Below are 72,089 nucleotides of genomic sequence, written 5' to 3'. Positions count from 1 at the left end.
AGGCCTATGCCACCTGGTTAGGCTTGAAAAATTTTTTTCCTACATGCAAAAAGAAGCAATTGGCAAGCTTTAAGAAACAGGATGTTCTGTATATTTCAGAAAGTCTCCTAGGGTTTCTGTCTGGGGAATGGGTTTGGGGGTTCCATGTGGGAAATAGGAAGTTTTGAGGCTTTTGTAAAAGAAGCCAGTGGCAAGGACAGTGCTGGATAGCAACCCAGCCGAGAAGTGGGGCACTCACAGGTCTATTTCTATGCCAGAGTTTATTGACTTCATGCTTCATTAGTATTATGAAGATGGTGTAGGAGGCACAGAAGATAGTGAGTACATAAGGCAGACCTTGGGGAAGTCTCTTTGAGCATTTAAGTCAAAAGAGGGGTGTTCTATCAGTGAGGGAGGACAAGAAGAAATCCAAGTTGTCTTGGATGGAGAGGTCAAGACAAGAGATTCAGATAGAGAACCAGGGTCACACAGTAAAGGCATGGACTTGGAGACACGCCAGCTGACAGGCTAGCTAGATAAAGAAATGAAGGACAGCCTGGCTGAGGCAGAAGAAGAGGAGAAGAAAGTTCACTCTGGTGGAATATATATATCAATATAAAAGTATTGATAAGGTTTTCCCTGAGGAGTTAGGGAATGAGGAAATAATTGGAGGATAGTATAAATGTTAGCTAAGCTGTTATGGATAGCTTGTATGTTTATGCCTACAAGAATGATCCAGTAGTCAGCATCTAATGAGACAAGGATAATTGCTGGCTTAAATTTCTTGAACACGGGGAGAAGAGATAAGATCTAGAAAGTCAGGAGATGGCTTGGTATTTTTTTTTTTTTTTTAGGCATAGGAAGCTTTTTCACTGCAAGAAGAAGGCAGAGAAGGAGAGTGAGATGAGACACTTAGCCAGCTTGGTGCTGGGAAGTAGAGGCAATTTCCCAACTGAGTGCTATGCCTTTCTCAGAGGAGAATGGGGCGGTTCCCGAACTCTGGAAAGGAGGGGCTTTTGGAGGTTTGAGGAGAGAAAGGAAACTCACTCTTCTCTGAAGATGAGAAATGCAGTGAGTTTCCTGGAGACTGATGAATGTAGAAAATTACAGAAAGAGGAGAGGAGGATGGGGGAGTTAAAGGAAAGTCGATTATAACGACGATCTATTCACAGAATCCAGAGTGGGAGAGATGGAATGAGTATGCCCACGGTAAGAATGGAAAGCCTTTTACTCTCTACTCCACTGAGTAAATGCTGACATTTCAAGTGGAGAAGGGAAGAACTAGGGAGGAAATGAAGCACAAAGGGGTACCCTTGCAGTGGTGGTTTTCTCTACTGTGGTGTGCTCATTAGTTACCCATGGTATTGGGTATGGCTGAGTGAGACAGATAGAAGCAAAGATTGGAAAACTGATCTAGCAACTGAGAAGATAAGGGATTGAGAAAAGCAATGGCCACCCCCACACACCGTGAGACTGTCTCTGAGCAAACAGTGTTCTGGCCACTTCTGACTCCCACAGGAGCCATTGCTCTGGACACAGAACATCCTCCTCCTCCCCATTATCATCATGGCAGTCAGTGCTCAGGGACTTCGCTGAACTTGCAGGCAGTGTACAACAGGGATCAGAGTATATTGTTTCCTCAAGCCTACCCCTCAAGGTCCAATGTTCCAGGCAAAAACTTAGGAGCAATAATCCTGCAGGTGTAATTATGAAAAATGATAATTTTAAACCTTCAAATGGTAAGGGTTATAAGATCCGAAGATGTGTTCTATTAAACACAGCTGATCTTTGACTTTTCTCCAGGAAAGCTGTTGAGCTTCATATGTCCTTATTTTAAGTACATCTTGGGAATTTGAAAGAAGAAATATTTATTGGAGCAGACCTAAATTATCTTTTAGAAAAAGAAGTTTTCTCTAAATTATAATACCTTTTGTGGGTGATCAGTAGCATTATTTAACATTGTTTGGAAAGCTCTGAAGATTCATTTTTTTTCTGTCTTCTAATATAGAGAAATAAAAAAAAACATTAAATGTGGAAAATGGAATAGGTTTTTTTTTTTTTTTTGTGTGTGTGTGTGTGTGTGTCTTTGGTTACACTGTCACAAAAGCCCCATGAATACGAGTTCCAATCTATACTATCCTGCAACCAGAGGGAATGGGAATTCTTCTCATTTCACCCTTCCACTGTCCTGTTTCAAACTTCTATGTCTAGAGAAAGCTTCCTTTGCTCTTACTTATTTACCATATTTATGTACCTTTCTCCTAGGCCACTAGGATCCTGGAAGGGAGGAACTGCAGCCTGTTAATGTTTGTAACTTTTATCATTTATCACAGACTCTAAATATTATAGGTTTTAAGAATCTTTCAAATTAAAAAAAAGAAACTTATGGTAATAAAGATAGAGTGGTTAAGCCATCTATAGATAAGGGAGAATCTTAAAGGCATTTTGGCAATGGAGGAAGCCAACCTGAAAAGGATCACATAAACTGCAATTTCAATTATAAGCTATTTTGAAAGCAACAAAACTATAGAGATATTGAAGAGATCTGTGGTTGTAGGAGGTTAAATGATTGATGTGAAGGAGTGTAACAGGAGAAGCACAATCTTTAAGCTGATGATGCTGTAATTGAGGATATTGGTGCATTTGACACTAGCAATAAATGTGCAATTTGAAGAGTGGGCCCTTACTTACACTACAGAGTACAGGTAAGAATAAACTACCATTATTAGTTCATCAACTGTAAGAATGTGCAACTTGAATGCAAGGTGCTAATAGCTGTAGACACTGTGCAGTAGCAGAGGGGTCCGCTATCGGGAATGCTCTGTGCTATTTGATCAATTATTCTGTCATCTAACCCTGTAACAAAAAGGAAGGTCTACACTTTTTAAGAAGAATGAAATTTGTCTTTAAAAGTAAGGCTCAATATGAGAATCAGGCAATACACTACGTTGTCTGAAAATAAATGCTTGTAACACATGCTACTAATACAGATAGAAAGTAGCAATGGAATCTATGAGCTGCAAGGTGGTGTCAATAGATTCTTTCCTAAGGTCCATGACCCCACTAGCACTGGGAAGCTGGCTAGGTTTCCAGTGCCAGGCATGATTTACCTTCCATTGAATGGTCCTTAATTACAATTAAACAGTTGTTGGTTTCTAACAACACGTGAGTGCCACTTATCTCTTTATGCATTTCTTGCCATGCTCATAATTGCCATGGTTCATAGGTGGTGAAGGACTGTTAATTTCCCTCCCTTGGCAGCTTGCATAGTATTTTCTGGAACCATGGAAACTAGACTGCAGGAAAGAGGCTTTCTGGTAGGCTCTAGCTTGAGTCATCCAAGTCGAGTGTCCTAAGTGCATGATGTTTTCAGCAATAGAGACCACCCTCAAGCCCTGAGAGGCAACTAAGGGCTAAGTCTATAATCTATATTGTTTTAGGAGTCACTTGGACTATGTGACTAACCCTTCAAAGGGAAATTTCTTATCCTTGGTACTGGAGATTTTGTTATGGAACTAAGCAGAGCATTATCAATAAGAGAAATGGAAACAGTGAAGAAATACTACAAAAAGTGTTCATCATTACTAACTATCAGGGAAATGCAAACCAGGATAACTTTGAGATTTCATCTCACCATTCTCAGAATGGGCAAGATCAACAAAACAACTGACAACAAAGGTTGGTGAGTGTGTAGAGAAAGGAACCCTCATTCACTGTTGGTGGGAACAGAAACTGGTGCAGCCACCATGGAAATCAGTCTGGAAAACCCTCAGAAAACTAAAAATAAATCTACCATATGACCCAGCTCTATCACTCTTTGGCAATGCCCAAAGGACTCAGCAAGCTATCTTACAGAACCTGTTCAGCAATGTTTATAGCTACCCTATTCACAATAGCCAGGAAATGGAAAATGACCTAAACATCTTGTGGTGTAAATAGCCCGCATAGGCTCATAGGAAGTAGGACTATTAGGTATACCCTTGTTGGAGTAGGTGTGGCTTTATTGGAGGAATTGAGTCACTCGGGGGTGGGCTTTGTGCTCTCAAATGCTCAAGCCAGGTCTAGTAGGACATTCACTTCCTGCTGCCTGTGCATCAAAACGTTCTTTCAGCTCCTTCTCCAGAACCATGTCCGCCTTCATACCACCACGCTTCCTGCCATGGTGTTAATAGACTAAACCTCTGAAGTGTAAGCCAGCCCCAAGTAAATGCTTTCTTTCATAAGAGTTGCTGTGCTCATGGTGTCTCTTCACAGAAATAGAAATTCTAAGACACAACCTTCTACAGATGAACGGATAATGAAAATATGGTACAGATACACAATGGAATACTATTCAGCAGTAAAGAAAAATGAAATCATGAAAGTTTCAGACAAATGGATGGACCTAAAAAAAAAAGATCATATTAAGTGAGGTAACCTAGACCCAGAAAGACAAATGCCACATTTTCTCTTTAATCTTCAGTTTCTAGCTCCAAATCCTCAGATGTGAGTACACAACATAGAACAACTGAAGAGACCAGGAAAGTGTGAAGGGATCATAAATAAGGGGAGGGGTTGTGAAGGGGATACCACGATGCAGGTGATGTGAAGTGAGAAACAGTAACAGGGAAAGGGCTCTAACTGAGGGTTTGGGAGGGAGGTAGATCAGGATAGAGGGAGGAGGGACAAACAACACCTAGGCTGTTTGATAAAGCCTCAGAAAATCATATTGTTTTATATTTAAAAATTATACAAAGTACATATATGTATACACACACATACACACACACACACACACACACATACACACACACACACATACACACACACCAGAGATTAAAGGAAGTCAAGTCAGTTAGTCATTTAGATTGACACTGTTCCCAACAAGAACAATAGACTAACAAAAAAATAATTCTTAAAAAATGTTTTCATAAAGGAACACCCTGGAAGCTCCTCAGTGGGAAGCATGGCACGGCTTTGATAACAATACATCCACACATTTTCATTGTTTGGTTACCCATCTTAATCGCCATACCATCTGTGCCATCCTTTGCCCTGTTTTTTCCCCTTGTAGTCTAAACTTGAGCCCCGGGTACTAAAAAAGTATTTTTTGAACTGAGAATTACACAGCTCTTGATGAAAAAGCCATGGTTTATATAAAACCAAACCAAGGAAACGTGCCCGATAGATTCTCGGCTATCTAGACAAGACCTACAGAGGTAGGAGCCACACAGCACAGTTAGCAGTATGTGTCCCCACAGACACACAGGTAAAACTAAAATGTTAATCTGGGAACGTATTTTTCAACTGCCTTTGTCAGTTTGCTTTGGACAGCACAGCTAAGCATCTGCAGGTTTAAAGTCAGTTCATAGTGGGCACAGAAAGAAGTGAGCTTTTACGCCTCTCAGCCCCGTGCCCATCCTTCGCTCCTGAGCCTCAGAGAGGAATGTGGACTCCAGGATGCCGAGTTGTACAGGAGCACGGGAATGTTACAGTGAAACGTGATACTGAAGCAGGTCATTCCCCTTTGTTGAGCGTCTCCTTCTTGTCAAGCCACCGGGCTGCACGTTGTAGCTCTTGCTTGTCACTGGGAGCCTATCACAAAGCCCCTTCTGTTACGACACCACACCTGAAACTCCCACCAGTCAGCCGAGCATAAACAGTAAGGTGGAGCCAGTGTCCCAAAGCTCCCCTGCACAATGGCCTCCGCTGTCACCGAGCCACAATTCCTGGCTCTTAGGGTGGTATATTTTTCCCCATCATATGCATGACAGAAAGTCTAATGGAGCCTGGAGTAGCTTTTAAGATCCTATAAAATGGGCTGTTATCAGTTTCATCGGTGTCCCAAGATGTCTCCCTGGATGTCAGAGAGCCCACAGTGGCTGTATTTTCAGTCCTGGGGTCAGCAGGGAGCAAAAAAAATAATTAGTTGGAAGAATCAGGGAGAGTGGTGGGGGCAGTGGGGAGGGGCTGTTTGCAAACCAGAATACAAGCTCACTACACACTGCGTTCAGAGGTGGATGAGCGCTTCTTCAATTCCCTTTGGATTATGCTTTATTTCAGTCTTCACAGCTGAAACATAAAATGTACTGTTATGCACGTGTCTTTTCTTTTTTCTTGTTTTGGTTTCTTGAAACAGGGTTTCACTGTGTAGCTCTGGCTGTCCTGAACCGGCTCTATAGACCAGGCTGGCCTCAAACTCGCAGAGATCCGCCTGGCTCTGCCTCCCGAGTGCTGGGATTAAAGGCATGCGCCAAAGCCGCCCAGCATGGATGTGTCTTAACGAGCAGTTTGATCTCTGTTTTTAATGACAAAAATCTTAGAAACCTGAAAATATTTTATGTCCAAGTTTGGAATACGTAATTTTTAAATTACACCGTGGTATTGGGGAAAATATAACATGTGAAAGGACATCAAAACACCAGATAGTCATGTCTGCCATTTTCTAAGATTTAAATGTTGTAGTAAAATTGAAAAGACATTTTTCGATGTTTTAAATTTTTATTTAATTTATTGTGTAGATAAGATTTCACTCTGTATAGCCCAGGCTTGATGAGAACTCACTGTCCAGCACATGTGGTCTCAAACTCATGGCATTCATTTTAGGAGGCCTCAACCTCCCAAGTACTGACCTCAGAATGAGCCACCATGTTGAGCTGGAAAAGCCTGTAAAAATCTCTTTAAAATCTTATTTCTTTTTATTTTATGTGTATGAGAGTTCTGCTGGCATGTATATCTGTGCACCACACGCATGCTGTGCCCACAGAGTCCAGAAGAGAGTGTTGAATCCCCTGGAGCTGGACTTACAGGAAGTTGTGAGCTACCAGGTATGCATCTAGGAACCAGACATGGGTCCTCTTCAAGAGCAGCAAGCTCCCTGAACCATTGGGCCACCTTTCCAGTCCTCTGGAAAGGACTTTGACAAGTAGAAAGTAGCACCCTACCTGACCTAGATATTATAGTCTAGTACAAAGTTAAACTACTATGTTCACATGCTGGTTCCTAATAACATTCCCAACGTTCCCGGGTGATAAATAACATTTAGGACTCACTGAGTGCATGAGCTTGGGGCTGTTTCTTATTTTAGGTTATTATTGAACATAGTTCTCTGCCCACAAGGTCAGCTGTACAAACGATTTTGTGGACCATTTCCACATAATCTGATGATCCTATTATCTTGCAGGGAAGGCATTAAAGTCGGACAGGATCACATCATCTAAGGCATTTGAGTAAGATACATCTGACCAAGGTGTTATTTGTGGGTGATAGCATTCTCCACATCACCCTTAGAAGCTACTAGCCACTTGCTTCTCATGCACAGTCCCTGTCATACAAATGGCCTTTCCCTTGGCTTCTAGTTTGTCTCACTGTATGCAGATCTTTATGAGCATCCTAAGGGGCATAAATGTGGAGGCTTCTGAGGTGCCAATGGCCCAGCTTCTCAGGTTCAGGGTACAGTATTTCCTTTCTGGCTGTTCAGAGATCTCTCTAGGAACATAGGGCTCAGCACCTCTTTCCATGAACACAGATCTCTGGTTCCACAGCCTTCTTCTGAGGTTTCAGCCTCCCACACTGAGGGACTCCTTTGTGAGCCTTGGGAAAAAGGCCTTCCTCATTCCATGACTTTCCCTTTGCTTTTTCCCAAGGGGATAGACTTCAAGACACCATAGTGGTATAATTAGCCACTTTCTTTTTATCATGCCTTTCCCTTTCTTCTGGTCAGTGAATTGAGCACAGACCCGACTATCTGATTGGATAGGGGAAAGAAAGGTGAGATTCAAAGTGGAGGAGGGTAATTTATACTTCAAATCTATTATTCTGCCTTTCATGACCAATTACTTTTTACTCAGAATAATGCCCAACAATTTAGCATTAACTTATATAATGCTCAAATGTTTGTCTGTTCTCTTAAATAAAACCCAGAAATCCAAGCACATAAGCTCGGATTTCTCTATTAAAGCAGATTCTCTGTGTTAGCTTGGAGAATTTCTCTTCTTAGTATCTGGCTCTTTCTGTAAATGTTGGTGGACACTTTGCAGTCACCTTTGCTATATAGCTAGACAGCCTGCTTGCATTAATGTTACATTTATTTATTTGTGTGTGAGGGCCATACGTGGAAGCCACGACAGCTTGTGAGACTTGGCTCACTCCCTCATATAGGTTCTGGGGATAGAACTCAGGTCTTTAGGCTTTTGCAGAAAATCTTTTAACCCCACTAAGTTATCTTACTGGCTTTTAAACAATATTTCTTAAATTTATGAGTTGACATTATGATCAGGGGTCTGTGATGCCCAGTTGTTGGGGCACAGAGCAATGAAATAGTGCATGATCTTAGGCTGTGATGAGGAATTGAAAGTGCACAGCATAGGACTGTAGGCTGAGCTTCGGATTGAGGCTCTGCTTTCTAATGTTGTATCTAGACTATTAAGAGAACCACTGGGAATTTACTAGCTATGCGTGAACCCCAGAAATGCTAAGATATGACATAAACATGGTTATACTCTCATAAACTTTCAGTATAACTGATGTGTATTAAAGTCTGGGAACTGCTGAACTTAAGCAAGTGGCTCTGGACAGTGGGATTTGCCCCTAAGACTCAGTTTTCTCATTTAGGATTAAGGAACAATCTCAATCTGGATGGAAGTTGTGTGCCCAGGGAGATTTGCATAGTTTTATGATTATGACATAGCTCCTTGATCCTTTCTCTGTAGAACACAGACACACCCAAGTGTTTGGAGACATCATATGTCACCTGAGAGGTAAGAGAACAAGATGAATAAGGCTCTGCCTCTCTGAAAGTCAGCCTGCAGTCGAAAGCTGAGCTCCATTTCTTACTAAGTTTTGCTCCATTTCTTACTCCATTTCTGACTTATGCTAAGCTCTCAGTTTCTCAGTGCCTTAGTTTTGTCACCTGTGACATTAAGATCATGCAGTAAGAACTGCTGTGCCACAGAGACAGAATGAGATAACATTCATGTGAGAATGAGGCTGAACAGGGTGGATGCTCAAGATGGGCACACTGTATTGGTGTGCAAGAATTGGCCATAAATTCTTGGTTAAGCACATTTCTAAGAGTCAGGGCCAAAAGACACTATTTCTGCCTTGAAGGGTCTTCTAATAAGTACTAGACTTGTAAATTTATAATCTCAGAGGCATTTGAGACTTCATAGTACTATTCTAAAAAAAATACATAATAACAGATAATTCACAGCTAAGGATATAGCTCAGTGGTATAGGGATTACCTAACAAGTGAGAGATTCTGGGTTCAGTCTCTAGCACTGACAAAAAAGAGGCAAACAATTAATTGGTATGGGAAACATGCTTTAAAAATGAAAGAAAAGGCAAAGAAATGATCAGATAGCAAAGAAAGGTTGTTTTATTTAACGTAATGTCACAAACTGAAAAATGTCCTATTAATTAGGCATGGCAGCTAATAATGAGTAATGGTGCTCTAGTCCCAGCACTTGGCCAGCATGGGAGGTGTGTGTGTATGTGTGTGTGTGTGTGTGTGTGTGTGTGTGTGTGTGTGTGTTGGGGGGGGGGAGGAGGTCACTGAAGCAGAAGGATTGCTAAGAGTCTGAGGCCTGCCTAGGCCACAGTGGGTTCTAGGCCAGTACGGGCTATGCAGAACTATAACTCAAACTAAAAAAAAAATCAAAGCAACAACAAGAAGAAAATAAAAACCAAACAAACAAAAAGCTAAGCCCCCAAAAGTTTTATTTAACATAATTTTTAGAGAAATAAATCCTTGAGCAGCCTTTCATAAAAGCCCATTTTTGAGAGCATGCACAAATGGTGTGGTTTGTAGCTTATAACGAAGGCCTGAAGCCTGTCAGAAGGTGGACACCACCTTGGAAACGCAGACTCTTGCACTCGGGATGAGAAATATGTGGACACTCTGTATTCCCCTTTGATTTCAAGAGTGTCACGATACATAGGTCACCCAAGTGAACAATATCTAAAGTGTTCTAAGACTCCCCAAGTCTCCTGGGAATGGTAAAACAGGATACAGCCTTTTATTCTCATTTCCCTCTGTGAAATGCTCTCTCCTCTTCTTGGAACGCAGGTTGGTTGCTGTGCATACAGATAGGTGCTCACAATGGGGAGTGACATTTAAGCATCTCACCTTCTATGGTGTGCAGCCTCTCTGTCCTTTTAAACCTTGCTGCTGGGCCAAATGCAAAGGAGCCTCTGTGTGACTTTCCGTTTATCTTCTGTACCCAAGCTACAAAGTTAGTGCTCGAGTGTGTCAGGTATCACCTGGGGACTTGAGAGCAAGGCTTTTTACAGTGAACCCAATCCCATGACCTGTACCACATTGCCTTTGATTTGAAGGCGGGTTAGTTGACTACCAAGACAGCCTACTACATTAATCAGAATCAAGTTCACCTGAAATGTGGGCACACAGTAATTGCTAGTTTGCCACATGATAGCTTTCGGCATACTCTGTTACACGCTGGGTACATGTGCCAGTGGGAAACGGGGATGCCTTCCTCCTGTGTGTGCTGCTTGGGCAAGGCTTTCAATTTACAACATTAGGAAACCAGAAACTGAAAGAGTAAGAATGATTCATATAACACCTTCATTTTTTTTTAATCCATGTTCCCGCTTCTCATTTTTCTCATTTTCTGTTTCTGTATGTGCAATGAAGTCTCAAAAACAGATTTTGAACTATTTTAAGGTAAGTCATCCATATGTTGCCTTGTCTCTTAATACTTTAATGGCTATTACCTTTTCACTTCCTGCTTTTGTATTGTTTATTGAGACAAGTTCTCATTATGTAGCCCAGGCTGCCCTGCTACTCCTGATCCTCCTGCCTTAGCCTTTCAAGTACTAGGGTTACAGGCACGTGCCACCATGCCTGGCTTTCAGAGATGTTTCTTAAGAATAAGATACTCTCTTACATACTACAGTTCATATAATAATTCCTGTACTGTGTTTTTTTATTTATTTTTAATATTTATTGTTATTTTTATGATTTAAAACTATTTTTAAATTTAAATATATTTTCAAATATTCTTACCCTCCCCCAATTCCTTCTAGATCCTCTGCCTATCCCTACCCAGCCAACTTTAAGTTCTTCCTTAAAAAACAAACAAAACTCCAATACAAGAACAAAACCCCCAAAACCAAGAAAACAAAACAGCACCCAAAAAGAAAGAAAGAAGAAAGAAAGCAAAAAACGAAACAAAACAAAACAAAAAACCAAACTGTAACCACATAAAAGTACACACACAAAAACCTATGGAGTCCATTTTAAGTTGTTCAACTACTCCTGAATATGAGGTCTGCCCTGGAGTGGTTGATATTCCCTGTGTAACTCCACCAGAGAAAAATGATGTTCCCTCTCCCAGCAGGTATGACAGTTCAGTTGCTAACCTTTACCCTAGTGGCTAGGTTTTTGTCTGTCCATCCGTCCATCCATATATATATATATATATATATATATATATATATATATATATATATATATATAAAATAACAAAATAAAATATAATAAGATAATAAAATAGAAACTGTTACATTGAAGATGGACAAGACAAACCAACAGACAGAAAAAAAAAAAAAAAACGCCCAAGAGAAGGCATAAGAATCAGAGACCTACTCTTATGAACACTCGGGAATCTCATAGAAACACTAACCTGGGAGCTATAATATATATGCAGGGGACCTTGTGAAGACACATGCAGTGCCTGTGCATGTGCATGCTGCTTCAGTCTCTGGGAGTTCATATGAGCTCTGCTCATGTTGGTTTAGGGGGCCTTGTTTTCTTGGTGTCCTCCATCCCCTGTGGCTCTTACGCTCTTTCTGCCTCCTCTTCCATGGGGTTCCCTCAGTCCTGAGGGAAGGGATTTGATGGAGTCATCCCATTTAGGGCTGAGTGTTCTAAGGTCTTTCACTGTGTAGTATCTGGCTGTGGGTCTCTATATTTGTTCCCATCTGCTGTGGGAGAAAGCTTCTCTGATGATAGCTGAACAAGGCACTGATTTATGAGTATAGCAGAATATTCTTAGGAGTTATTTTATCACTTTTTTTCCTTTTTTTGGAGCAGTATTACTGGTTTTACCATAGGTCCCTGGTCTATCTAGTCTCAGGTTCATGGTCACCTATGCAGTGTTGGGTATGGGTTCCTTCTCATTGAGTGAGCCAAATGAGTTAATGGTTGGTTACTCCCACAAGCTTTGTGCCACCATTGCCCTAGCATATCTAGCAGGCAGTACACCATTGTAGATAAAGGGGTTCTGGCTGGCTTGGTGTTTATGTTTGTCTTTTGGTAGCACACAGAGTCTCTCCTTGTACCAAAGATGCTGGAATGTAGGGGTGAAAACTCTATGTAGGCACCAGCTCAACTTCTCCATGTTCAATGGGTTCTGTAGGTGTCTTCAGCAATGGGGCCTTGTGTCAGTTGGTGGAGAGCAACCTATAGTCTTGACAACACCCTGGGTTGTTTGGGGGTTCCTGTAGGGCCCCTTTGGCCAACAATTCTATTAGATGTAATCCAATCCTAGTACTGGAAGCTTCATTTGGTGACAAGAGATGGCCACTTGGGCCTCAGTCTCCCCCATTATTTGGCATTTTTTTAAGATTGCTTGCTCTCCTATATGTATATATTTTAGGATGCTTCTACTGTGTTAGATTTCCATACTACCCCTCAAATGACCCTTACTTTTAACTACCTCTCCCTATCTTCCCTCCCTTGTCTTCCTTTTCCCTCCTTCTCCCTACTTGTTCTTCATGTTCAATACCACCCATGGTTCATCCCTAACTCCCTATTCTATTTTTCTTTTTTAGGGAGATCAGTCTGCCTCTTCCTAGTTCCTTACTTCTATGGTTCTATAGTTTGCAGCTTGCTTATCATTGACTTGAAAGCTAATATCCACATAAAAGCAAATACATACCATATTTGCCTTTCTGGGTTTGGGTTGTCACATTAAGGATATTTTTTCAAGTTCTAACCATTTACCTGCAAATTTTATGATTTTATTTTTCTTATAGCTGAGCAATACTCCAATGTGTAAATGTACCACATTTTCTTCATCTATTCTTCTGTTGGGGGATACCTAGGTTGTTGCCAATTTCTGTCTGTTATAAACAGAGCAGCAGTGAACATGGCTGAGCAAGTGTCTCTGTGGCAGTATGAAACATCCTTTGGAAATATGCCTAAGAGCAGTATAGCTGGATCTTTTCCCACATTCCTGAGATACTGTCATACTGATTTCTATAGTAGCTGTATGAGTTGGCACTCTCACCAGCAATGCATAAGTGTTCCTTTTATTCCATATCCTCACCAGCATGAATTGTCACGTGTTTTGTTGATCTTAGGCCTTCTGACATATGTAAAATGAAATCTCAGAGTAGTTTTGAATTGCATTTCCCTGAGGCTAAGGATGTTGAACATTTCCTCAAGTGTTTCTCAGCCATTTGAGTTTCCTCTATTGAGAACTCTGTTTAGATCTGTATCCCATTTTTAATTGGGTTATTTGTTTTCTTGATATCTGGTTCCTTGAGTTCTTTATATATTTGGGATATTAGCCCTCTATTGGATGTATTGTTGGTAAAAATCTTTTCCCATTCTGTTGGCTGCTGCTTTGTCCAAATGATAGTTTCCTTTGTCTTACAGAAGTTCCTCAGTTTCATGAGGTCTCAGTTTATTAATTGTTGTTCTTATTGTCTGTGCTAATTGTGTTCTGTTCAGTAAGTTTTCTCCTGTGCCAATGAGTTCAAGGATATTATCCACATTCTTTTCTATAAGGTTCAGTGTATCAGGTTTTATGTTAAGGTCTTTGATCCACTTAGAGTTGAGTTTTGTACAGGGTGATAACTATGGATTCATTTGAATTCTTTTACATGCAGACATCCAGTTTGACCAGCAAATTTTCTCCCAATTTGTAGGCTACCTTTTGCAGCATTAATTCACTTTATTTTCAGCTGTATTTCTTTTTATTGAATCCCCTTTCATATCCTGAATTGACTTCCTTATTTCATCCAGCTCTTTGTGTGTGTGTTCTTTTGTAATTCATTTATTATGTTTCCACATCCTCTCCTTTTCTTTGAATATGTTTATCTCCTTCCTTCCTTTCCCCCTTCCTCTCTTTCCACAAAATCTCACTATGTAGCTCCAGCTGGCCTGGAACTTATTGTACGTACCAGACTGACTTCCAACTCACAGAGATCCATTTGCCTCTGCTTCCCAAGTGCTATTAAAGGTGTGAGCCTTCCGTTAGAGAGTTTTCACAAGTTGGTGTCATATATTTATTGGCTTTTCTCAGTAGAGACATTTTAGTAGCTTCCTAAGAAAATGAGACTTATTTTTAGTTTGAATGTTTGGTGGAGAATTACAAATAAAAACATTTTCAACTTTAGGTAAACTAGAATTTCTGTATTTGTAATTGGACAATCCATTTCTTTGTATTAATACCAATAGTCATTTAAATAATAGCTCTGCCTTCATTGCTAGACAAGTAAATAGGCTTCCAGTGCATGAGCTCATAAACTCATTTCAATTTAGATTACAACAGAATTGTGAATACCACCTTGGATTACTAAAGACACATAGATAATGAATTTGGGGGAAAGTAGTATTCTATGAACTACAGTGTGTTCACAGTATAAAGAGCAGTAAGCCAGTTCCTACATGACTTAGCTTACTTTTTGTGTATGTGACAAACAACACCATGTCAGAAGCAACCTGGGGACAGAGGAGTTTATATCCTCTTGTACTTCCTGGTACCAGGTCATCACTGAGGGAAATCTGGGAGGGGAACCTTTAGGCAGAAACCTGGAGGCAGGAACTATAGCAGGGACCATGGAGGAGTGCTGCTTACTGGTTCATTCTGCATGACTTGCTCAGCTCCTTTTCTTATTCGTCCCAGGCCACCTTGTCCAGGGATGGTACTGTCCACCATGGGCTGATCCCTCCTATATCATTCAGCAATCATGAAAATGCCCCCCCACAGGCCAATCTCAGAGAGGCAATCTGATCCTCTCTCTTCTTCCCAGATACATCCAAATTTGTGTCAAATTGACAAGAACTAACCAGCACTGTTCAGTCATGAGCTACATTAAGGCATCAAAAATATGAATAAATTCACAAAATCATAATCGAGTATTAGTAATTCTCATTTCCCTGGAAACAGAACTATTTAGCCTTATAATACATAGACAGTTCTTGATAAATAGTTGAATTCCCCAGGGTATTATAAATCACCAGGAGAAATGAATACATACAATATGCCATGCCATGAGAGGAGTTATGAAATGAGGGACTTGCCTATGAACTGCTTAGGAATTGATTCATAGATTTTTCTCAACATAGTTCAACAGTCAAGCAGACACTAACAATTGTATAGTTATATTGCAGGAAACTGTAACTGAGAACCATGTAGCTATATTAGATATGAATAAAATTTTAGCAGAAAGACAATTTTAATTGATAACATTTTGAATTTTAAAGATTTCTTAAGCCTCTTTTATTTTTATATATTGAAAAATACTATTAGTGTTTTTGAATTCTTGTTCACTCAGTGTTTTTGATCATCATTTACTTAGTACTTAACTTTATTTTACTGTGTTGTATTGGGTGGGTGTGAGCATGCCACATCATGTATGTGGACATCAGAGGACAACTTGAAGTTGTCAGTTCCCTCTTTCCATCATGTGGGTCAAAGGGGTCGAACTTAGGTCATCAGACTTGACAATAGGCACCATAACCCATTTATTTAGTATTTTAAGTCAAATAATTGAGCTATTAGGAGGGAGTTTTAATTATCAATTTAAATTAAACTTTAATGATGATATTTTTCCAAAACACATGACTGACTCAATATATTTCGTAGTCTGCTTAAATTATGACAGAAAGTGTTTTCCAAATATTATGGTGTAGGCTGAATGCTAATAGGAACTGGATATGATTTAACTAGGTTTCATGTGTTATGAAGTTGATCCCCAGTTTGGAGAGATTATAAAGTGATGGGACTATTTTTTTTAAGAGCAAAAACATTTTTATGTCTGAATCTTTTGTCTGCATGTATGTGTGTATACCACATGCATGCCCTGTGCCCATGGAGGCCAGAAGGGGGCATTAGATCCCATGGAACTGGAGTTACATATGGTTGTGAGCTACCCTCTGGGTGCTGAGAACAGAACCTGGGTCCTCTGCAAGAGCACCAAGTGCTCTTAACTGCTAAGCCGTGTCTCCAGAGTCAAGAGGATGGGACCTGTAAAATGGGGCATCTATTGGAAGGTTTCTGGGTAGTTGGGGACACTGCTGTTAGAGGGAACTGCTGTAGCTCTTTTGTAACCCTGGTTAGTTCTCAGTAAAGGGTTGTCAGAACATCATGGCCACCACCATTCCTTTTGCTCTGACTTCTTGTCTCACTGGGCTTTCTCTCCTTTTTACAGTGCTGTGATCCCATTGGCTTTTCTCTATGACCAAAAGGTCTTCAGTGGAGCTAAGCCAGTACCAGCTCTGTGCCTTGAATGCCAGAATTGTGGCCAAAAATAATCCCCTTTTAAACAAAACATCTAGCCTCAGGCATTTTATTTTAATAACAGCAAATAGAACACCATTTATGTCGCTCTCCCCAATGGATGTTGCATACTATGGTGTTAGTATTAGGAAACGGGGCCTTTGGAGGCAATTAGGTCATGAAGACTCTGCTCTCACAAATGGACGTAATGCCCTTATAAGGTGGATGGAGGGAAGCAACTTGGCTCTTTCGTTCTTGAATCTCTTCTGTCATGTGAGGTCATGGCATTTGCTTCCTTCGGAGGTCCAGTGATGGTGCACCAGGACACCATCTTACAAGACACTGTGAGCCAGTGGCTTGACCTTGGACTTTCCAATTTCTAGAACTGTGTGAATAAACTGTTATTAACTATGTCTCAGGTATTTTCTTTTAGAAGCCCAAGCAGAAGAGATAGTGATGAGTGTACAACTTTGTGTCCACTCCCTTGCCCAGCTACACTACCTGCTTGTCTCCCGCTATGGTGTGATGCATGTTCTCTATCTTCTTGACGATTTACAGTTTCCATGATTGCTTTAACCATCACAGCATATCTGAGTGGTGCCATGAAGCTCCTCTTGAAGCCTTTAAGTGGCCTTGTAGTCTCTGCATCTTCTGTCTACTGTAACGGAGGTATGAATCCCTGAGATTATCAGGCTATGGAAACCCAAATCATTTGAGAGACTCTGGAAGATGAAAACTTAAGTAAAAGGGCAGGGATGGAAAGAAAGAAGGGAGGGAGGGAGGGAGAGAGAATAAGAGAGAGTTGCATGAAGTGTGACTATAGATGCTGTCTCAGAAGAGGCAACAGTACCCTCTGCCACTCTGGCTAAAACAAGTCCTGCAGTTCAGAGATAAACTGCTGTGCTAAGCCCCCTTGAGATTTCTGAGTCACAAAATCATGAACAAAGTAAGCATTGCTTCAAGCAATTACATTTTGAGTGACTTTCTTAGGCAGTAATCCATAACCAAAATGTAAATATTGAACATGTTCAAGTTTTATTACCTCCAAACTGTAACGTATGTTTGTCTCTTCCTCTGGGGCACAGTGCCAGGCTGTGTCACAAGTGCTGGCCATAAACGTTTTTAAAGGCAAATTTTCCCTGGTCCTTAGTATTCAAAAACTAGACACAGAAACAACTCCCTAGTGTCCACGTGACAAGTGAAATTATAAGATAATGTAAGAATATAAAAGGAACAATTAATTATTACATTAGAAATTAGACACTGCGAGAAAAAGAATTTTTTATGTCACATACCAAGTACCATGAAACATTAGATGCATCTGGAATCGGATTCTCTGTTTCTCCCATCTGTCGGTCTGTCTTTTTATCGTGTGTGTGTGTGTGTGTGTGTGTGTGTGTGTGTGTGTGTGTGTGTGTACAGTGCTGGAGATCAAACATGGCCTTAGACATATTAAGAAAGCGATCTACACTCTCCAACAAACCCTTGTTAAATAAATAAGGTACTGAATGAATGAGGGAAACGATGAACTGTGAACTATGGACTTGGAAAGGACCCCTGAAAGAATCAAGAAAGGACATGATGCAAACCAAATATCAATGAATGTTTAGAATTTAGTGAGTAAGGATAGTAGGAGAAAAAAGAGAGTGGCTCCAACATGATAGGAACTGAGGTTGTCTATCACATGCTATCAAAGAACACTTCACGGTCAGCAGTGGAGACAGAGAGCAGTGAGGTTGGATGGGATCTCTAAATGGAAAAATCTCGGCATCCTACCCAAGTGGTTTGAATGGAGTTAATTCCTAAACAGAGACATCCTCCTTCACATCCAGGATCCCAGACATCTCTCAGACCCAGCACTACTGTTATTCAGAATTGATTCTTAAAGATAATTACCACATTTCACCCACTTTTAAAAGCCCCTGGGCTTGTTTTATGGACAATCTTATCTTTATCAATAAAATAAGGTAAAGCTTACATCTCATTTTACCTTTAAGAAGTCCAAAATAACTTTCTTTGTTTCATTTTTCTGATCCCAGGTCTATGTATCCCAGGTCTGTGTACCCCAGGCCTCTGTATCCCAGGTCTGTGTATCCCAGGTCTATGTATCCCAGGTCTGTGTATTTCAGGTCTATATACCCAGGCCTCTGTATTCCAGACTGGCATTGGATTCTGTGTATAGCAGAGCATGATCTTGATTTTCTGGTACTTCTGCCCCTACTTCCCAAATGCTTGGATCACAGGCATTGACCACACCACACCCAGTTTATTGGATAAGTCCTGAGACTCCAACCTAGGGAATCCTACAGCTAGACAAGGACTCTCTCAACTGAGTTGTCTCAGTCCAAGACCATTATTCTTGATGACTGGAACTCCTAGCTTTCCTCAGTTGCCTGTAATTCATGGGAGCACCCTGGGATGCCCTATATATCCTCATACATTAATTCACTGATATATTTGCTCACATTTGCCATGGGTAGTATATGAAAATATACCCAAGTAAGTCACTAACCCCTCAAAGATTTTGATCCCTATTGAAATCCCAACAAATAAGAATAGGTAGACTCCAGCCAGGAAGCAGATCATTGCATTGCTCAGCTATCATTTAGAGCAGCTTCCTACTACAGCAGATGGGAACAAATACAGAGACCCACAGCCAGATATTACCCAGAGATATCTTGGAACACTCAGCCTTAAAGGGGATGTATCCATCAGATCTCTCCCCTTAGGTATCAGGGAACCCTGAAGAAGAGGAGGCAGAAAGAGTGTAAGAGCCAGAGAGGATGGAGGACACCAAGAAAACAAGGCCCTGTAACTCATCATTATCAGAACACAGATGAACTCACAGAGACCGAGGCAGCATGCACAGGGCCTGCACAGGTCTGCACCCGGTGGGGCCCTAGAGCTGAAAGGAGAAGTGGACACAAGTCCCCATCCCTAACCCAGAAGCTATCTCCAAGTGATAACCACTTGAAAACAAAAATTTAGTTTCCTCCAAAGAAGTCTCACTGGGAAAGCAAACTCCTCTTGAGGGTAGGCTGCATGTCCAGTTGTGGATGGTCAACAGAAAACGAACTCCATCTTTACAGGTTCCTTGTCTTACAATGCCATACCAGTGCTTTTCTTATTCTTTTTAAATTTTATCTCATTATTTTTATTATATATATTTTTTTTTTAAAGATTTATTTATTTATTATGTATACAGTGTTCTGATGCACATATCCCTGCAGGCCAGAAGAGGGCGCCAGATCTCATTACAGATGGTTGTGAGCCACCATGTGGTTGCTGGGAATTGAACTCAGGACCTTTGGAAGAGCAAGCAGCGCTCTTAACCTCTGAGCCATCTCTCCAGCCCTATTTTTATTATATTTTTTCTTCTTTCTTTTTACTCTACATGTCTTTGCATGTATATTATGGCTTCCAGTTTTTTTGTCTTTATGGAATTTCTGAGTGTGTGAATGAATGGGTCTCTGTTTCTTGTGCTTTGTCTTGGGCTTTTTTTTCTCTGTTTGTTTTGTTCAATTTTGATGAGTTAGTTTTTGTTTTACCTTATTGTATATTATTATTATTTATTAGAAGTCTATTTGTTTTCTAATGAGAGACAGAAAGGGGTGGGTCTGGGTGGGAGGGGAGGTCAGGAGCTCTGGGGAGCGTAGAGGAAGGGGAATATATTATGTGAGGAAAAATGTTTTTAATAAAAGGGAAAAAATAAAAAATAGAATAGGTAGAGAAAAAAATGAGACTATTGATCTTGAAATGGAATTTTGCACAAATCTCTTAAAGAAATGGGGTAAAAAGTGGACTACATGGATTCTATTTATGTTATTTAAAGTAAAGTATGCAGAATAAGCCCAAATAAATACATATAAATGCAAATCAAATGAGGAAATAGATATTAAATATAACATGAATGTACTGATAGTATTAACTTTGGACTATTTCCAGACTATGCATACAATTAGAATTATTCTTATTATTTTTTTTCTTTCAGACATGGTCTCCCTAGAACCTACTGTCCTGGGACTTGCTGTGTGCCTAGAAGAACTCGAACTTGTATTCTCCTGCCTCTGCCTTCTAAGTGCTGGCATTCCAGGCACTTGCTATCAGGCCTGGCTATGATTGTTCTGCTTAGATGGTTGTGGCGACCCATCTGAAATGGTGAAAAGATGGCATGCTTCTGTGAGATGCAGGAAAGTGGGAAAGCTAAAGGCCTTTGCTAGGGCTTTATCCATCAATTACTACCCAGCCACATTCCTAAAGAAAGCTTAAGAATTAAACTGGCAAGTTTCAATATTCAGTGAAAATCTAGGAAATTGTGATTTTTGTTTCAAATTTCATAGCATGATCTATTTATTTTCTAAAATGTCTTCATAAGGTACTTTTTTCTATGAATTATCTCTCCCAATAACCATAATTTTATGAACTTTAATAAAAATATGGATGAGCTAGAAATCATTATAGTTTTTTTATCCTTATTGAGAATTTTATGGGTGTCTTACCTGCATGTATGTCTCTATACCAAGTGTGTACAGTGTTCACAGAGGCCAGAAGAGGGTGTTGGATCACCTAGGACAGGAGTTAGTGATAGTTTTAAGTCATCTTCTGTGTCCTGAAAATTAAACTTGGGTCCTCTAGAAGAAAAACTTGTGCTCTTCACAGCTGAACAATCTCTTCAGTCTCCATTATGATTTTTTGATAATCCAAGACTGAAGTTATCAAAGGAAATGGTACCAGACTCCTGTAAGAGTTAATTTTGTATGGAAACTTGAGTGGGGTACAAGATACCCACTGTTCTGGATGTGTTTGTAAGTATTTCTGGTAGAGATTAGCATTTGAATTGGTGAACTTTGTAAAACAGTTGGGCACCTCCAGCATGGGTGGGCATCCTCAGCTTGTTGAAAGCCTGAAGAGACTAAAAGGGTAGAAGGAGGCTGAGATTTCCCTGTTGGCACTTTGGCCTTCTCTTGCTCTGTTATGCTGTCTCAGCCTGTGAACTCTATCCCCCGTCTTGCCTGGGCCTTCAGCTTGCACATGGAAGATTAGGAAATGTTTCATCCTCCATAGTTGTGTCAGCCCATTCCATATAATAAATATATCTCTTTGTCTCTCTATCTTCCTTATTAGTTCTTGAGAATTCTAACTAATAACATACTATATGCTAAAACACTCCCTGGGTTAATATGCTCTTCAAACCAGATCTTGGAAGTACTACACATATGGCTTCATATGATAACAGTTAGTCATTAACATTAAATTTTATATCAGTCCTTGGAAAAACTCTTAAAATCAGCAGGTGACTTGATTCAATCCTCAGACTCATCCAGCCTAGAATGAACTGCCTTGTGACTGTTAGCTGTTTAGAATGATTACTCACTCAATGGCATTTGGTATCAGTCCCACTACTGTTAGGAGACAGGTGTTGGACTATAATCTGTGCGCAACAGCCAACCTTTTTATTTTGTTTTATCATAGCCAATGGACCTATGGTTGAGTAGAAGACTTTATGACACTGACTGGAAGGCTGCAGATTACTAGAGCTCTTAATGGCAGTACATTTTCCTAATAAGAGTAGGCGACGTTGTTTGATTAAATGCTATATGCCATAGTACTGGGAATTTCATAAGAAATATGTAATTTCATGTTTAAAATAATCATATATGATATATACCCCACTCCCCTCACACACACACACACACATTTGCTACCTCCTTTTTATGGAACTGAAACTGAGGACTAGTCTCACCACTACTAACTAGTTGCTCAAAACTTTAAACCCAGGTTTGTGCTCCAGAATATCTACCTATTGTTTTAACCACTATGCTGACATTAGATAGTGGACACATATCAATTTTCGAGGTTCCTTTTATATGAGATTAGAATCAAACATTATTTAAAGATTACCCTTAGATGTTGGATACTAGCAGTAAATTTAACTTAGGGTAAGTGACTGAGATCAAATTGACGGCTGTGTTTTGAATGAGTTGCACATGATAATTATAGGCAAGCAAACCTGAAAAAAAAACTGCTAACACATTTCAGAGACATAAATTCTAATCACACCAATATTAAACATAAAAATTTCACAGCAATTGTTCCAAAGGGTGGCATGACAGATGAATTCACCGAGCATGAGAAAGAACTAATAAAACCATTTCCCACTGTCTAGGTAAGAAAATAGCAGTGCAAATGGGAGGACTAATGTCTCTAAATCCACAGCGGATGATATTTTCTTAAAAGGCAGCATGACTCAAAAAATCAAAGAAAGCAATGCAGTTCAAAACTCTGAAAAAAAAATTCTCCTGGTAGGTCATTTCAAATAAAGCAGTCTTGACATAAAGGTCAATTGTAAAGAAGTTTAGGAAGTTGCTTGTAAATTAAAAGCAGTATAAACATAAATTAAAGATTTTCTAGCATCACACATACAAGTATAAATCCATACGCAATTTGATTTCTTATAAAATCTTTCAGCATGACATCAATAAAACCATTCAACATCAAAAGGGACAAAGCTCAGAACTCCCCCCATGTGCCATGTGCTACACGGGCCGTTTCACACACCTGCTGTGGGTGTGTTTCTATTGCCAACACAGAAGTCATGGGCAGAAATCCATTCTAGGAACAGTTTATCCAGAATTAAAAACCTTTCTTCATGCTTATTTCTGGTATTGATCAGGATAGCTGATCCTACTGCATAGACTATAGAAAAGGTTTATGATTTATTTCATTTTTCTTTTGTTTTTGAGATTATAATATAATTCCATCATTTCTTCCCTTCTTTCCTCCCTTCAAAGCCTCCCACATACTCCTCCTTGATCTCTTTCAAATTCATGGTCTGTCTTTCTTTTCTTTGTTACATGCATATATTTAAGTGTATATACACACATATTTCCAAACAATCTTGCTCTGTCTGTAAAATGTTACTTGTATATATGCTTTCAGAGCCTACCATTTGGTACTGGTCAACCAATTGGTGTGCTCTTCCCCTCTTCCCTGGGGAAGACTATTTCTCCCCATCTCTGAGCATTCGTCAGTAGCCTGTAGCTCTTTGTGTAAGGTTAAGGGAGCTAGAGGAATAGTATTAGAAGTATTGTATAGAAATTATGACTTCATTTTTATGTGCAAATTTTAGTAGCTAGTAGATTTAAAAAAGAAATCATGATCAATAGTTTGATTTGTTCCATGAAAAACACAAGTAAAAGAATTCAGATGAAAAATTGTAACAAGAGAACTCTTGTTATGTGTAGATGTAGATAAGTCATTTTTTCATATTCATAAAACTAATATCTCTATACATTGTTGACTAAGTACACTGTTATAAACATTAAAACTGGGACAGCATGTGGAAATAACAAAATGCTAGTCCTTCAGAAACAAAACATTCTTTTTATTTATTTATTTATTTATTTATTTTTAAAAAAATTCTTGTTATTTTACTGTTGTTCATGGTGGTTGTCATGATGATGATGTTGATGATGGTGGTGGTGGTGGTGGTGGTGGTGGTGTGTGTGTGTGTGTGTGTGTGTGTGTGTGATTCCCTTCTTTTGCTTTTTTTAATTAAGAATTTTTTCATTTGTTTTGCACACCAATCAAAGATCCCCTTCTTCCCTCCTCTCACCTCCCCAGCCTCCTCCTCCCAACCTACCCCCCACAAGAAGGCAAGGCCTCCCATGTGGAGGCACATCCAGTAGAGGCAAGTCCAAGCCCTTCCCCCTACCTCAAGGCTGCATGAGGTGTCCCAACATAGGCAGTGGGCTCCAAAAAGTCTGCTCATGCACCAGGGATGAATTCTACCACCAGGGGACAGATCTCACTCCATAGCTTAGGCTAGCCTCAAACTTAACAAGTCCTTCTGCCTCAGCCTCCTAAATGCTAGATTACAGGGTGAGCCACTATGCCTGCCTGCCTCTTCCACGCTAAGAACCCCCTTCTATTAGCATTTCTGGAAGAGTCTGGATAAGAAAATATTGTGAGTCAGAACAGGCAGAAAGAAGTTGCCTGCTCTTCTGTTAGAGGTGTTGGGACAATTTCTTAACACCTTTCTAAAATGCTATGTGTTGATGCTTCAGCAGGATTTAAATGTTGGCTAATTTGTAAACTTCTATTATTCCTATAGTTCCTGCTGGAAGAGTCTCAGGGAAATTGGGAATAGTGAGCCCTTTCAGTCCTGGGAGAATTACCTGGAGTGCTAGCCTCTAAAGAACACAACTATTGTCATTTTCCCCTTGTGGTCTCCTGCTCTTTGGGGGTGTTTTCTCTTTCACTGTATTTCTCTGCTCTTGAAAAAATGAAGAGTGATTACAAAGTGTGCTTTAAAGTGTATTAAATATAACTTATGGTAAATTAGTAATATCTCTTGAAAAACCCTGCTCTCAGCTCCCCCACGTGCTTCCTCTGGGGGAAGATAATGCAATTGCGTTGATTTAAAGGTTCTGTCTAGTTCTTTTAAGCATTCCTCTGATGCTGTGTTGCTCTGCTTGTAATAGACTGTTATTGCCCTATATTGAGTTTACAGAGTGAGGGTAAATCTTTGGTGATGTGATTGAGCCTCTGCAAACTCAATATTGCTCACCCGGCCTTTATAACTCTCAGTTACACTGCAGCAGAGCAGCACACATTTTCATTTTTACCTTTTTAGATTTTCATTCTTTGCTTCGAAGCCGAGAGTGTATATGCTTATATATGGTCTTCAGTGTCTATTTGGGGAGGCAGTAACTCATAAACAAAAAGAACACTGTCAAGTGGGTTATTTTTCTTTTTCTGAAGTTATTGATTTTGTGGTTGATCTTTTTTATTGTGTTCCATTGGGTTCTCAGCTCTAATATTAAAAAGATAGCAGCTGGGGCAAACTTAACCCAGACATCTAGCCAAGGTCTAGTGGAAATGTCATCTTAGAGGACCCAAGGACATGCCTCTGGAGCCCGTTCCTACCAGGGAAGCTGTCCTCTCCTTGTTGAAGATGACAAAGAGGAGGACTAGGTGACTGGAAGTATCAGCATAAATTATGGGGAGTGGAGGAAGCCCTGGGTTAATGAAGTCCTGGGTTGATGGTTGCTGTTGACACAGCACAACCATGTCAAGGATCCTAGCTCTATACCTACAGGAAAATGTGAAAGCCTCCCCACCCTGATCCCATGAGGCTCAGAGAGACGGCAAAGGCTTCCTCTGGTCAGAATGTGGTTGTTGATGGTGTGTGCTGAATATGTCTATCATAACTTGCTCCTCACAGCATGATTATGGCCTGAAGACTGCTCCCCTACATAGACTAGGCAGCTACACCTGCCTCCTTGTTCAGCTGTATACCATAGACCTCACCTCCTTCTTATCTGTTTGTAATTAACCCTGCCCCCTCGTTTATCTGTATAAAACAACTCTGGCTACTTGTTCAGCTGTATGCAATAACTCCATCTCTCTGTTCAACTGTTTATGACAAATGACAAATAAGTTGGGGTTAGGCTTTCAAAGAGCCCAATCTACTTGAATCAGCTTTTTTTGTCTGTACATGTTTGCCATTTCTTCATTCCCTCCCCTCCCCTAGTCAGGTCAAGTCCCCAGGATGTGAGCATGGACATGGAAGTTAATAACCCCTTCCCTGGGATGTAAGCATGGACATGCTGGTAAATAATGTTAACACTGACATTCTTTTCAGGTGTCTTAAATGATTACCAGCTTCTTTGGTTAAACTTCTTGCAAAAATTAGTAGTTTTTACTGACGTATAATTCAAATCATAGTTTAAAACTGTTTATCAAGAGTAGGGTATACAGTGCTTGTGTAGCATACACAAGGCCCTGGGATTGATCCCTAGCATCACAATAAACCAAGTCATGCCTCACCCCGCCCAAAAAAACCCCTGCTTGCCTACAAACCGAGGTTGCATTACTATGACTACTGCTTCTATTACTAATACCATTACTTCTACTAAATTACCTAAGACAAGGTTTCATGTATTCCAGGCTATCCTTTGAACTCACTATGTATCCCAAATAACTTTGAACTCCTGATGCTCCTCGCTTCATCTCTTAAGTGCTGGGATTACAAACATGTACCACGATGCCCAGCTTACAGTAAGGTGTCCTGTGCTCTATTAACATTGCTCTTTCTCCTGTTGTTTTCAGAGATATGATCACATAGTTTGCCAGCAGATATTAGTGGATAAGTCCTTGGCAATTACTCCTCCTACCATTCCTTCCCCACCATGATGGACTGCATCGCATTTATAATTACCTATCTGTTGTGATTTGAATATGAAATATCCCCCAGAGGCTCATGTGTTCGAACACTTGGTTCAAAGCTGATGGTGCTGTTTGGGAATATCATGGAACCTGAAGGAGGTGGAACTTTCCTGGAGTGAGTACATCACTAGGGGCAGACCTTGAAGTTTTATAGCCTGGCTCCACTTTCTGGTCTCTCGACCTGCTTCTGAACTGCAAATACAATATGATGGGCTGGCCTCATGGTCCTATTGTTAAGTTGCTTTCATTAGGATATTTTTGTCATAGTAACAAAAAGGTTATTAAGGCAGAAATTGGTGTCAGCAGTGGGGCAATCATTATGATAAACCTGATTATGTGGCTTTTAGGGTGTTTGAAATGTTTTATGGGAGGAAAGTGGAAGAGTTTGGAACTTTGGGTTAGAAAAACATCAGAATAATGCAAGTAGAGCTTTAAAAGCTATTCTAGTGGGAGCTTGGAAGACAAATGTGTTGCATTGTGGGGGGGGGGGCTGACTCATGATGTTTCACAGAAGAGCAAGGACCTTGGGATAGGGGCCATTTGTGTTGTATTCTAGCAAAGAATGTGGCATTCTGGTCATGTCCTGAGAACTTGCAATAGGATGACTTTAAAAGTAATGGACTGATTTCTTTGGTGGAGGGGATTTCAGGATAGTAGAACATTGACACAGTGGCACACAGTGAAAAAAAAAAAAAAAACAAGTGGGAGAGAGACATTCTTACAACATGCAGTTTGGAATGGAAAAGATCACCAGGAAGCTTAAGGTTGCAGTTGAGGCAGTGTGGGGAAAGGTGATAATTGTTAAGGAGATTAGCTCTCTTAAAGAGAAGCCTTCTGTTTTGCACTGAAACAATAGGAAAGGTAACCTGAGGTCCAGACCCCCATCAGTCAAAGGTTCCAACTCCTGAAAATGCAAGTTTATTTGAAAGAACAGAAGATCAGACTACCAAAGTATGTTTCTGTTCCTGTGAAGTGACTGCCTAAGGAAGTACCTCGTACCCTCAGCCTCAGCATACAAAAGCTGCTGAAACTGTAGTTCAAGAGAGCCAGGTCCCATCCCGAACTGTCCTGAGAACTTGGCAGTGTCATCCATGAAACACTGGTTTTGGAAACATGCAAGACACAAAATTGAGGAGGTGATGGATCTCTCCCCAAAGGCTGCTGAACCCAAGCAATGAGTGGTGAGGTAAGAGTTCCTGCAAAAGGAGGCCCTGAGAGGCCATTGCATGGAGCCCTGAAGGTGAAACTTTGGTTACAGTGGAGACATCAAGATGCTGTAGATGCCAGAATTGTGGGATGCCTGCCAAGGATGAATATATACAGGACATGGAACCAGCCCATGAGACTGAAGTGTGTTGTAGGCAGGAAAGTGAGAGGGGAGTAGCTACCTAAATACTTTACAATTGAGATGATTTTATCCTGTGTCCCATATGCAAGGTATAGAGTGGCAGGATCTGCTGTTTGCCCTACTAGGTTTCAATTTTACTTTGATCCAATCTTTCTTTGCTGTGCCTCCATTCCTCTCTTTTGGAATGGGAATATTTACTCTGTGACATTGCCTGTTGAAAGTGTTTTTGAGGGTTTTAGCACCAGATATATGCAAGGGAGAGCACAGTAAAGAAACTGCCAGCATGATCACTGCATGACATGGTTCAGGGGAAGGTTTTTGTTGTAGATATGAGACAGAGAGGACAACCAGAGGCATATGGAAGAAGCCAGAGAAGAGAGAAAAAGAAGTAGATCAAAATGGCCAGCAGACTGAACGTGACCAGGGCTATCTGCAAGAGAGGGGGCAATTGTGGGGGATAAAGAATAGAGAGAGCATAGTGAGATTAGCAAGAGCAGAGAATATTGTACTCATAGGGGCTCGCAGAAATCAAGGAACCTGTAGGGGTCTGACCTAGGTCCTCTGAGTGTATGTTATGGCAAAATAGCTTGGTGCTCCTGTGGAGTTCCTAACAGTGAGAGTGAGGGTGATCTCTAACTCTTCTGCCTGCTTGTGGGACCTTTTCCTCCTACTGGGTTGCTCACCCAGCCTTGATGTGATGTGCCTGGTCTTATGGTAGCTTGTTATGCTGTGTCTGGTAGAAGTCCCTGGGAGGCCTGCTCTTTTCTGAGGAGAGGCAGAGGGGCGTGGATCTGGAGAGAGGGGAGGTAGGGAAGAGAGACAGGGGGAGTGGGGGTTGTGGAGGAGGGAAACTACAGTTGGGATAAAATATATGAGAGAAGAATGAAAAACGTTTTATATATATATATATATATATATATATAATATTCAGGCCACCAGAGGTTCCCCACACCCATGTGCATATGAGCAACACTAAGTAGACTCAGTGGGTTAAAGAAATAAAAATTATAAAAGGACAATACGAACCTGAGATGGAGATGTGATGGGGAGTGTGGTGGTGGATAGATGAAAATGCACTCCATATATGTTTGAAATTTCCAAAGAATAAAAGTTAAAGTAAAGAAGCTATATAAAAACATGGCTTTGGAGTGAATTTAGTTGCGTTAGTTTGGCTTTCTCCATGGAGGGGACAAAGACATGAATCCTGACTATTCTGAACTCCTTAGCCTGTGTCTCTTATTTAGCTAAGCATTGGGCTCTCCTTTAATATGTCACATGCCTTATAGTCTTTACTAAGAGAAGCCAGCAGCTCTGCCCCTGCCTTTGGTGTTGTGAGGACTTTGTTCATACAACACAGCTTTGTATCTATGACCTTTGCCTTAAGTACTGGGAAACTCATGCACAAGGTTATTATTAATGGGTATTTTACTAGATTTACCCTTATTATCTAAAGCTTATTTGCTTTTTCTATCATTCTGTTTTCATTATCCAATATCCACCTTAGTAGATTTTGCTTCTATTTATTGAGGAAACAAAACCTACAGGGGTTACTGTGAAGACTGAATCAACTCTATGTGCTGGCTTACAATAGCAGGGAAGGGGCTGTTCTTTGTTCTGTGTTGTTATTTTATTAGATCAGGCTGGCCTGGACCCCATAGAGATCCACCTGCCTCTGCCTTCCCAGTGGTGGGATTAAAGGTGTGCACCACCAATCCAGACAATGTTCTAATTTTAGGCCACCTCTATTTCCCACCCCCTTCTTCTTTTTGGAAGAAAAATATAACAAAAGCTACAAATTTTTTTAACTACATGTTATTTCTACGAAACCAAGGATAAATCTGGAGCAAAATCCACAGTGTATTATGATGCATATAATATATATTTTGTAGTGGGTATGTATAGGAGGGAGGGGGAGTAACAGTGTATGTGTATATTTGATCTTGAACATGCTCATTCATATGAGTGTGTGCATGTTGAGATCAGAGGACAATCTTTCAATGTTGTCCTTGCCTTTACACCTTCTTTGAGACACAATTCTTCACTGTTATTGGAATCTTAGATGTTGTTCAAATCTTAGAAGGTCTTTTAATAAAAAAAAGCAAACCCAGAGCCAGATATCAAGGTGAAAGCTGAAAGATCAGAGAAGCAGAACAGCCAGCCACTAGTTCTTACCTCTCAGAATCCTCAGCCTCAAGGGAGTGTGTTCCTGTTTCCTCATGCCTTATATACATTTCTCTGCCCTGACATATTACTTCCTGAGATTAAAGGCATGTGTGTTTCACAAGCAAAGGCATGAGATCTCAAGTGCTGGGATTAAAGGTGTGTGCCACTACTGCCTGACCTCTATGTCTAATCTAGTGGCTGGCTCTGTCCTTTGATCCTCAGGCAAGTTTATTAGGGTACACAATATATCACCACAGTTACATAAATTGGGTAAGCTCCCAGTAATTCCCATCTTGCCTCTGGTGCTTTCCATGAGGTACAGAGATAACAAACACTTTCACTGCTGTTTCTAGCTTCTACCTGGCTTCTGGGGATCTGAACTCAGGTCATCAGGCTTCCACAGCAAGCGCATCTATCCTCTGAGCCATCTCTCCAGCCTCAGCCTCAGTCATTTTTACCTGTAAGATCACTGAAATTTAAACTTTCCATTCAAGTTGTCAAAGAAATAAAAGTAGAAGGGTAAGGAACACTATCTATTAAATGTTTAATAGCTAGCATTCAGGTTAGTAATTATAAGGTGAACTATTAAATAACAGCTTGAAACTCTTTGGTGAATAATATTAGAAAACAATTTTCCTCCACTTTACCTCCTATCTACATTAACTGTTGGCCATTTAGCATTGTTCTCACCTTCTATCTGTCCCCTTTGGGGGTGGTGGAATGCTCAGGAACTGCACCCTCAGGATCCTCAGGCTTTGCATTGCATTCTACTGTGAGATGCACCCAAGTCAAGACTTGCCTGGTGGACCTCATTCACTCTCCCCCTGCCATCTCTGGGTTTTTACAGTTCCAGCTCTTGTAACCTCTGTCCCCTTGCAAAAGCCACCTCTCAGTGACTTGTCACACCATCTTCCTTTGATTCCCTCTGCTAACCGTAACCATGGATGCCATGTCATGTTATTCAAGTGACTGAGACTGGGGCTAGGATCAAGGCTTTGGTGAGTCTCAATTCTTCACAGCCACAGAACAGCACCTAAGACACCCTACATTCCTGAAACCATTTTTAGGGTTTTGTTTCCTAGACAATATAGGCAGTGTTTTCACAAAATAACTGTACAGTGCAAGGAATGAAGGCAGCATGGCCTCCCAACAAAAGAGACTGGAGATTAAAGAAGTTGGGCATGGTGGAAGAGTGGTGGGACCAGGATTTTTTTCATCTGGAAACAGGCAGACGGGGGAGCTCTGCAGATGGGAGCCTCGGTGCCCTTTTACTAAGAATTACTTAACTTTCCGAGTTTAAATTTTGAGCAGTTTCTATTTTCCTGGATACTTTTAACTTTCACTGCTTTCCTTTGAGAAGAAAAGAGCCAGGAGGGTACCATTTCAATGCTTGTCACGTAGTAAATAGCGAAGATCAGAGATTTAACATTAGCAAATGGTGTGAATGGATAGCTTTAAAATAAAAAAGTGTACATTTCCCTCAAATACCAGAGGTTTTCACTGGATCAGTCACAGGAAGAATATTTTCTTGAGATGTAAGGAATTATTTGCAGTACATCTCGGTCTTCTCTGTGGGTACTGTGTAACCAAAACAGGAAAAATAGACCTTGCAAGTTAAGGGCTCTGTTTGCAGTTAAGACAGTTTGTCCTGTGCAGGTTAAGGTTTCTGCAGGTAGTTAAAGAATAAGTTCCTGTTTGTCCTGTGTTAAGTCTTTGTGAGTTAAGGATTCTGTTTGCAATCAAGAGTAAGTTCCTGTTTCTTAGATCTGAGGTAAACTTGTAACCCCATTTACACGATGTCTATCCTCACCCTTTTCATTGTGTCTTTCTAACAACATATAACAGCAGACTCTCTCACCTCTGTGCAGACCTTATCCCTTCTATAAAAGGGACTTCAAGAGGCCAGCAGGAGCTGCTCTCTCAATTCCCAATGATGGCAAGACAGCTAGATGGTCAGTCCCCACCGCACCCCAAATTGGACAGTCACAGATTTGGTCTTTTCTCCTCGAAATTCTCAGGTTTATCATCTACAACCAAATACCTAATGCTCAGATTTTATGAAGAAAAGAGTTTTACTTAGATGATGGTTCTGGAGGCTGAAGATCCAAGCTCAGGTGGTCTCATCACTTCAGCCTTGGTTGCATCATAGCATGGCAGATAGCATCACAGTGTAAATACATGTGAGGAGAGATCTCATGGTGATACAGAAAGTTAAAGAAATTCAACAGCCGGGCTCACTTTTTTTTAGTAATAACTTACTCTCACAAGAATCAATGGGAATTCCATTAATCTCTTCCTAGGGATTACTACTCCTACTTATTTAATTATCTTCCACCAGGACCAACTTCAAAGATTTCTCCACCTTCCAACATTGCCAAACTGGAGTCCAAGCTGCAGGTAAATCTTTGGGGATAGAGGATGCCAGCTAAAACCAAATCCAATTCATAGCACAATAAAAAGAATGTTTTTAAAAAGTGTCTGTCTTAGTTAGGTTTATTATTCCTGTCATTATTCCTACAACCTGACCAAAATCAACTTGGGAATGGAAGGCTTTGTTTGGCTTACACTTCCACGTTATAGTTCATCACCAAAGGAAGTCAGGACAGGAAATGAATCAGGGAAGAAACCTGGAGGCAGGAGCTGATGCAGAGGCCATGGAGGAGTGCTGCTTACTGGCTTTCTCCTCATGGCTTCTCAGGCTGGTTTCTTGTAGAACCAAGGACCACCAGCCCAGAGATGGCACCACCCACAGTGAACTGTGCCCTCCTTCTTCAATCACAACTTAAGAAAATTCCTTTAAGGTCTGCCTACAGCTGGATCTTATGGATGCATTTTCTTAGTTGATGTTTCCTCCTCTCAGATTACTATAGCTTGTGTCAAGTTGGCATGAAACTAGGCAGTACATTGCCACAGGTTATATTTAACAATGAAAACATTCACGACAGACTATTTGAAGATAATGAAAATCATGAACAGTTCCTACTCGACTTAATTTCAACAGTCGGCAAAGTATTCTGTATATCATACTTATGCAGCAAACATTTACTGATTTAGGTACAAAGAAAGAGAAAAGGAACTGCTTCTTTTCGTAAAGCCCTGTTTATTTGAATAAAGTTCCTTCTGTGAGACCATTTGAAAGGTGTTCATTATTTGGCTTTGTGGAGCACAGTTGATGTACTGAACACTGTGACAAGTCTCTTCCACGTCTTCACTCCTGGATGCTAGCTTTTCCTTTGGGCCTTGGGGCAGCTTGGATTTTGGTAAAATTGCTCCTGTAAACTTACTTAAATCAGCATGAACCACAGTAAGAACATTTCCTGGGATGGAGCCATATGTGGTCCAGGAGGCTGGTGCACTGAGGTCTTCAGCTGCCAGCTAGAGGGTGGGTAATGGGTCCACAGGCCCACCCCTCAAAGTGACCCAGCACACAAGGAATTTAGAGTAGTTCTTCTTTGAGAAGACAGTAGGTTACAGTGTTACATGCTTCCCCACCTCAGTGCTTGTATTTGTGCTGGGTCCCTGGTAGACAGTTTGCCCCAGACGCCAATTCTTCTCTGAGGTGATTGTGCAGGCTCACTGTGCACAGGCTGATGGTCTCTAATAAGATTCTACTTTGTCATGGTTAACATGATCTTCTAGCTGTTTCAACTTACTTATTACATGACTTTTTAAAAGATTAATGACAAAATTGAAAAACCAGCCTCATTTAGGATCATAAAGGTGAGTTGTTAATGAAAAATGAATTGATAATACACAATGAACCACTTTGAATATTTGCTGAAAGCTACTGGTAACAACAAGTTTCTTAGGAATCTCTGTGACAATCAGGTTCACTTTTTTAAAGATGCAAAGCAATTTTTTCTTTTTTCTTCTTCTCTCATACAGTATATCCTGACCACAGCTTTCCTCCCTCTATTCTTTCCAGTTGACCCCCCCTTTCTTCCACAGATCCATTCCTCCTCTTTTTCCCTTAAAAAAAAAAAAAAAAAACGGGCCTCCCAGGGATATCAAGGAACATGGCATAATGAGTTACAATCAGACTAGGCACAAACTCTCAATCAAGGCTGAGCAAGGTAACCCAGTAGGAGAAGGGTCACAAGAGCAGGCAAAAGAGTCAGAGACAAGCCCCACTTCCACTGTTAGGAGTACCAAAAGAACATCCAGCTACATAATCATAAGGTATATGCAGAGGACTCAGCTCAGACGCATACAGGGTTCATTGTAGCACGAATTGTTAGAAGGTCTTATTAATAAAAACAAACCCTGGAGCCAGGTATTGGGGTGAACGCTGAAAATCAGAGAACCAGAACAAGCCACAGCTAACCTCACCTTGCCAATTCCTCAGCTGATCTTGTTTCCTCAAACTGGAAGCCTCTGTGTCCTCATCTGAATGAATCTCAGCTGAACTGCTGCTAAAAGCCTAAAAGCTTAACAAACTTAGTTCCTGGTCCTCTTGCCTTATATACCTTTCTGCTTCCTGCCATCACTTCCTGGGATTAAAGGCAGATCTCTTTTCCAAGTAAGACATGAGATCTCAAGTGCTGGGATTAAAGGCGTGTGTCACCTTGCCTGGCTGTTTCCAGTGTGGCTTTGAACTTACAGATATCTGGATGGATCTCTGCCTCTGGAATGCTAGGATTAAAGGTGTGTGTGCCACCATTTTCTGGCCTCTATGTCTATCTAGTGGCTGTTCTGTTCTCTTCCTCAGATAAGTTTATTAGGGTGCACAATATATTGGGGGACACAAAATCACCACAGTTCATGATTATTGCTTCAGTCTTTGTGATCCCCTATGAGCCCTGCTTAGTTGGTTTTGTGGGCAGGGCTCTTATAGTGTCCTCGACCCCTCTAGTTCCTACAATCCTTCTTCCCACTCTTCTGTGGGATTCCCCTGGCTCCAACCAGTGTTTGGCTGTGGATCTCTGCATCTACTCCCATCAGTTGCTGGGAGCAGAAATAATTTTTAAAAATTATTTCTTTTGCTTTTTGATATAAATATAACCACACCACTTTCTCCTTCCCTTTCCTCCCTACAAGCATTCCCAGGTACTCCCTGCTGTCTTTCAAATCTTAAAAACAAAAGCACATTTTCTTCATTAATTGTCGTTACACACACACACACACACACACACACACACACACACACACACACACACACACATGACCTGCTTAGTCTGTATGTCCCCTGTATGTATGTTTTCAGGACTAACCATTTAGTATTGAGTAACCAGTTGGTGTGTTCTTCCCTGGGGAAGACTATTTCTCCCATTCTTCCTTTAAGCAGGTGGTTTGGGAATCTGCCTGGTGATCACCACATGGCATGCCACATGATGACATGATAATGTTGTCTTTCTCGCTGTGTGATCTCTCTTTTATGTCCCCACTTCCCTTTCTGCTTTTCCACCATGTGTGGAACAGCATTCAGATCTCATCAGGAGCTGAGGTCACTGTGTCTTCATCTCACTCTTGGGACTCCTTCCAAACTTGGAAGTCAGCAAATCTCTTTAAAACAAACAAAAACAAAAAAACTCAAGCATTTTTTGCTATTTCATAAAAATAAACAAATAATGAACTAAAAGCTTGGGGAATATAACTCAGTGATTAGTGTTAGGTCCAATGTGGGCCCCCAAAATGGCAGCACTGCTGACAATGTCCTAAACAGAAGGACTCTGAACAGATAAACAGTAGGATTGTTATTGGGTAAACAGAAGTCTTAAACTCAGTATTCCTCAGGAATCCCATAATGTGGGTTTCTGTTTACCAGGAAAGCCACTACCTCCGTTATCCACCCCAGTGGTCAAGTCAACTACCTCGGGAAGGGCATCTAGTTCCTGATTACTTCAGATACATCAGCTTGAAGACCTGCTGACCATCAGGTAACATCTGCTTGCTTTCCTGCCAAGCAGCTGTCCTCTACTGTCTGAGGCAACCTGGTAGTTTGTTTCTTCAAATAAACTTGTCTTTCTACCCACAGAGTGGTCTAGTTTGGTGGTTCCGATGCACTTCGATTATGGGTAGAATGCACAAAGCCCTGTGTGATCTCTGACATTACATAACATCAGGTATGATGGTGGACTCCGTGATCCTAGCAATAGCAGAAATTCAGAATTACCCTGGGTTGTTCCATCAAGAGCTTGAGATCAGTCTAACTCACGTGAGACCTTATCTGTAAAGGAAAAAGAGAACTAAGACAACTTCCCAGAGATAATTATTTTGAGCAGAAGTTTGAATGGTAAGTAGAAAAGAGGATAAGAAGAAGGTCGTGGCTGATAGAAAATTTGAGGAAGTAAGAAGCCCTAACATTGAATTTACCTTATATTTTGGAAAGGACTTGGGTGAGAAAACCTTGCCAAAGAGTGAAGTCCTCTGTGAATGAGGAAGAGGAAGATGAACTGCTGTCTGGATTGCATGAAGCTGGATGATGTGGGCTTGTGCTAATTCATGTGTTTCATATTATATTTAACTCAATGCCCACCCCACCTGGCCCTGCCTCCATTCTTTTTTCCAGAAGTACTGGGGATTGAACCTAGAGTCTCATCAATATTAGGCAAGTGGTCTACTGTAGCCAGAAGGTTTCTCTGGTCTTGATTGACCCCAAGGTCCCACAGTCACTTATTAAATAATCATTCAGAGGCTTAATATTATTTACTAACTGTATGGACTATGGCAGGCTTCTTGCTAGCTAGCTCTTTCATGTTAAATTAACCCATTTCTATTAATCTATGTTTTGCCACATGGCTGTGGCATTACCGGTCTGCTGGCATCTTGTTTCTCCTTTGGCCACTGGTGTCTCTCTCCTCTCCGTATATCTGTTTAGATTTCCTGCCTGCCTCTAAGCTGCGTTGCCATAGGCCAATGTACCTTTATTTATCAACCAATCACAGCAACACATCTTCACAGCATACAGAAAGACATCCCACAGCAGTCTACCACTGAGCTACAGCCCCTGACCTTTATATTGTACTTAAAAATAAATCAGAGAAATACTGGACTAACAGTTGCATCAGAGGAGTAAAGGGCACCAGTCCTAATTTTGAAGTCTGTAGAGGTATGAATGATTAAAAGGCTATAGCTAGAATTTCAGTGACTGAGAAAACAATTTCAGCCTTCCAACCACAGAACTATTGAACTCTTGGCACACAGGTTGTCCAGTGTTACCCGGGAGATAAAAATGCCATGGCAAGCCAGCTCTAGGGAGACATAGGCCTCCATCCATGGCTGCCCTAGTAAAGGGCTCTCAGGGACCTTGCTGCCCCCTTCCTGTCTGTAGGATGGCTGAGAGAGCCTTCACTCAGCTGCCCCCTCCTTTTTCTCCATTCTAGCCAGGCTAAGCATAGGGGTTCTGTCTGCCTTTCTATCTCCTTCCCAATTTTCTCTCACATAGGTATTGTCCCTAAGAGTCTTTGCCCTTCAATCCCATCTGAGAGTAAAACAAAGATGAGAGGTGACTCCATGGGAAGTTCTTCTGTCCTAGCAAGGAGGTTGAGAAAAGGAACAAAGGCCAACAAGCTTTCCCGACCTAGCTTTGCAGTTCTCATGGGTGTAAGGAGTAGCCAGGAGGAAGAGGCAGTTTCTGAAAATGACACATTTTGAACCACTTTTAAAAGATAGTTTGTTTATGAATGTGAAGAATGCTATAAATAAAATGTTATTAGAACCAATACTGCTGAATATGCCTAGAAAATATATAGAGTATATAGAGACTTTATCTTCTTCAAGAGGGATGCATGAAGAAAGTTCTCTTATTGCTCTTCCCTCTGCGTCCCTCCTACACCCCTGCTTTCCTTTCTGTTACATACCATAGGGCATCTTACCTTGCTTCTTGCTGTTTGGAGTTTTGCTATCAAGTGTTAGATATCAAATCCACCAGTGTTTGGAGTTAGACGAAGTCTAGAAAGCACATGGCACCTGGAAAGTGAAGTCCAGCCGAGGGCCTGGTGCAGCTCTTTAAATATGGCGTCACGATGCCCAGGGCAGATGTCATTGTGCCCAGTGCTCTGCCCTCTAGTTCCAATCTTCCACCAGTCATCTAAAAACTCAGAAGGAATACTTAGAAGGATGGTCAGCCCAACAATTAAGCCAGTCCAGCCTTCAGTCCTGTGCTCAGATGCCTGTGGCTCTGGCCAGAGCTCATCTTGTCATTCTCCTGAATTGTTACACAGATGTTTTTCAGAGACTATCATTAAAAGAAAGACCCCACATTACTTTTGTTGAACTGAGGGAAGAAACAGGATGAATTCAGTGGTAGTGGTTTGAGAATGATTTTCCAAAGTTACTAAGAATTGTTCTGTTTGGCAATACGAATGTTCAGCAATACGGGTAGGTGCAGTATGCACTGACTTGAATTTGGAAAATTCCACTTTCAGTATTTGATAGAAAAGAAGGTGAGAGGACATGTCAAGAAGAGAACATTAACAAAGGTGATGGGATAAGTGAGCAGAATCCCATCGGGTCTGAGCATATTTTAAAAGGATTGGAGACTTCTGAACCACCTTCAGCTTGTGGGGACTGGTTCTGTCTGGTCCACAGCAGCACTGGTGACAGCAAGTGAGCCTCAGAACAGACCACAGCATATACCTGCCCACCGCTTATGTGGAATGAATTTCAGCATCCAGGGACTTCCAAGGGCCTTCCTAAATGTACAAGTCAGCTTGAGTAGGAATAACCAACTACCGATGGGAAGTGTCTTAATCAGAGTCTATTTCTGATATGTTTGCGTGCTAGGACATCAAGCTCGAGGTGTGGTCAGACCAGGAGTTTTGAGATGAGATGTCTTGTCAATGGCTGTCTGCCTTTTTGTGTCTTTCCATAGTGGTGGGAGAGTTCATTGCTCTAAGTCTTTTAGAAGAGCACCCATATGTAAGATGAATTGCTAAAAAGTCTTACTAATGAAAAAACTTGGAGCCAGATATTGGGGTGAAAACTGAGAGATCAGAGGAATAGAACAAGCCAAGCCACAAGTTCTTACCAATAGGAAATCCTCAACCCAAGAGAGAGCTACTTCCTGCATACTCACGTCTGTATACCTTTCTGTGTCCTGCCATCTTACTTCCTCTCTCTGCCCAGCTACATCACTTCCTCTTTCCACCAAGCTCTATCACTTGCTGTCTGTCTGTATAGACCTCCAGACCTCTATGGTTAACTAGTACTGGGATTAAAGGCATGTGCCACCACACCTGGCTCTGTTCCCAGTGCGGCCTTGAACTCACAGAGATCCGGATGGATGTTTGCCTCCTGAGTGCTAGGATTAAAGGCGTGTACTACCACTGCCTGACCTCTATGTTTAATATATTGGCTGTCAGATAAGCTTTATTGAGGTGCACAAATAAAATATCACCACACTCATATCCTTTAAAGGACTCTATTTTCTGGCCCTAATTACTTTCCAGAGACCCTTCCTCTCAAAACCATCATGGTGAGGATTTGTGCAGGACACATTCATTCAGTAATGGTGAGAAATAATGTGCAGTGTCACAGCAGGGCAAATAAACATCTAAAGCATTGGCATGGGTTTGCCAAGTAATTGCTTTCAAAATTACCTATCACTTATGTCAATAATCATTTACCTCTGCAAGAAGGCGAAGAGAAACATTCCAGATGCAAGCAGCACTTTCCCCAGGAAAGAAAGTTGGATAATTCCACAGCTACTTCTCCTGATGGCTCACACAAGTATCCCCTCACCCTCCATCCACTTAACTTTGTTGTCAATATTACTGATTGAGTTCATAGATAAGCACTCAGTCTAATCTACTTTATAAAAAAGCACTAAGATTAGATGTTGTATAAAGATGTATCTATTTACTTAAATATTTATCAATGAGTATCTTTTTTAAAAATGCTGTTCTGGCTACAGAGTTTTCATCTTGCTTTAGAAGACAAGGTCTTCAGAGGAAACCTTAGTTGGCTTTCTATTCAGAATCCTCCTGTGTCTGCCTCTGAGTGTTTATAGGCATGCACCACCATGCCTGCCATGACTGGAGGTTTCTAAAAGATGTGTGTCAAATACTGACTGCTTTCACATGCTTTGACTTTTTAAAATTGAAGCAGGAAGACTAAAATTTCCTAAACTATTTTTTTTTTTTTTTGGCCAGAGACAAAATAACTTGTATGCTGATGTTCCTTGAATAATTGTTAGATAAAAACTTACACATTTTCTTTTGCAAAGGCTGGGGGCAGACACGTGGTGGTCTGCTGTTTTAAGATCAATGTCCCATCAAGTGGAACATTAGATACAACAGGCCTCTGCTGGCATGCCTGTAGAGTTCGGATGTGAATAGTGTGACCCAGGAGGTGAACTGCACGAAACATAGCAGGGAGAAACACCAACAGTCATCATTCAAACCGAGTCATTTATAGTTCTCTCCTACAACACACCTGTTAGCCCAGATGAGTTGGCTATTCTGTGAAGGCCCTGATTTGCATGGACTCTCAGTGACCTGTCGGTAAGCACCCAGCAAGCACACACCTGCCTTGAAGGGTGGCCTTTCTGTTTATATGTCATTGCTTATTGTAGAGAAAAACAACAAAGCAGATATTTAAAAGGGCTTAGGAATAACAAGTGCTCTGGGGAAGAAATCAGATAGTACAATATAGAACTGGAGGCAGACTGATTTAGATCCAGGAAACCCTCTGTAAGCTCTGAAAAGTTCTTTTGTGGGGCTTAAAACAGCACAGCATGGTAAAGTTCTTTCTTTTTAGAACAAACTGAGTTTGTAAGGAAAATCTGGAAGCTAAGAGAGCCTCAGAGTCTCAATGGATAGTCAGTTTATCATTTTTGTTGACCCAAGGCTCTTCATTCATGGAAGAATGTTGAGTTCAGCAGACCAGGTCTTCCTGAACATTCTAGAGGACACTGACCCTGTGCACCTTGGTGGTGCCCTCAGCTTTGGCTGAGAAGTATGAGGATGACCTTTCTTGAAGAACCCAGGCAAACAAAGAAAACAGAATTTCTAAGAGGAGAGTGACAGCTTCTCAGGACACTTCATGTACTGAATTGAAGAAAAAAATGTTTAAAAGAGATTTCTTATTTCCTTGGTATATATCCCAAACATAAAAAGGAATACAGGCAGGAACTGTACCACTGGAAGGAGGGAAACCCAGATGTGGAGTCCAGAAAGCTGGCTCTTGGCTCTGCTGAGCACCAGTAATGTGTCGCTGTGGGAAAATCACTACTATCCCTGAGTTGTTGCCTCACACTTGTAAAATAAGGGTTAGATTTGATTTTTAAAGTCCCTTCCAGCCCTAACATGTTATAGTACACGTTACCCTCCCCGAGGAAGCTTTTCTCATAAACGTTAACTTCGTTGTGGCGTGTTCTGCTCCGATAAGAGTAGGGAATCCAGACTAAAATCAATACACAGCACTTCCTGGTGCTGAAAATTCCAAGAACTAGATAAAAGTGATTTCTGAAGAAAATTCATCATAGCACTTCATATAGCTAGCCTCAAATAAGCATACAAAGCCGTGTGGCTAGCTAGAATAAAGCTGACTACACCTGTTACTGCTACGGATAAAGTCTTCCTGAAGAAATCTCTCCCTTCATGTGATGGCTTAAATCTGAAAGCGCCCTCCAACCTCATGGTTTAAATACTTGTTCCCTATTGGAAGTGCTATATTTTAGAGCCCAGTAGGGCCAAGACAGCAGCTTTGGGTCAGCATGGGTAGGCTCTTGAAGGGTCTCGCCTGGCACCTAGTTGTGGCCTCTAGCTGTGCTTCTTGGTCCACCATGATGTGAACAGTCTTTGCTACACACTTCACCCACCATGACTTGCCAAGCCCTGAGTTGTTTTTCCTCAGGTATTGTACAAACAATGTAAAAGGTGGAACATACCTTAGTTTTAAATTTTCCCTTCTAAAATGTTTTCCCTAATGGCCATTTGTATTATATTGGTGATTCATCCTACTGAATGCATTGTTATTGAGGCAGGATGTTGGAAAAGCTTTCAGCCACAAGAAAGCAATTTCCACACACTCAAGTCTGAGATTTGAGCTTTCATTCTTTTTCTAGAAAGAGAATGATTTCTGTGATTCTGCATTTGGAATCCTACCATCGGTTTTATTACTGTTTTCTTTTACTTCCTGTCCCAAGACCGTGGAAAGGGCAGTGCTGACTCTCGGAGGCAACACCACTGTTTATTTGCCCCTTGCTTTCTGTGGGGGTTCACTCTAAGGGGTCATGGGAAGAAATAAACAGATGAAAGAAAGTAGCACGTTGTCCCCCTGTCCCCATGGCCCTGGCTATGTAGTTGCCCTCTCACAGGGCAGCGTTCTCATGTGCTCTACAAAGACAGCCTCTTCCGCTCATTCAGGACCCTCCTCTTGATAATGTGCCCCTGCTCTTGCTGCCTCCTATCTGGGCTCATTTTGGTCTTGAACACCTTGTTTTCACTTCTGGAAATGCTGCCTTCATTGTTCATAGCATTCCAGAGGAGGGGTCTGGCTACAGACACCCTACCATGCTCCCTCAGGAGTTTCTAAAACTGGTCTCTAGCAGAGATTTGGGGGAAAGTATGATTAAGGCAGACTTTGATTTTAAACCTAGACTTGCAGTTTGTGTGAATCCTTAAATATTGAATTCCCCTGTGAAAGAAAACGCGTTTCTTTGTAATGGTAACAAACATCGTATGTATTAGCTTTGTCGTCCAGTTGGATGGCATACTCATGGCCAGCACTGATTCGAGGAAAATCTATCTCTACTACGCCTTTTCCTTTTCTTACAACTTCTTTCTCACCCCACTGAAAAATAAGCCAAGCTTTTCTCCACCCTTCTCCCCCAGAGAAAAAAAGAATGCATGCCAATCTTTCTGGATACACCAGTTCTTATCAGTGCCGCTTTATACCTGAGAGGGAAGCAATTTCTAGCTGGTGATTTTTTTTTTCCAGCCTCCGTAGCATGTGCGATCGATGGTATAAGATTGACGCCCCAGTGTTACCGCACATCACATCATAAGGTGTGCACAAAGATGAAAGACCCTGGATAGGCCAGCTGATAGCTGAGCCTTGATAACCAGCGTCGCCATCTCTTTGCTTAGCCAGTGCTTTGAAAGGAAGTGGGAATAAAAGACAAGGAGCAAAACGCCCAGTTGTCCAGCAGAGATTTCTTTGGACTAAAGATCACCTAACATGCTTGTTTCTGCTTCCTCCTTCCTTGTTAACTCTGTCTGGCCTGCTCCACAGACGCTGGCTCCTGCTTCCTTCCCCTGTGACTCTGCCTTTTCTCCACTTTTGACGTTCCCTATTCCTGTTATTTTTGAGATCTTACCAGCAACATGTATTCCAAGTGTGGGCTGTGAAACTCCTACAGAAAGAAGCAATATGATTGTAGAAAGTCTTTCTGTGTGCTGCGGTATGGTGGCAGTGGGTTGAACATAAACTAGCAAAATCCAACAGGGAAACGGCTTTAATTTTGATGGGCACTTTGAAACACCGTGGAGCTTGCTCCTAGGATAACAGCATCCTGAAAAAAATGATGAAATCAATGCCCATGGTATACTACCTGAGGCTGTTTTTTTCCCCCTGTCTCCCACTCTGTTTCTCTCTCTTCTCTCTCTCTCTTTTTTAAGGGGTTAAAGTGGGTGGGCTTTAGAGTTTTACAAGAGAACTATTAGTGAAAAACAATCTGATACATTCAACTTACGAAGGCCCTACTCCTTCCCTCTAATCTTTCAGCAGGACCCAAGGGAGGCTAAAGTTTAGATCCGTCTATTCTCCACAAGAACTTTGATTCACTATTAAATTCCGTCTAATGAAGATGACTTTGCCATCCCACGGCCATCAACAGGCTATGTGTAGGACAATGCAGAATCCACCTTGTATAGAGGGACATTGTTCTTTCTTCTTAGTTCGCCCCGTTGAATAGAATCCTGTGGAAGTTCACATGCAGAGGAGATTGGTGAAATCAGCCACAGTGCGTATCTGTGCTGTGCCCTGAGAGTGGCCTTAAGGAAATAGCTATTTTGCTTAAGTACACACTTGCTCATGTCCTGCAGGGTGACATGCTTAGGATAAAAGCAAGCAGGTGAGACAGAAGGAGGGGAGAAGGAAAGATGGAGACAGATGGGGAGGAAGAGAGAGGAGGGAGGGCAAGAGATGTCTCCCGATGCTAAAAGTTACATGGTGCGTTAGGAGTTGCACAGTTACTGACTCCTTGCCTTGAAGATAAAAAAGGGGACTGTTCCAGTTAGAGAGTATAGAACTTGCTTTAGTATGTAATGAATTTCAGGTGTATTACACAGGAAATATCATATCTTACAGAATAAAATTTGATTCTAAAATCAAGCTGTTTAATACAATTCTGTAATTGTGTTATATTTACTTTTACTTATTATTTATAGTACACATTAAAAATCAGTGAAAAGTTTCAACAACCCATTGAAAGGCAAACATTGTCACAGGCCTGCAATCCCCTTTACCTTGGAGGATGAGACAAGAAGGTCACAAGTTCAAGGCTGGCTGGGCTACAGAGGGAGTTCAAGGCCAGCTGAGGAACTTAGTGAGATCCTGTCTCAAAAATAAACATAATAGAGGGACTGAGGCTGTAGCTCATTGGTAGATTAAAGTCTTCGCTATATTGTACGAGGTTCTAAAATCAATTCCCAGAGGCTCAAAACTCAATTCCAAATACTAAAGAAATAAAATTAGAACAGCACACCCATATGCAGGACGGTTTTTCTGTGGTCAATGATGACTACGGTGGAACCCAAGATGCAGATTTGGGCTTTCAGGGTACAGCACAGGATATGGTCGTTTGCTCTGAGCATAGTTTTTCTCCCCCAAATTCTGCCACATACCACCAATGCGCTAAAACAAAGTGTTTAACCTCCTGAATTTCAGCTTACTTGTTTATAAAATGATAATTACTCCTCAGAGAATGAATGTTTTTCTGCAGTGCTAATATGAAGATTTTCTTTTGAGATAATGCATACAAAGAACCTGGAAGAAAAATTGGAGCCTAAGTAATATGTGAGCTGTTTCTCCTCCTGTTTAATTTACCAGACACCATGAGCATTGTTAGTTAGCAAAACACTTGACTGCTTCGCAAGGAACAACAATTTCACATGCTAAAGGAAAGACTTTGATATGTGATTCATAACCATGAGTTAACATAGAGTGAAATGTTAACTCTAGTATCATTTCCCCCTAGTTAATTGGTAAGGAAAACATGTGACTCTACTCCTATTTGTGGTGAAGTAGATCCCATTTGATCGAACTTCCCACTGATAGCAGCTGCACGCTTGCTGGGAGGTTATTAAGGAAGATACCTGCCAGAGACTTGGTCTAGTAAGTTAAACAGTGGATGAAGTCTGGAGGCCAGGAGTCTTGGAAGATGGCTTAGCTCTGATGAAATTTTGGCTTGGAGATTTTGCTGGAGGTAGGCCCAGTCAGTGCTGCACACAACTACAACCTGGGTAGACATCTGTATTTTTCACGGTTCGAATCTCAGAAGGTAGATATTGTGGCTGCCTCAGAGAAAGGACAATGAGGGAGTGTGTACTGAAGTAATATAACCACCCCAAATTCAGGTCTAGGGGGGAGTTTGTGAACTTACCTGTGGTGGTATTGTGTTCCCCAAAATATTGTTTGCCATAATAAACTTATCTGGGGTCAGAGAACAGAAAAGCCACTAGATACTTAGGATAGAAAACGGTGGGACTCACACCTTTAATCCTAGCATTCCAGAGGCAGAAATCCCTCTGGATCTCTGTGAGTTCAAGGCCACATTGGAAACAGCCAGGCATGGTGACATACACCTTTAATCCCAAGAAGTGAGCCTTTAATCCCAGGGAGTGATGGTAGAAAGCAGAAAGGTATATAAGGCGTGAGGACCAGAAACTAGAAGCATTTGGCTGGTTAAGCATTTGGCCTGGTTAAGCGTTCAGGCTTTTGAGCAGCAGTTCAGCTGAGACCCATTCTGGATGAGAACTCAGAGGCCTCCAGTCTGAGGCAACAAGACCAGCTGAGGATCCGGTGAGGTGAGGTAGCTGTGGCTTGTTCTGGTTCTTTGATCTTCCAGTTCACCCCAATACCTGGCTCAGGTTTGATTTTATTAATAAGACCTTCTAAGATTCCTGCTACACTTACCCGTAAAGGATGAAGGTGACATGGGAATTCTTTGTACTATGTAAACTTTACATATAGTATTTCAAATAAAAAGTTTATAATTTTAAAAGTATTAAAGCATCCAGTAGGCTGAGGCAGGAGGATCACAATTTTGAGGTTAGCCTGTGCTACATAGTAAGATTCTGTCTGAAAAGTTTAAAATTTAAAGAGAAAGGAGCTCTTGCATGTAGCTTGCTTCCCATAACCACAGAGTTATTTATGGGGTGTCCATTATCTGCCAGTTTTTATGCTAAATTGGTTACAGACACAACTCTGAGTTTTTAGAATTTTCATTCTGGCAGGACATTTATTGAAAACAGAACTACAGGAGTATAAATGTATCTGTTTCACTTGGGATTCTTTACATGGATCCACCTTCTCGGACAGAAGTTAAGTGTCCCATAACTGTGGCTCTAATATCCAAGACTTCCATCTCAGTCTCCAATGTCAAATTTGTAGTCTCCTTCAGTCTCCACTTAGAGCTGTCCAACATCTCTTTATTCACCTCCTTATTTGGGTGAGAGATAAGATTAACCTTTTGTCTGTATTTCTTACGCACATTCTTGTGATCACGATACAATAAATGTAAAATAAGTATTTCCTTCTTAAATTTTTAAATTTGTTCAAAACTTATATATCTACCACATATACAATGGGCTATGGTATTTGACAGGAAATAGATAGAATGTGTGTGTATACATATATACACACTCATACACATATATGTGTGATGATCATGATGTGGAGAAAGAGATCTTAATGGATGGAGGGGAGCAATGGAATGAATGTGCTAAAAAAGCAGAATGGAGACAACCCGGGGACAGAAAACCAGATGGGAAATGGGGAAGGGTCTATGGGAGAGAAGAATGAATGAAACAAAGTATAATGACTTATTTCAAACAGGCCATCATGAAACCCACTACTTTGTATTCTAACTTAAGAATTAATTAGATTATTTTGAAATTCACAAAGTAGTGATACAGAATCCTAAATTCTCCAAATGCATGCAAATATTTCATCTGTTTTGGCATACATCAGGAATACCTGCAGTTTGGAGGTTGAGGCAGGAGGATTGAGGGTTCTATGCTATCCTAGACTACATAGTGAGATCCTCTCTCAACTGCCCTCACAGAAGACCATTTAAAGTTTATGTGCATATGTATGGCTGAGGACGCTAGCCAGTAGATACTGATTGCAAACATATTTTGAACAGTCTACCTGTTTGAAATGTCTGAAAGAAATTGATTAGCCACTGACCAGTCTGTGTGCGTTGTTAGAGTCTGTGCAAATGTTTGAAGGAGATGCACTGCTCTACATCGAATCGCCTTGCAAAAGCACATCTGGCCTTGTGATGGACACTGCAGCTTTCTCGTGCTGCTTTTCAGTTTTGTCATCCAATCAAGTGCTTATTGTGGTCAGTGGAACACCCTGGCTGCTATCTGTGTTCATAAAACTTTCATTGAGCTAATGCCACAGCCTTAACCTTACTAGAACATTCTCTGGCCAACTGAGTTGAACACAATTCCCATAAGCTGTCACTTAACACAGAAAAGCAAGGACAAGAGGTGGGAGTGCACTGGTAGCTGCCTGTGCAGCAGCTCTGATGCTCCAGAGACCTCTCTACCTCCTTTGACATCAACAGAGCCAGCACAAGCGCAGAGGAGATGCTCTGAGGCGAGACTTAAAGTCCTTCATGAAGCATCTATACTCAGACTTGATTTTCTTGCTCAAGTGGCAAATGATGCCACAAACACAGGATTTCTTCAATTTTAATGGCTTGCTTTTGCATTGCTCTTCAAGTAACCCCAGGCACAAACTCTTAAAGTGAATCCTTTCATCTCTATATGATAATCTGAATCATCAAGTACCTCTTTGGGTCAATTGTTCACTGTGAGAAACAAAGTTAAAGACTGCATTCCCCCACGATTACTTTCACCTTTCAGTAAGCTTTCAAATCTTTGATATGAGTAGACTTTTTCTCTTTTTCAGGCCCTTTTAATTTTTAATCACTTGTTGTCTCAAATGCTGATCATATTTCTGAGAAATTATTTTGTGGAAAAGACAGAGCAAGATAGAGTTGCCATATAGTTCTTTTTTTCTTTTCTGTGAAATCGTTTGGACCTAAATTTGTGGTGACAAGGTTGCTTCTCTCTAATAGGTTCCACTGCCACGAGAGGAGGCTGTTGAAAAGAGCAGCAGCCAAGGCTTCCAGGTCTTTCTATACTCACATCCTCTTTCATAAGTACACAAAACTTGGCTTTGCATGGGAAAATGTGCATCGTGACTCTTATTGATAGCGTAGTATATTTAAAAAACAAACGTAACTTCCAGCAAAGCTGACCAGTGCCACACAATCAGTGTTCTTTCAGTGTTCACACAACTACTGGTGATTTGAAATATGTCTTTAAAATCTTTGTAGAAGGAGAGTAACTGTCACTCAAGATTTGAAATGAGAAAAAAAAGGAAAGAGAAAACAGAGACAACTATTTATTCCCTAAGATCCATGTTCACCATGCTTTCTTTCTGAATTATTCTTCTTTTATTGAAAATAAATTTTTTCCATACAATATATTCTGATTACCATTTCCCTCCCCCAGCTCCTCTGAGATCCTTCCTCTCCCCTCCCATGTGAATCTACAAACTTTCCATCTCTCCATAGAAAATGAACAGACGTCCAAAGAATAATAATGAAATAAGATAAAACAAGAAGATTGGAATAGGACAAGACAGAAGAAAAGAAGCCAAAGAAAAAGAATGAAAGTCCTGAGAACAATGGGCCATTCCAGCCAGTATAACAGATAAACTAATTGCAGTTCTTCACCTCTTCCTCCTCTCCTCCATATCCAATCTCCCAGTCTCATCTCCAGCTCTATAGCAGACTATCTGCTGTGGCTTCCCCTCACTCTCTTCCCCCATTCCTAAGGGACTAAGCAGATCCTGGTAGAACTCCCTGCTTTCCTCATTCCTGTGGAAACTCTCCTCCCCACTCCTCCTAGCCCATTTCAGTTTCTAAGGATCAGCTCCCAATACCTAGGAAAACATTTTACCTGGAATTTAGGAACTTGAACAGGAACCTTTAGAGGCAAACCTCACCAACGGATTAGAACAGACAAATCTATGAAAACACGAACAGTGGAATGAAATAGTGAAAACAATTCAAGACATGGAAGTAGAATTTAACAAAAGAAAACCCAAACTGAAATAAAGCTGGAAATGAAAAACGTAGAAAGTCAAACGAAAATCTCAAAGGTAAGCCTTACCAAGAGAGTAAAAGGCAGTGTTTGTTGATTCTTGTTACTTTCTTGTTATGGTGTGGGTCTCCCATCCTTTGATTCACTGGGCTGGGATTATTTATTGTTTACATTTCTTGCGTGTGATTTACCTCTTTGGGTTGAAGTTTTCCTTCTAACACCTTCTGTAGAGCTGGATATATAGATAAATAGTGTTTAAATTTGGTTTTGTTGGGTAATGTTTTTTCTTTCTCCAGCTAATTGTGACTGAACATTTTGCTGGGTATAGTTGTCTGGGCTGGCAGCTGTGGTCGCTTAGAGTTTGTGAACATTCAACCAGGCTCTTCCTGCTTTCAGAGTTTCCATTGAGATCAGGTGTTATTCTACTGGGTCTGACTTCATATGTCATTTGGTCTTTTTCCTTTGTAGCTTTTTACATCCTTTCTTTGTTCTGTATATTTAGTATTTTGGTTAACATGTGTCAATGGTCTCAATTCCCCAATAAAAATTTACAGACTAACATATTGGATTAAAAAAAAAAAAAAAGATCAGTCTTTCTGCTGCATCCAGGACAGACACCTTAACATCAAGGATAGACATGACCTCAGGGTAAAAGGATGGAAAAAGATATTCTGAGCAATATCTGAACACAAGAAACAAACAGATGAAGTGATTTTAATATCTGACAAAATAGACTTCCAACAAAAACTAATCAGAAGAGATACAGAAGGATGCTACATCTACCAAGGGAAAATCCACCAAGATGGTTTTGAAATTCTAAACATTTATGCACCAAACACAAGGATACCCAAGTTCATCAAAGAAACACTACCACAGCTTAAAGCACATATTGCATCCCACACATTATAGTGGGAGACTTCAATGCTTGACTAACAAATAGACATGTCATCCAACAAAAACTAAATAGAGAAATTTAAGAGCGAAATGATGTCATAAATTAAATGGACCTAGTAGGTATTTATAGAACTTTTCACCCAAAGACAAAAATATACAACTTCTCAACACATCATAAAACTTTCTCCAAAATTGACTGCATACTCATACAGGAAGCAAGTCTCAACATATAAAAGAAAATTGAAATAACACTTTGCATCTGATCTGACCACGACAGATAAAATAAAACTGGATATCAACAACAACAGAAAAAACAGAAAGCTTACAAACTCATCAAAACTGAACAATTTACTACTGAATGAAAAATAGGTCAAGACAGAAATTAAAAACGTTTGAGAATTGAGTGAAAATGAAATAACAGTATTGTGGTGATATTTTATTTATGCGCCCCAATAAAGCTAATCTGAGGATCAGAGGAAAAAGCCAGCCACTATATTAAACATAGAGGTCAGGCAGTGGTAGAACACACCCTTAATCCTAGCATTCAGGAGGCAGAGATTCATCTCGATCTCAGTGAGTTCAAGGCCACACTGGGAACAGAGCCAGGCATGGTGGCACACGCCTTTAAATCCCAGTGCTAGTTAACCATAGAGGTCTGGAGGTCTGTACAGACAGACACAAAGTGATAGAGCTTGGTGGAAAGAGGAAGTGATATAGCTGGGTGGAGAGAGGAAGTAAGATGGCAGGGCACAGAAAGGATATAAGAGTGAGTATACAGGAAGTAGCTCTCTTTGGCTGAGGATTTGCTAGCGGCTACTGGCTTTGTTCTGCTTCTTTGATCTCTCAGTTTTCACCCCAATATCTGGCTCCAAGTTTTTTATTAATAAGACCATTTAGCAATTTGTCTTGCACAGTATATCCAAGCTTATAGGATGCATGAAGGCAGTTATGAGGCAAGTTCATAGCACTAAGTGCCTAATTCATAAAAGTAGATCCATCTCACTCATATTAGTAACTTAATAGCACATCTGAAAGCTTTAAAACAAAAAGAAAAAAACCACACAGAAAAAGAGCAGACTGAAAGAAATAATCAAAATCAGGGTGGAAATCAATAAAACACAAACAAACAACAACAACGAAAACAATTCAAAGAACCAATGAAATATAGAGTTAATTATATTAAAATCAATATGACTGACAAACCCTTATCAAATTAATGAAAAGGCAGAGAGATAGAAGATCCAAATTATCAAAATTAGAAATGAAAAGGTGGGGCCAAAACAACAGACACCAAGGAAATCCAGAGAATCATAAGGACATACATTAAAAATCTATACTCCACCAAGTTGGAAATACCTAAAAGAAATGGATAAATTTCTTGACATATATGACCTACCAGAGTTAAAGCAAGATCAGATAAGCAATTTAAACAGAAACATATATATTAGTAGAATAGAAACAGTATTTAAAAATTTCCCAATCTCCCCCCAAAAGCTCAAGGTACGATATAGTCATAGATTTAGTGAAGAATTCTTCACCAGGAAACTTCTATAGCTGTTAAGCACTGTCAGCAAGGTAGCATTATATAAAATTAACTAACAAAAATTGTTAGCCTTGCTATATGCAAATGATAAATAGACTGAGAAAGAAATCAGGAAAACAATATCTTTCACAATAGCTTCAAAAATTTATCTTGGTATATCTCAAGCCAAGCAAGTAAAAGACTTGCATAATAAAAAAATTAGATATGGAAGAAATTAAATATGGAAATATCTTCCACGCTCATGGATTAGTGAAAATGGTCATATTACCAAAAACAATCTACATATTCAAGGTAAACCCTATCAAAATTCCAACACAATTCTTCACAGAAATTGAAAAGACAATTTTCATCTTCATATGGAAACACAAATAACTGGAACTAGAGCAATCCTGAACAATAAAAAAAACTGCAGGAGGTATAATCATCCCTGACCCCATATTGTACTACAGAGCTATAGCATTAAAAAAAAAAAACCATGGTGTTGGCATTAAAACATTCACATTGACCAATGGAAATGAATTGAAGACCTAGATATAAGTTTGTATAATCTGATTTTTGACAAAGAAGCAAAAAAATATACATTAGATAAAAGACAGAATCTTCAAAAATGGTGCTGGTCAAATTGGTTGGCTGCGTGGAGATGAATCCAAATACATGATTCTAATAACCCTACACAAAACTCAACTGCAAATAGAAGGCCAGATACTCTGAATCTGATAGAAGAGTGTGATGGCTAGTTTTTAGTCAATTTGACACACACTAGAGTAATTTGAGAGGTAGTAACCTTAACTGAGAAAATGTTTCTAATAAGATCAGGCTGTTGGCAGTCCAGTACGGTATTTTTTTTTGCTTGACTTGGGTTCTATTAGAAAGCAGTCTACACAAGCCATGAAAAGCAAGCCAGGAAGCGGCACCCTTCCACGGCCTCTGCATCAGCACCTGCCTTCAGGTTCCTGCCCAGTTTGAGTTCCTGACCTGACTTCCTTCAGTGATGGACTATGAGGTGGAAGTGCAAGTCAAATAAATCCTTTTTTCTCCAAGTTGCTATAGGTTGTGGTATTTGATTACAGCAATCGTGATCCTGAAAAAATTAGAAAATGGTACCAGGAGTGGGATATGGTGTGACACACCTGACTATGTTCTTTAGGTAGGGTTGGGGGTAGATTGTGGAAGGTCTTTGGAACTTTGGATTGGAAAAACCATTGAGTGCTCAAAGCTTGGTGAGATTTTCTCTAGGAGCTTGAAAGATAAAAATGCTGAGAGCGTTGCAGATGATGGAGGCCTGGCTTGTGAAGTTTCAGAGGGTAGTAAAGATTATACCACACAATTTGTGTGAACAATCTTGGTTATGGTTAGCTGGGACTAAAGAACTGGCTGTGATTAACAAGAAACAAGATACCAGAACAACTAAAGAGAAATCTTTGTTTTATTGGGTGAATACTGGTTAGCTGGAGCTGAGATATTATTAGCAGTGATTAAGAAAAGACCAGTATAATTGAGGTAAAATCTTCTGGGAAGTGTTTCCTTAGAGTTAGCATAGGAATATGTTCCAAAGGTAGCCACAGTTGTACATGAGGCTGTCAGACACACCCGCCCATGTGCAAGAGTCTTCCAGAAGGCGGTACTGCTTTGGAAGACATGAAGGGGTCATGGAGAACAGCTGAGGCCTGGTGTTGCTTCTGAGGCCAGTAGAGGTCATTGGTGGAGGTACAGCTTCAATAACCATTGGAGTCCCAGGATTGGAGGGATTTTGAAGAGAAGCTGAGGCTTGTGTAGCTAGAGTTTTCCTGCCTGGCCCACAGTCAGGACAAATCTCTCTCACCTGCTAGTCCCACAGCCGCTCAAACCCAACCAAGTAAACACAGAGACTTACATTGCTTACAAACTGTATGGCCATGGCAGGCTTCTTGCTAACTGTTCTGACAGCTTAAATTAATCCATTTCCATTAATCTATACCTTGCCACGTGGCTCGTGGCTTACCAGCATCTTCACATGCTGTTTGTCCTGGTGGCGGCTGGCAGTGTCTCTCTGACTCAGCCTTCCACTTCCCAGCTTTATTCTCCTCCTTGTCCCGCCTACACTTCCTGCCTAGCCAATGGCCAATCAGTGTTTTATTTATTGACTAATCAGCAACACATTTGCCATACAGACCATCCCACAGCAGGCTTGGCACTATGGAAGGAGTCCCAGGGATATTGCAAGCCCTGTTACAGTAGAAGATCTCAGTATCTTTGCAGATACAAGTACCACCAAGAACAGCAGCTGCCTTGGAGTGGAGCTGGACTGAGTTTAGAAGGTAAGATGTGTGGGCTGCAAAAGGCAGAGCCAGAGAAATGGCCCAGGGCCTTTGGAGGAGCCCAGAAGATCACAAGTGGATCCAGGATGTTGGACATTGAATTGTTTACACAGTTGGAGTTTGTTTTGTGCTTTCTTCAAGTTGTGACTGTGCCCTGGTTCTTCCCTCTTGAAGTAAGAAAGTCTTTATTTTTGATTTTACAAGAGCCCACTGTTGAGGGGCTTTGAACTTTTAGAGATTTTTGGAAATCTACAGACTTTGGATTTTAAAGAGACTGTATAAAGAGACTAAAACTTTTAAGGACTGGCACTTTTAAAATTGGAATGTTTATATTGTAATGTTGATATTAATGTGTGTTCTGGGTGATGAACAAGGAAGGAAAGGCTATGGCTTCACAGTGATATGTTCGTGTGTCAAACTGACAAGGTGTCAGTTGTGCTGACTCGTTTTACATCAACTTGATACAGGCTGTCATCATTAAGGAGAAGGAAACCTCAATTGAGAAAATGCCTCTGTAAGATCAAGCTGTAGCCAGGCTGGTAGGGCATTTTTTTAAATTAATGATTGATGTGGGAGGGCCCAGCCCACTGTGGGTGATGCCATCTCTGGGCTGGTGGTTCTAGATTCCATAACAGTGCAGGTTGATCAAGCTATGAAGAGCAAACCAGGAAGCAGCACCCCTCCATGATATCTGCATCACCTCCTGCCTCCAGGCTTCTGACCTATTTGAGTTCCAGCCCTGACTTCCTTAAATGATGAAGTATGATGAGTAAATGTAATCCAAATAAATCCTCTTCTCCTCACATTGCTTTTGATCATGGTGTTTTATCACAACAATGGTAACCCTGACTAAGACAAAGAGAAATTAGGGAATAGTCTTGAACTCATTGGCGCAGGGAAAGACTTTCTGAACAGGACATGGATGGCACAGACACTAAGACCAACAATTGATAAATGGCACCTCATGAAACTGAAAAGTTTCTGCATGGCAAAGGACAGCATCATTCAGACAAAGCAGCAGACTATATAATGAGGAAAGATCTTTACTAATTACACATCTGATTGTGGGTTAATATCTAAAATGTATAAAGAACTAAAATATTGGACATCAAGAAAACAAATAACCTGTTTTAAAAAAGGGGTCCAGAGCTGAACAGAGAGTTCTCAAAATGTGGAACACAAATGGCTGAGAAACACTTAAAGACATGTTCAGTATCTTTAGTCATCAGACAAATCCACATCAAAACTATGTTATGCCAGCAATAATGGCCAAGATGAATAAAATAAATGACAGTCCGTGCTGGTGAGGATGCAGGGAAAGGGGAACTTTACTCATTGTTAGTGAAAGTGCAAACTTGCACAGCCACCATGGAAATCCGTGCGACAGTTACTCAGGGACCTGGAAACAGATCTACATTAAGATCCAGCTATACTATTCTTGGGCATAGACCCCACTTGGTCAATGCCGCTCCACTCATAATATTCAGAAATTGGAAATAGCATAGATATTCATCAACTGATAAACAAATAATGAAAATCTGATACATTTGTACAGTAGAATATTATACAGCTGTGAAAAAGAGAACACAAATTACTAAATTCACAGGTAAATGGATGGAGCTAGAAAAACCATCCTAAATGAGGTAACCTGTACCAGGTTTTTTATTTTGGGTCTCCAACCAGCTCCCAAATCATGACACAGAGACTTATTATTAGTTTTGAATGCTTGGTCTAGCTTAGGCACATTTCTTGCCAGCTCCTTTAATTAATCTGTTTCTCTTTATCTACCTTTTGCCTAGGGGCTTTTTACCTTTCTTCTGTATATCTCACTTTCACTGTTTCTCTATGTCTGGCTGGCGTCTGCCTGGTTTCTTGCTCCAGGCATGTCCCCTATTCTCTCCTCCTCATCCTTCCTCTTGTTCTTCCCCCTTCCCAAGCCTATATTTCTCCTCTTATTTATTCTCTCCCAGCCCCACCTATCCTTTCTCCTGCCAACTATTGACCATTCAGCTCTTTATTAGACCAATCAGGTGCTTTAGGCAGGCAAGGTGAAACAAATGTAACATATCTTTTCATAATTAAACAAATGCAGCATATACAAAAGTAACACACCTTTACACAGTTAAATTGATATACATCAGGCTAAACAAATGTATATCTTTGTCCAGTTAAAACAGTATTCCACAACAGTAACCCAGATCCCAAAAGACATATATCATATGTTTTCTCTTATATAGGAATGTTAACTCTTAAGCCATTGATAGGCATGTTACCATATGCACATCCACAGAGGTTAGGCATAGAGTCAGGGGCCAGGAGGGATGGAGGAAATCCTAAAGTGTGGGAAATGGAATACAGAGTTATGGGGAGACAGTAGGAAGACTGGAGCAGGAGGATTAAATGGGGAGGGGCAGAGAAGAGGAGAATATGGTAGGGTATATGGGGAGGAACAACTAAAACTAAGGGCCATTTGAAGGGTCATATGGAAACCAACTACTGTAGAAGCTTTTTAAAAATATATACATATAAGAAGGAACTATAAATGAAGTCACCAAATAATGGGCAAGACAGTGCCCCAATTAGACAACCTTTACCACCAACTGAAACATTCAGTTCCAGGAATGCGTTACATCTAGTTGAGTTGTTAGCCAAAGGGGCTATTGTTCAAACAACACAGGAAATGGCCAAGGCTCTTGGCTGCTCCCCACAAACTGATGGTAAGGCCTATTGCTGAAGACAATACTTACATATCTCATTGAACACAGAAAAGTCAAGCTGGTGTCTAACTAGTGCCCTTATGCCCCACTGACTAGTGTTTGTGGTACTGGAAGATATTCTGCATAACTACAAGATGAGAACTTTTAACACCAATACAAACCCTGAGATCTACAGTGGTGACCTGCCTACATGATATGCTGGTGCAGTAGTGGCACAAAACTTGTGGGAGTAACCAACCAATATCTGATTGGATTTAAGGTCCAGTGATGCGATGGAACCCATGCTTGACACTGCTCAAATGACCAAGAACCTGAGGCTAGATAGGCAATGGGCCGAGAGGGAAACCAAATGCTATTGTTTGTCTAAAGGAACATTGCAATCACATGACTCCTAATGGCATTCTGTTGTGCCTACATAGATCAGGGTCTCATTCAACCATCATCAGACAAGCTTCTTCTTGCAGCAGCTGGCAAACTAGCATAGAATCACACAACTATACAATGTTCAGAGAGTGAGAGACCTTGGAGCACTCAGTCCTAAATGTGATCTTAATCAAACTCCTCCTGAAAGGATCAAGGATCTATTCGGAGGATGAGGTGGAACAATTGTAAGATTCAGAGGAGATGGATAACTCCAAGGAAACAGTGTCTTCCAGACACAACAGAACTCACACACCTACAAACTCACAGAGACTATTGTAGCATGCACTGGGCCTGCCCAGGTTCAAGCTAGATAGGGGTCCCAGTGCTGAAAAGGGGAAGTGGACATGTCCTCTCATCTCTGATCAAGAAACCATCTCTAATTGACATAGACTTGCTAAGGAAAATTAATTTTCTTCAATGGAGTTTCCCTGGGTATATAAGGCACACTTTAGGGAAGCTTCTATGACCCTCAGTAGATGACCAAAACAAAGTTAGCTCAATAGTATGTTTGTGGGCTTTTGGGGTGGTGGTGGTTTCATACTGCTTTGTTTGGGCATTTCTTTTTACTTGCCTTTTGCTTGTATATTATTATCTCTGGTTTTATGTTTTATTGCTGTTTCATGGATTTTATTTGTGTATGCATGTGTTTCTTCTTTCTAAAAAAATATTCTGGTTTGTTTGCCTGTTTGTTTTCTAACAAAAGAAAGAAAGAATGTGTGGAGTTGGGTGGGTAAGGAGGTGGGGAGGATCTTGGAGGAATTAGGGAAGGGAGACCATGATCAGAACATACTGTATGAAAAAGTTATTTTTAATAAAAAAGACATAATTATTAGCAAAAAGTAAACCATGGAAAACCAAGAACAAACCAAATCCAAACCCATTCAGTGGCAAGAAATAAGAAAACTCAGAGCAGAAATCAGTGTAATAGAAATAAAAAAAAATAAATAAAAATTGAAATCAATGAATCTAGGAGCTGGTTCTTAAAGAAGATAAACAACATTGACATGCCCTTTGCTCAAATAACCAAAAGAAAGAAGAAAGGACCCATATCAACAGATTCAGAAATGAATAGGGGAAGTATTGCAGCAGACACCAAATAAATTCAGAATAACGTAAGGGAACATTAAAAAAAAACCTTATACTCTATTAAGTTGTAAAACCTAAAAGAAATGGATGAATTTATGTTCAGCCAAACCACAAAAAGTAAAACAAGGAGAAATCAGCAACCTAAACAAGCCCATAACAAAGAAGAGATTGAAAAACTATCAAACATTCAAATAATATCTATAGCTAATCCTTCTTAAACTAGTCAAAGAAAAAGAAACAGAAGAAATACTCCTAAACTCGTTTTATGAAGCCAGTTTTATTCTAGTACCCAAACCAGACAAAGACACAACAAAAACAAAATAAAAAAACAAACAAACAAAAAACTGTGGGCCAGTATCTCTGATGAGCAGACTCAAAAATACTAAATAAAATACTTGTAACAGAATACAGATGTAAGTCAAAGAGACTTGCCACCATGACCAAGTTGGCTTTATCCCTGAAATGCAGGAATAGTTCAACATACACAAGTTAACAAATATAATAAACTACATTAATAGACTTGAAGAAAAAAATTCACATGATCATCTTAATAGGTGCACGAAAAGTGTTTGACAAAATCCAACATGCCTTCATAATAATAGAATGTAGGACTAGTGGCAACATATCCCAACACAATAAAAGCTATATATAAGAAACCAATATTCAACACCATCCTCCATAGAGAAAAGCTTTTAGCAATCCCACTGAAGTCAGGAGACCAGGACTGTCCACTATCCACATTTCTTTTCAATTTTGTGCTTGAAGAAGCACTAGATGGAGCAATAAGGCTAAGGAAGAAAACTAAAAGGATACAAATAGAAAAAGAAGTTAAACTACCCCTATTTGCAGATGACATCTTACTATGCATTGGAGATCCCAAAAATCCTACCAGAAAACTTCTAGAAATGAATAAACAAATTCAGCAGTGTGGCAGGATACAGAATCAACTTGCACAAATCAATAGCTTTTCTATACACCAACAAACAAGGAAATCATGGACACACTCCCGTTCATGACAGCCTCAAAGAAAATAAAATATCTAGGAATAATCCTAACCAAGGAAGAGAAAGATCTCTATAATGAATACTTTAAAGCCCTGAAAAAAGAGAGAGAAAAACACTTTCTAGTGGGAAGACATCCAATGCTCAGTGAATGGAAGAATTAACATTGTAAAAATGACCATTCTACCAAAAGCTATTTACAGATTCAGTGCAATCCCAGTAAAAATACCTGTGGTGTTTTGAAAGAAAATGGCTGCCAAAGGGAGTGGCACTACTGGGAGGTGTGATGTTGTTGGAGTAGGTATGGCCTTGTTGGAGGAAGTGTGTCACTGTGGAACCTGAAACACTGAAACTACTGGAAGAATACATAAGCAGTATCCTAAATGATACAGGCATAGGAAAGGACTTCCCGAATTGGACACTATTTGCCCAGGAATCAAGGTCAATAATTGACAAGTGGGACTTCATAAAACTAGAAATCTTCTGCACAGCTAGGCCTGGTGGTGCATGCCTTTAATCCCAGCACTCAGGAGGCAGAGGTAGGTGGATCTCTGTGAGTTTGAGGCCAGTCTGGGCTACAGAGTGAGTTCCAGGAAAGGTGCAAAGCTACACAGAGAAACCCTGTCTTGACCCCCCCCCCCCAAAAAAAAAAAAAGAAAAGAAAAGAAAAAAAGAGTGGTCCTGGAATTTGAATAGAGAATCCTCAAAACAAGAAAAAAAAATGGCCAAGAAATATCTTAAAGAATAAAAATAAAAACCATTGTTCCTAGCAATTATGGAAATGCAGATCAAAACAACTTTGAGATTTCATCTTTCACCAGTCAGAATGGCAAACAGCAAAGGAACAACTGACAACAAATGTTAGAGAGGATGTCGGGGGAAAGGAATCTTCACTTGCTGTTGGTGGAACTGCAAACTGGTCCAGCCACTGTGGCAATCTGTGTGGACGATTCTCAAAAAGATACAAATAAATCTATCATATTACCTAGATATACCACTCTTTGGTACAGGCCCAAAGGACTCCATATCCTGCTCTGCAGATGCTTGCTCAGCATGGTCATTGCTGCTCTATAACTAGGAAATGGAGACAATGTGAATGTCCTTCAGCAGATGAATGCACAATGAAAATGTGGTGGATGTTCAGCTGGGAAGAAAACGAAATCACGAACTTTGCAGATAAATGGATGGGACTAGAAAAGATCATATTAAATTAGCTGACCCTGGCCCAGAAAGACAAACATTGGAAATTCTTTCATCAGAAGCTCCTAGCTCCAAATCTTCAGATAGGAGTGCATCCATATCAAGGAACAACTTCAGAAAGCAGGAAAGTAAAGGGGCATGGTGGCAGGGGTGCAGTCAGGGGTCGGGGGATGGTTGTAAACAATACCAAGGGGAATACTAGGATACCGGTGATCTTACCAAGGTAGAGGAAACTGCTAATTTTTTAAGGAGGGACCAGAGAGGTAAATATAGAAGGGGATAAGAGGGTAAAGGAGAATATTGGGGTACATATAATCTGATCAGGGAAATGGGAAACAGGGAGCTCCTTAGGGTAGGGAGGGTGGAGGTAAATTCCAAAGAAGAAGGAAAGAGGGTAAAATAACAAAAAGATTCTGAAAAGTTATAAGGAATCATACTATCAACTACCTACAAAAAATACACCTAAGTCTGGTTATAAGCATCCGTGTATAGTTTAAATGCGCTTTTCTCACCTAGGCTGATGGTGGTGCTTCCTCCAAGAGCCAAGACCACCTAACAAAACCCCCAATACCAGACATGAGAAGCCTTCCTTTGAGTTGTTGGTCAGTGCTGCCCAAGGGACTCCCAAAACATCCAGCCCATTGGTATTCCCTTTAGTTGCCCCCAAGAGGTGGAAGGCAAGTCCCTATTGCTGAAGATACCATGCACTTCTGAAATAGGGTGCAGGGTTCCCTTAGCTGAAACTGACCTGATTGCATTCTTCGTTAGGACTAGCTTTCATGGTACCAGAAAGCACCGTGAATGCTTCCAAAGGAGGGAAGCAACCAATAGTCCTACCCAACTATGACACCTATGAACCACATCCATTACCAACAGGACAGAATAATCCTAAGGGTTCAGTAGTGGTACACATACTTTGGAAATAATCACCAGCTCTATACTGTTGAGATTTCATTGGTGCAATCTCCCTGTGATATATAGAAGACATTATTGTGGCAGACATCTTCACCCTCTGGCTCTTATAATTTTTCTATTCCCTCTTCTGTGGTGTTCCCTGAGTCTGAGGTGTAGGGGTTGTGTTGTAGATGTGTCCTCCTTCAGTCAGCTGGGCATCCCTCCCTCACTCAGCTGTTCTCTGCATTTTTCTGCAAAGTTGTGTCTTTCTGTAATAGCCTGCTGGAAAAAGAAACTTCTCTCATGAGGAATGTGAACTATACTTACTTGTCGGTTTTAAGAATGAGGATTTACAATGCAGTTAGCAATTATACTGGTTTAGAGAAGAAACAGTAATAGTTTCCGCTTTCGAATCCATGACCTCACCAACCACAAGTTATGGGCTAAGTTACAGCACAGGCATTGTTTCCTTGCTCTTACGTGGGTCATAAGCACAATTAGATGGCTGTTAGCCCCAGACTATAAGTACCACTGCTGCACCTTTCAGGATGTCTTGTTCTTCTGGCTGCTTTGGGGGCACAAAAGTTTCATGTCTCCTAGAGAACACTTGATCTCGATCTTTCTTCTTCTTTGTTCTCCAGAGATGGTACCATGCTCCCTGAATTGAACGTCTGCCCTCCATTCATCTCTCTCAAACACCTATTTATGATGACTTGTCTTCATTAAGTCCACTTGAGAGACTGCACCCTACCTCAGCACCCAACACTGCTTCATCCCCTCTCTTAGCCCTGATGCTTTGTGCTAAGTTAATTTGTTCTTGTTTTCATGTCCTTTTTGCAAGTGCTGTTATACTTTTCATCTGCATTTTGTTCTCCTATTATATTGTAAATTTCCGAGAATGAGAACAATGTCTTTGCCTTCATTTGCATATCTCCATGGCATCCAGTCGAGAATGCCATTAGAAGGCGGCACTCATTAAATCAAATTTCACTGATGAAATAATGTCTAGGTTGAAAAAACACCGGTCATGCAGCATCAACATAGTACTTACATGTATTTTCTCTTGAGGTCTAAGAAAAATACAGACATGTAAATGCCATGTAAAAGATATATGTTAAGGAGTTTTATTTTAAAAATTCCACAAATTAGCATATTCAAATATAATTGTGACCAGCTTTCTAATTTTTACAATGTCTTTTTAAAAACAAAACAAAACAAAACAGTCAGACTTGGTGCACAGCTTCCTTAATCCTGGTACTTGAGAGGCAGAGGCAGGTGGATAGCTGAGTTCAAGGCCAGCCCAGTCTACAAAATGACTTCCAGGACAGCCAGGACTACACAGAGAAGCCCTGTCTCAGAAAAAAAATAAGTTTCATTAAAGAGCTCTTAAGGACATCTAAAATGCAGCATAAACTTTCTCTATTTTAAATCAAGAATAAAAACCCAGAAACATAGGACACACATCATTCTCAGGAGCCCACAAAATGTAAAGCTTTGTGGGTTTTGTTATTTGGGATTTTTGCTGTTGTGAGTTTTTGCTGGTTTGTTTTGCTTAGCCAAACTTCAACTGTATTTAATATGAGAGACTTAAAATTTAAGTCATTGAAAAGTAACAAATCAACTGCAGGTTGGGGAGATGGCTCAGTAGGTAAAGTATTTTCCATGCAAGTGTGAGGAACTGAGTTCAAATCCACCAAATCTACATAAAGCTGAATACAGTAACATACATGTCTATAATCCCAGCATTCCTATGGAGACGTGACAAGTAGAGACAGGAGAATCTCCAGAAGCTTGAGGTCAACTAACATGGTATGTACAGAGGAAAAGAAGAGAGACACCCAAGGTTGGCCTCTGACCACACACACACACACACACACACACACACACACACACACACACACGACACCCCATACAAAGATTAAAAAAATCAGGGAGGGTAATGGTGATGCAGCCAGGTGGTGGTGGAGCGGGCCTTTAACCCCAGTATCCGGGAGGCAGAGCCAGGCCGATCTCTATGAGTCTGAGGCCAGCCTGGTCTACAGAGCTAGAGCGAGATCCAAGACAGGCACCAAAACTACACAAAGAAATCCTGTCTTGAAGAACAAAAAACAAAAAACAAACAAACAAATAAATTAGTTTCTAAGCTAGACATGTGCTGTGGAATAATCTTCTTGTAAACTGTGAAGATTTGTCACTCAAATTGGTTTAATAAAATGCTGATTGGCCAGTAGCCAGGCAGGAAGTATAGGCAGGGTAACCAAACTAAGAATGCTGGAAAGAGGAAGGGCAGAGTCAGGAGTCAAAAGCCAGACACAGAGGAAGCAAGATGAGAATGCCATACTGAGAAAAGGTACCAAGCCACACAACTAAACATAGATAAGAATTAGGGGTTAATATAAGTGTAAGAGCTTAGTTAGTTAGCCTGAGCTACCACTGAGCATTTATAATTAATATAGGCCTCTGTGTGGTAATTTGGGAAGCAGCTGCTGGGTATTTGGGAGTTTCTGGTGGGACAGAAAAGTCTAATTGACAGACACGTTATCACATAACCTTTAATCCCAAGTGGAACTCTATGAGTTCAAGGCTAGACTGGTCTAAATAGAGTTCTAGGCCAGCCAGGGCTACATAGAGAGACCCTCAAAACAAGCAAACAAAAATCAGCTTTTAGATTATGGGATTTAGAATGAAATCTATCCACAAAGGATGAATAATCATTAAAATAAGTGCTTTTGTCTCATCAAACTTTAGATTTTTACCTGAAATATTCAGAGATTAGATGTCCTCTTGAGATGGTCTACCATTTTCCTTGGTGATATTGCTAGTCAAGTGGAGTCATTCACATGACTCTCAGTGAGGCTAAGGTACTTGCTTCTACACTGCGTTTTCAGGACACAGGGTGGTCTGCTGTGTCCTTAGTGAAGAGCACTCACTGAGTCCCTGTCCCTCATTCCTCTGTTTTTATTGTCACTATTGAGACAGTAGAGTCATATCTGTGGAACTCCAACCAAAGAATGTCACAGTCTTTACAAGTAATTCCTTCTTCTGAAATAAGGCTCAAAGTTTCTTTGGCTTTTATTATAAATTACTCTTCAGTATAAAAACCTGTGGTTGTTCAGGTGGGTCTTGGAACAATTTATGAATATAAATAGAAATATATTTATATTTCCTGGCATTTGAAATACACATAAAATACAATATATATATATGAAGAACAAACAACTGGTAGTTGTGTATTTTTAAAGTTTTTCTTTGTCTATTCACTGAGATGCTAAAACATTTATTTATTCTCAGGTTTTATTTTTACTGAAAAATATTTTGCAGTTTACTACACAGCTTCTTTCCCTTGCTCATAAACATTTTATTAGTCATTGTGGACAGCATCTCTTAGGTAAGCTATTAGTATTCTCTTGATTTTATGATTACTACATTGAACCTATTCTGTGTTTACCTCTGATTTCAGGTGCAGGCAAGTACCAATCCTGGCAAAGGTGTAACTTTTCTGTTTCCCCACATCGCAAGGCAAGCTCTCTGTTGTATATTGGACAGCAGCTCTCGTCTTGAAACCATGGCTGACATCCATAGGCACGCTGACTACTGTAGGTCTTCTAGGTGTGAGGTGTGTCCATTCTTTCAGGAAACAGTAACCTGCGGTGGAGAGTGTTCCCCAGTAAGAGTTTATTCTTAGCATGGGAGAGGAAAATTCTTGCATATACGCCAGGTTCCATCGTCATTCCTCCATGGTTTCTTTTCCAGGTTTTGGTCTTGGGTTCTTACCCTGACTTCTTTCCGTGCTGGAGCATGACCTGGAGGTGTAAGATGAAATAAACCCTTTCCAAGTCGGTTTTGATCGTGATGCATTTATCACAGCAACAGAGGCTAAGCTAAGACATTAGCTATTAAAGCTAAGTGGAGAAACTTGCTGTTTGTTCTTTCTAACGCTCGTTATTTTATGAATTTGAATTTTTTAATACACTTTTCTTTTCTTGGAATATAACATCAGAGCATGTGAATGTTAGACAAGTGCTCTAACACTGAGTTATGCCCTCAACATGAATCATTTTAATCTGCATATGTGTATAGACACATCAAGGCTCCTATGTTTCATGCACACATTTTGTTTATTGCTCTAAGCCACTTAAATAGTGGGAAACGTCACAACTGTTAATTTGTGTATCTCAGAATAGATACTAAAATAGATGCATGTGCTTCTCATGGCAGGCCACCAGGCCCCCCTTAGAAGTGAATACAGAAGTAGTATTGATGCCCTTGTTCTACCTTGAGGAATCACACAGTACAGGCAATTCTGTAGAACATTTTGCTTGGAAATTCCTACAAATAAGTTGCTAAGAATTTGTTAATGACTGAGTCAATAGATACACAAATGACACAGAGATAGATAAATAGTACTAGTTATTGACATTGTATACAAACATTCTTTTCCAAACTCTTTTTCTGCTTTGTAAGGCAGGATTGTCTCTCTCCCTTTCCTCAGCTATTCAAAGCCTGAAGCATTCATGCATATGTTGAAGCAATACTCCCCATCATTCAGATGTTTATGCAGACATCTGAAGTACATTTCCAAATCAAACCAATCTCTAGAAAAATACTTTTTAAATAAGAATTTCTGTTGTGTCTTGGCAAACACATGGTTGGGGTTGGCTGGAACATAACTCTGCAGAGGACACTCACAGAGAGCACCTTAACACATGTCCCTAGAGGTGGGCTGCAATTCCAAAGAAGTGCCAAATGTCAGGATGGTGGGCTGGGAGTCATGGTGGAGGGTCACAGAACATTACAGCTTACCCTGAAAGTGGACACTTGAGAGAAAAGGCATGCTGTGTGTGTGTGCTGTCTGCAGCAGTACAGCAGGGATGCAACATATATAAGGGCTTCAGAAGTTTTGGCTTACAGCCAGGACCAATTTCAGTTTTCAGTATTGTGAGCAACAATCTAAAGATTTTATTAGTGATGGTCATCCGTCAGTATCCCAGCTTGGGCATGCTGGGAAATTCTGCAGCTAGCTGAGTCACAGAGTAACAAAGACATTCTGTGATTTTTGGAAAAGAAATAATGGGACCTGGAGACAGACACTCTACAAAATCATCTTGGAATCAAAGCCTGCATCAAGTACACTAGATTTAAGATTTCAGTTTTCTTCTTCTGATTCTAACACTGCACATTCTTCATCTTAGAATACCCACTTGGGTGGCAAACAAACTGTGCTTATATCTAAATCTCAAAAAATAAACCATAAAAAAAGAGCGTGGCAACTAAACAAAGTTAGAAAAAAATCTCACAAGAGCCAAAACGTATCATGGTTGGTGAGAAATACAGCTTTCAACTGCTTTCTCTGTGAGACCTGTTTGTATCCACTAGTTCATTTTACACATACACAGTTCTTAAATAGCAGGCATGCTGGGGGTATCTGTATTGGCTTTTCATTTTAAAAACAGATATGAAAATATTTGCTTATAATTAAAATCTCCAGCACTGCTGTAGTGAGAATCTTTTCAATCACTAACTTGCACATTTTGCTCACTGAAGACAAAGGCAATTGGTGTCATTTGCCGAATCCTAAAGTTGGGTCTGAAATGGTCATGAGTGTGATATTTGAAAATCCTTGATAGTTTAGTAGAGACCCAGAAACTGGAGGAGGACCAGTCAAATAAATAAGCCATACTGTGATGAACAGAGCTGTACTCTGAAGACCCCAGTGTACCCCTCAGAGGCCTAAGCTTACTTGTCTGTCTATTAGAGAATTGGGGCAAAGAGTGATTACATGAATACACTACTGATATGAAAGGGGTCAAGGACTGGAAAGATGGCTCAGCGGTTAAGAGCACTGATAGCTCTTCCAGAGGTCCTGAGTTCAAGTCCCACAAACCACATGGTGGCTCCCAACAGTTTATAGTAGGATCTGATGTCCTCTTCTGGCATAAAAGGTGTACAGCAGACAGAACACACACACACACTCACACACACACACACACACACACACACACATATTAAAAAAGAGAAGGGGTCAAACAAATTTGCTAAAATGGGACAATAAGCTAGATTCCAGAATGTTAAAAAACTTCTGATCTCTGACCTCATTGACAGATAGCTAAGCCAATGGCAGCTATCCCATCTGTCCATTCAGTAAAAGCCTAGTAATATTTCTTAAGTGGGCACAAGTTTGAAAACCTGGAAAATCAACACACTAAAGAATCATGGAAGAAAATACAATTTCTGTGAAGGAGATTGGGACAAGCCTGGCTTCTAAGTAGTTGTTTTTAAAAAATGCTTACGTATATCCCAAGATTATATTTAACAAGTTTAAAATTATCTTTAAATACTGAAGTTTTGAGGCTGAAGACATGGTTCAGTAGTTAAGAACACTGGCTGCTCTTGCCTAGAACCAGGGTTTGGTTCCCAGCACCCACATGGTGTCTTACAACCATCTGTAACTCCAATTCCAAGAGATTTGGTGCTCTCTTTTGATCTCTGTGGGCACCAGGAACACACATAGTGCATATTTTTGCATATATGCAGGCAAAATACTCATGTACATACAAATAAATACTTCTTTAAAAAAGAAACCCAGAACAGTAAAGAATAGAAAATTTGCAACACAACTCACCAAATTATAATCAAAAGATGTTTTAATGAAACACCTTTTGAGTGATAGCATTAATAGATATTAAAATACATGTAAGGATTCCCAGAAAGTGCAGTGGATTGCACTATGAGAAGATAACAGGCTCAGGGGAAGAGGACCTGGGCTTGATCACTACACTTTATGGAACTGCTATGATGATTTTTCTATGTCAAATTTGCTAGAAAGAAAATATGATGTATAGAAGTATATAATGATCGTCTTTTCACCCAAATGAACACTTTTGTATAAGTCTATGAGAACATGTGCCTTTATTTCAAATATTTGAAACATCAGGGCTGAGAGTGTAACTCAATGGTAGCATGTGCACCTAGCATGCACAAAGTCCTTGGTTCAATCCATACTATCACAAAATGAAATGGAATCTCAGTATGTTTTAAAAAGCAAAATAGTCTCATCTTCAACAAGTGAAAGGAATTCACACAAAGTGAGTTGTCCTCCAGGTGAAAAGGCATCCATGCAACTTTACAGTTCACTGGCAGTTTTGTAGAACTTTGTACCACAAAATTAGATATCCGGGTACGAAAACTCTCCAGAAGAAAATCCTCTTTGCTGCTGTGATAGTTTACCACTGAACCTTACGAACTCAATCACTAGGCGTGTTGGATCCCTCCATACAGCAGATGCTATCCTTGTCATACCCTGCAGCAACTTTTTAGGCATTCCATATGGCTTGCAGAACTGTTAATGAGTACATGTAAAAGCCTGTGGGCTGGACTAAAACTGAACTGTTCAGACAATTGATTTATGTGTGAGAAGTGTCATGCATAAGGAAATTCATGGCATTATTGCAATTAAATAATTATATGGTGACTTTTAATTCTAACTATAAAATTCATCAAATAATTATAATTTCAGAATTAGGCTAAGAAACAAAACACAGTATTCCCTGGACAAGCATTTTTTAGAGCTCAGGGTGGTATTTATCTTCTAATATTCATAAGCATGCCGGTAGGTACTTGTTATATAAATAGAAAATGACATTAAGTACAGAATTCTATAAATGAGGAAGTACTTATGTTTGCATTATTATGCTAGTTCCATGTATACATTCTGTAAAGAGAGCTATCTGGTTGGACTGATGCACATATAATGACAGTTTCTAGCATGTTCAGAAAAGAGGTCAGGGCCAAGAATAGAGAAAGTTTGGTTATGGTCTATTCACTTTTTTTCAGGTTACATCCTGAGCCAATTATTTAATCTCTTTAAGCTTACATTTCTCCATTATTGGGTATGGTCTGAGGTTGTTAATATTCCATCCAATTCTAAAATTGGAAAATTCCTTTTGTCTTCTATTTTATATTTTTGTTTCATGAAGAGCAAGTATAGAAGAAATGATGTAATGTTAGATGTAGAGAAATACGTACCCATGTACACACACACACACACACACACACACACACACACACACACACAAAGTATGTATAAAGAGAGAAACAAAAAGGAAAGCAACAAGGTAAAAGTCAGGAGTTTCAGGGTAAATTGTCAACTACAGACCAGAATTCTTGTCCTTCATCGAGGAGGTCACACGAGCCACTTAGAATCCTTCTTGTGGATTCTTTCCTGTTCTTAGTCTGGATTAGGAGGGGGTGGGGTTTGTTTGTACTCTCATCCTAAAGCATTTGATCAAGGAATTTTAAGAACAATGTGGATGAGCAGGGTCAGTATTTTACAACCAGGACAGTTCATACAGGCAATATACACACAGGGCATTCTCCATCACCAGCAGATCAGATGAAGCCATACCAGAATGGGACAGACTGAACCATGACACACTGGCTGGAGATGGGGAGTTAGCTCCCCTGTTAGGTGCATAAACCATCAGAATCAGCACTCAGAGGTTAGGTTCCATACACCAAAAACATGAATGGTGCATTTCATCTCTATTGGCATTCCATTTCTAGAGATGTACATTAAGATAATAATTCTGCAATTTCAAGAAGGAGGTCTTTTGTTTGCTAAAGGATATTAATTGTGGAATTTACTAAAACAATGACCACGGCCAGCAAGATGCCCATCAAGTCTAAGGGCCTTCATTTCATCCCTGAACACATATGGTGGAAAAAGAGAACTGGCATGCATGCCTATTCTCTGTCTCTCTGTCTCTGTCTGTCTCTCTCTCTTACACACACACACACACACACACACACACACACACACAAATAAAAACAGAGAATATGGTTAAATAACATTTATCAATGGTGAAGATCAATAAAATCATAGAAAACAATAGGGTGAAGTAATTTGCTTTTACTTCATATAATTTAAGATACATGTTTTTTTATTGCCTGTTTTACATCACTTGTGCATAGGCAAAGCTCACGAATACAGAGCCTTTGTTATCTTTCTCTTTGTATTTCATACCTCCAACTAAATCTGACAAATTGTTAAGAGATTAATATATGTGGATGAATGAATTTATAAAGGCAGAGTATGAATATGAAATATATTCATAAATTTATGTTGAAAGAAGAAAAGTAACAAAAGAAATCCTACAGTCACAGTTAAGAGTGAAATAAAGAAATAAACAAGTTGGAAGATTAAAAAGTAACAATCTCAAATTTTTTTGAACTTGGTATTACTACATAGCCCAGGCTACCCCTGAACTCAAAATTTACCCAGGCTGGTTTTGAACTCATGATCCCCCAGCCTCAGCCACTAAGTACCAGGATTACAGTTCTTGATAACTGCACTAACTTTCAAAGAAAATTTTTCAGAGGTTGCATTTGTGGTCTATAACAATGGAATTCTAAAACTTACCTAATAAAATGGAATAAGAAAACTGAAATTGTTGAAAACAAGCATATGCATATGCTTGGGTGTATTAGTTTTCTATGATGCTAATAAAACACCTGAGATAACCAACTAGTGTAGAGAAAAGTTTTACTTTGGCTCATGGTTTTGAAACTTTTTGTCCTTTTGTTTTTGTGTCTGTGGTGGAGCAGCATGTGATAGTTATGTGTTCCTAAGCCAAAGCAGTTCACTTCATGTCTAGAAACAGAAGAGTTGGGAAGAGGCAAGGATGAAGTCCCATTTTCCCTTGCAAGTACATGTTTCCAGTGATCAGAAGATCTTTCAGTAGATTTCAACTTGTAAAAATCCAAGTACCTCCCCGTAAAGTCAAGCTAGGAGGCAAGACTTTAACATAAGGGCCTGTAAGAGGCATTCCAGGTGGTAAGAGTTTGAACATGAAATATCTTTTATAAGTTTAGATGTTTGAACATCTAAATCCCAGCTGATGGTGAGATTGTGTACCCCATTGGATCACAGAGGGCTTTCCTTCCTGAGCAGCTGATGAGGTGTAACAATCTGTACTAATTCCTTCTGCCTTCATTGATAGAGCATCTGTCACCATGCCTTCTTCAACATGAAAGGTTGCATCCCCTAAACCACAGGCAAAGTACATCCTTCTTCCCTTAAGTTTTCTCTGTTGGGAGTTTGATCACAGCAAACAAAAAAGTAACCAATGCAGAGTACTGGTACCGAGAGGTGGGGCTGTTGCTGTGGAAAAGCTGACCATGAAGTTCATAGGCCTTTGGTTCTGGTTTATAGGAGGTATATATGATAGGTTCCTGCTGAAATGGTGCTGAAACCCAGGATGGGAAACTTGAGCCTACTAGAGGGCTTGAGCCCAACCACAGAAAATCTCCCTGACTCTTACATGTTGCCAGCCCCAGGCCCAACAAGGTCAGGCAGAGCTACCCTTTTCTCTGAGGCAGTTGATTCTTTTCATTCTGTTTCTGTCTCTGCCCTTTCTCTCACCTTACTGTTTTGCCCCGACATAGTGTGATGTTGGTGGGAGGCCATGCTGCTATCTACCAGAACATGCATGCAACATAATGAAATGCCAGCACAAGGTAATCTGTTGGACCTAACTCAGAGGTTAGGTCTGGGAGCTCACTGGAGCTTCTTCGGTCT

The sequence above is a fragment of the Peromyscus eremicus genome, chromosome 3 (assembly GCF_949786415.1).
Source record: "Peromyscus eremicus chromosome 3, PerEre_H2_v1, whole genome shotgun sequence".
Classification (NCBI taxonomy): Eukaryota; Metazoa; Chordata; class Mammalia; order Rodentia; family Cricetidae; genus Peromyscus; species Peromyscus eremicus.
Note: the sequence above shows the minus strand (reverse complement) of the source record.